Source organism: Sminthopsis crassicaudata, chromosome 3 (assembly GCF_048593235.1).
Source record: "Sminthopsis crassicaudata isolate SCR6 chromosome 3, ASM4859323v1, whole genome shotgun sequence".
Taxonomy (NCBI): domain Eukaryota; kingdom Metazoa; phylum Chordata; class Mammalia; order Dasyuromorphia; family Dasyuridae; genus Sminthopsis; species Sminthopsis crassicaudata.
Window position 1 is genome coordinate 43,591,757 of NC_133619.1, and position 72,089 is coordinate 43,663,845.

At 35.4% G+C, this 72,089-nt stretch overlaps 1 protein-coding gene and 1 long non-coding RNA gene across 2 annotated transcripts; both read right to left on the minus strand.

The window, feature by feature from the left end:
- Positions 1–3,731: 3,731 nt before the first annotated feature.
- On the minus strand, positions 3,732–51,788 carry AGTR1 (angiotensin II receptor type 1). Its single transcript, XM_074298383.1, has 2 exons — positions 50,798–51,788; positions 3,732–6,525 (listed from the first exon to the last, which is right to left on the minus strand). Exon 2 carries the CDS (start codon positions 6,474–6,476, stop codon positions 5,397–5,399), a length of 1,080 nt encoding a protein of 359 aa, XP_074154484.1. The 5' UTR covers positions 6,477–6,525; positions 50,798–51,788; the 3' UTR covers positions 3,732–5,396.
- Positions 40,843–47,195, minus strand: LOC141564814 (uncharacterized). Its single transcript, XR_012488738.1, has 3 exons — positions 46,891–47,195; positions 42,050–42,185; positions 40,843–41,366 (listed from the first exon to the last, which is right to left on the minus strand). It is a non-coding gene; the product is annotated as an uncharacterized LOC141564814 (long non-coding RNA).
- Positions 51,789–72,089: the final 20,301 nt, after the last annotated feature.

The window sequence follows — 72,089 nt, forward strand, 5'->3', positions numbered from 1 at the left end:
AGACAACATTCCTACAAAGTTACATAGATGAAAATCTCTAAATTTAGATTGTTTATAAAATCATTTTTACATGGCTACTTAAAATAAACCTCTGATCTGGAATAAAATTTGAGTCTTAAGTGATTGACTATGAACACAAATTCACAGAATATTAACTATGGAACATTTAGTAAAATCCAGAATTCCCAGTTTTTGCCATGAGGAATAATTCCCAAATTTTTGGGTCTCAGGAGCATTTTACACTCTTAAAAGTTCTTCAGGGCTCCCAAAGAAAGTTTTTTGTTAATATGGGTTATATTACTTGCTATTTACTATATTAAAATTTAATATGTGTTAGTATTTTTTTTTAAATCCCCCTGAAAAGGTCTTGGACCACATATTGAGAATATAGCTTCTTGAAAACTGAGGTTTTAGACAAAGATTATATTTTAGAAAATTTTAGAATAAATTAATAACTAATCTAATCATTTCTTTTAAAATTTCCATTACTGTATTCTGATGGAAGTGGATATCTTCAACATAGAGAAGATCTAATTCAGCTCCAGTTGATCAATGATGGACAGAATCAGCTACACCCAGAGAAGGAACACTGGGAATTGAGTGTAAACTGTTTGCAGTATTGTCTTTCTACCCAGGTTACTTACACCTTCTGAATCCAATTCTTACTGTGCAACAAGAAATTCGGTTTTACACACATATATTGTATCTAGGATATAATGTAACACATTTAACATGTATGGGATTGCCTGTCAGCTAGGGGAGGGGGTAGAGGGAGGGAGGGAAAAATTTGGAAAAGGAGTACAAGGGATAATGCTGTAAAAAATACCTATGCATATGTACTGTCAAAAAATTATAATTATAAAATTAAAAAAATAAAATAAAATTTCCATTACTATAAAGGAGGCCTTGACAATAAATAAATCATTAAAATCAATAAAACAGTAAATCTATTCCTTCCAAGTTAAGAAAAACACTAAGAGAAAAGCATCTGCACTCTTCAATTAAAGCAATTCATATAAAAGTACAGAGAAATGATGTCCTCAAGAGGATGAGATTTTTAATTAGAACCTGAAGAAAGCCACAGAATTCAGGAGGTTAAGATGAGGAGGGAAAGAACTTTAGGGAAGATGGATAACCAATAAAATGATTCCAGAGATGGGAGATGGAGGGAGTGGGAAAACCATTAAAAAGGCCAGGGTCCATGAACTGCAGAATATATTGGTGTTTTAAGCAGTAAGAACAAGGGAAAGATAGGAAGGGGGCAGTTTATAAAAGAATTTTGTATATTAACTATACATTCTGTCAATATTACTAATCAGATGTTTATACCATGAAGTTATATATTAGTGATGTATTTTAGTGAAAACTACAAAAAATTCATACACTTTATATTGCTGCAGACTTTCCCCATTAACACACAGAGTATATTCCAAAACATGCTGGTTGTTTAAAAATATATTTTTTGCTGGTTTCACAAGTTTTCTCTGTGTCTTGCTTGCTGTAAAATTGATGATGGTCCTATTTTAAAAGTTATATGCATGTGGAAAATGTTAATTTTCAAAGAGGAAGCTCAGGAGACTGCCTCCATATACTTGAACCAAAAACCTTTCTATGCCATCCTGTACAATGCCCAACTTTATCTCCTTGAAAACTCCATTGGAGCATCTTCATCTCCCCTGCCTTGGCATTGATTACTTGTAGCATTCACATGGCAATTATCCCTATCCTGTTGTTCATTTTCAGTTGTGCCTTTTTTATGACTCCCATTTTAGGGTTTTCTTGGCAAAGGAGTGTTTTGTCATTTCCTTCTCCAACTCATTTTACAGATGAGAAAACTGAGACGAACTGGGTAAAATGATTCCTTCAGAGTCATACAACTAGTCAAGTATCTGAGTCATATTTGACCTCAAGAAGATGAATTTTCCTGACTCTAAGCTCTGTGCACCTAACTGCTCCAGAATGCCTTAAATGACATTTATTTTGTCTTTGTCAGGATAACCCAATAAGCTTCTTTACTACCCATATAGTATCAAAAATATGTATCTTGAGTTTCATTTGAAATCATAAAGTCTTACTTTTTTTCAGTCCCATTCATGGCCACAGAAACTTTCAAGTACTCCAAGAAAACCAAACCAAACCAGAAGGATGGTTAATAGCTAGGAAGATCCAGGTTTGAGTCTGCCTCTAACATAACTTTGCTGTCTGACCACAGGCTTTAACTTCACATTTTCCCTATGAAATTTTGTGATGACTGAAGATGAATCTTCCCTTCTAAGACTACTGATACAGATGAATCTTCCCTTCTGCATTGGTGAAGTCTCCACATTGGGAACTGCCCACACACATGGATCACAGATCTTGATTCCCATTGTCCCTCACTTATCCACCAAAACCCAATAAAGAAGAAATATAAGGCAATTTATTCAGTTAATTTGATTGGGGAAAAAAAAAGATTTTTTTAAAAAGATCATTTACATTTCAAAGCTTCCAGTAAAGGATAGATTATAGTTCCTCATAATGACTTAATACATCATTTTGGCAAATCCAGAGGAATTTGAATATTAAGCCATTCTTGGAATTTCACTGTGAAGAAGGAATAATTAAGATTTAATCGATACAATTTCTTTCTGAGGGGTAGGAGGAAAAAGTACCAAATATGCCTTTTTGCAAACTCTAATATTCTTAATTTCTCGGCAATAACATTTTATAACCAATGATGAATAAAACCAGTAGTAAGCCTTATGATGTCACTGATAAAAGGAAATCCTAAGCAAGGAAAACTCTCTTGATGAACGTAGGTTGGAATCTTTTCTGCAATTTATAACCTTATAGAGTTTTCTACAAAATGGAGAGGTTAAGTGGTTTGCTCCGGCCAAAGACCTAGAGACAGAGCTTGAATCTATACTTGTCTCTTTCCTGGCAAGTCAGTTAGTCACCATTTGCTTCAGTTTCTTAAAATGGGGATGATAAAAGCATTTACCTCAGGAGGTTGATGTGAGAATTAAGTGAGATGATTTTTGTAGTAGTAGGTGCTTAATGTTTATTTCCTTCCACTGTTCTTCCATTATAAGATCAGCTTTTTTACCATAATGTTCATTCCTTTCCTTGTTTTTTTCCATTCTAAGACCAACTTTCTTATCATAATGCTATGTCGTCTCATTCTTATAAAACTACATATAAATATATAGATTCTTAGACTTTACATACATATATACCCCTCTATAAAATTCCCGTGGTAATTTTTAATAGAAAAAAATAGAAAAAAGCTAAATAAAAAGCTATGATTTTATGGTCTTTAAGAGGTCTCAGATATTAAAGAATAAAGGCTAAATCTATTTCCACATAAAATACACATACTTTACACTGCCTCCCAGTCACTCACTCCATTGTCTAAAATCAATAAGGTTATTTTTGGTCTGACCTGCCTTCAGAAAAAAATGATGAAATACTCAAAATGAGATGTGCTAACAACAGGAAGGACATTTTAAACAGTCTACTATGATCTGCATGACTCTGTGGTAAATGACATGCCAGAAGGTACTAAAGATTAGAAATTTCTTAGACTGATATATATATATATTAAAGTAGTCGTGTGAAAAAAAATGAGAACTGTCACAAACTGATGCCATATGATTTAATGTTGATTCATTTGCATTCTAAGATGGTATTAGGTTTTTTTCCATCAGTGATGACTGATTTTGGTTGACAGAAAATATGGCAACAGAGTTGAGTTAGTTGTTGATGATGTTTTTTATTAAATAAAAAGATATGTTCTGATATTTGGTCACAAAATGCTGTTTTAAAAAAATAAAGAAGCAACTCGAATAGAAGAGAAACATTTTAACACTAGAAGATGGTTTTAAGTGTTACATGAAAATTATTTAGAATATTCGAGAAAGTATACAATATGTTGGTGCTCATATTTTCCAGTGTAGATAACCAGCTACTGTCTGATGCTTTCCAATGATGGTATGTGCATATGTGTATAATGTTCACATGAAAGCATATATATGGCAGTTTCCATATTACTAATAAACTATATTAATATAGATATAATTAAGTGTAAATTATATACATACTTATTCACAGTTGTGTTTAACTTTAAAGATTAATATGTTAAAATAATAAAGATAAAATACTTGAAAATGAAATTGTTCCATTTTACAATAGTTATAGCTGTGCCATATTTTAACTGAACAATAGCAAACAGTTGGAAAACTGGTAAAATTCATTGAACAATAGCATGCAGACAAAACATCTAGGTTTTGAAAGGGACCTGGAATTCGTACTAGAATGGACAGATTTCTCATGTTTATTTTCAGATACAAAAGAAAGAAGTATTACAGGGAACACAGCCACTTTCTGTCCAGTATCATAGTAATACTTTAATACATATGAGTAGTTTATCTTTTACACATGAACACTGTACCACGTTTTTACACAAAGATGTAGTTTACCTAGAATTGTATTGGTAATGACAAATCTGCAAGACACACTAGCTGAGCTTCACAAAAGATTTCTTACCCTTGAAAAGAAAATTTGGCGTTCCACTTACAAATCAACACTAAATGCTATTTAATCCAAACAGGAACCCAAATACCACTGTTAAAAATTGAGTGTGGCAATATTTAACCTTGCTCTCCCTTCTTGCTTGGGTCTTTTGAAGCATCACAGCCTGTTTCAAGTCTCATTTACATTTGGGGGGGTAGTAGTGTAGATGACAGAGTCCTATGACACAGGAACAAGTCACTTCTAAGTATTTTCAGAGAGCTCTCAAACACAAGGAGTTACAGACAAGTTGCTCATCTACATTGGTAGAGGGAATTTCCATAGAATAAGTTCCCCATAATAATAAAAGCAGAGGGGGAGGAAACAAAAATAATATAAGAGGAGGAAACAGCAGAATTTTATTTTGCCAACAAAATTGTGAAAAGTCAATATATTGGTTGACTCATATTTTGACATCTTTCTACAGTACCCAGTATTCTACCCGTTGGAGAATGATGTTCAGTTTGGTTTGAAAAGATTTATTTTGTTGGATCAAATATTTAGAGATGGAAGGGATTACATCTTATGTAATCTCATTTTTTTGGATAAGGAATCTCAGGTTCATAAAAGGCAAGTGATTTTTTACCATAGCCATGCAGGGACTAAGGTCTTTTTTAATACCAAGTTCAATATTCTATCCTCCAGGACATGCTATTTCTCAAATTTCTTTCTGTTTGTTGTAGAAGTAATGAACAATTTTGTTCAGAGGTTTAGAAAGGCTGTTCACATCAATCAACATGTTGCATGTTTCTATTGGAGTTGGAAAACTAGTAATATTCAATAAAGATGTAGAGTATTACCCCATTTTTTTGCTCATATGATCCCTCCAGCACTATATTTTAAGCCTATCACTCAACCTCAAAACACGCAACTGACTTTTTAGCAGATAAACTTAAATTATCTGATGTCCGATAGGAAAGAGAACTCATTTTTGTCGTTAGGGTGGAATTAGATCTGAAACTGGGCGGTATGTATTTCAGGAGCTGGAGAAAATATTTTTTAAACTTCTTTCCCAAAAAGCCATAGAAGAGAGGATTCAGGCAGTTGTTAAAATATGCTATGCAGATGGTTATGGGCATTGCCGTATCCACGATGTCTATGATTTTGCAGTCCTTTATGATCCCCAGCTGAATCAGCACATCCAGAAATGTGAATATTTGGTGTGGAATCCAGGAAAAGAAGAAGAAGAGGACTATTGCCATGATGATCTTAAAAATGTCATCATTTCTCGGCCGGTTTTTCTGAATCTCATATGCCTTTTTCAGGGTCTTCCAAATCAGAGTGTAGCTTGTCAGAATCACCAGAAAAGGGATCAAGAAGCCCAGAATATTTTTGCTCAGGCCCAGCCCCACCAGAAGAGTAGAGTTGTAGCTTTTGTAATAAAAAGCACAGACCGTGACATTGGTATTCTCGATGAAAAAGACATTGCGATGAATCACAACAGGCAGACTGGCCAGGCCGGCCAGCAGCCAGATCACGATGCAGGTCACTTTGGCCATGAGCATGGTGCGCCGAAGGCGGGACTTCATCGGATGGACAATAGCCAAGTAACGGTCGATGCTCAGGGAGGTGAGAAGAAAGACGCTGGCGTAGAGATTGAAACTGATGCCGGCGGACGCGATCTTGCACAAGCAGTTTCCAAAAGGCCAGCGGTACTCCATGGCGGTGTAGACAGCCCAGAGGGGCAAAGTCAACAAGAAGCACAAGTCAGCCAGGGCCAAATTCATTAAGAAAACGCTGGCTACCGTCTTCAGTTTCATGTAAAAGTAAATGACAATCACCACCAAACTATTGCCGAAGATCCCCACCACAAAGATGATGCTGTACAAAGTGGGAACCATGATGAATATGTAGCTGTGCCTTCCTGATTTGGGGCAATCATCTTGGATTCTTTTAATAGTCTCTTGGGTGGAAGAATTTAGATTCATTTTGATCTTCTGGGTGGGAGATCGATTTCAGGTGCTATTCCAGCTTCATCTTTAGAAAAAGAAAAAAAAGGAAAAAGAAATGAATAACTAATATTTTATTTTTACTTAAAGTTTTCAATATTATTTCTCCCTTTTACACAGGAGAAAACTGAGGCAAAGATGAGTTATGTCCATGGTTACCAGCAGAAATAATTCCCCGGACTCCAAAATCAAGGATTCTTTCTTTTATATATACCACAGTGTCTACTGATCACTAAGAGGCAACATAATTTGTGAATAATGTTGACTTTAGGATCAGAACTTCAATTCTCTTCTCTGACATTCACCAATTGGTTGACCCAAGGCAAATCATGTGACCCTTATTTACCTAAGGCAATTACCTATTACTTATCTACTAACTCATATTTGTATATATATATATATATATATATATATATATATATATATATATTTTTTTTTTTTTTTTTGCTGAAGCAATTGGGGTTAAGTGACTTGCCCAGGGTCACACAGCTAGGAAGGGTTAAGTGTCTGAGACCAGATTTGAACTCAGGGCCTCCTGGCTTCAGGGCGGGTACTCTATCCACTGCACCACCTAGCTGCCCCTTGCAGCTCATTCTTAATCCCATTCCTAAGAAAATAAATATGTATTGTATTAATGGAAATTGTGAATTGATATAAAGCTTTTTATGTAAATTTTTAGTGAAATGTCATCTCTTTCTGGAAGAAAACAAATCAGCTTTAGAAGAAAAAAAGGTCTAGATGAAGCGAGATGCTATTAAAGCAAATCAAGCTGTCCCATTGCTTTGCTTTTTTTTTTTTTTTTTTTTTGCTGGTATATTATTGACTTCCTAGGCAATGTTCAAATTGGATATGCAGTCTCTTCTCTTGACAGTGTCAAGTATGTTCATTGAAAAGTGTCACAAATGGTCAAAAGGATAAGAACAAACAGTTCTAAAAAATAATAGATAATAATTGACAAAAAAAACCAAAACAAAACTTAAGAAGATGGTTCCAGATAGCTAATAATAAGGGAAATGCACACCAAAACATATTCAAAGTTTCAACTGATGCCCAGCAAATTTAGCAAAATATGGGACCAATTGATGCTATAGGAATTGCAGAAAGATAAGGATTGATCTAATTATTCTGGAAAGAATTTTTTTTTTTGTTATTATAGCAACTAAAATGCCTAAACCCACTGTTGGTTGTATATCCTAAGGAAGCTAAGGAATAAAGTCTCATATATTCCAAATTGTTCATGTTGACATTTTATTCACAGGATTTCTGTCATGATGAAATGAGATACTATATCTCTTAAGGCAAACCTTAAAATGCTATATAAATTATCAGTGTTACTACTACTATTATAGCTATTACTGCTATTACCACCATCACCAGCACTACTACTACTACTGCTGCAACTACTACTACTACTACTACTACTACTACTACTACTACTACTACTACTACTATTAGTACTGACAGCAAGGGACTAAAACCATAGTATAAGAAATAGAGATAGTTCTTATAATCTTGGAAAAAGAGATAGATGCCCAAGAATAAGCATGGTATCATTGAAAACATTCTGGATTTGAAATCAGAAATCCTAGGTTGGAGGCCTCAATTCCACTATATACTACTTTTGGGAACCTGCACAAATCATCTTTTTTTGGGTTACAGTTTTTTGTTTTTATCTCAAAAGACAAAGGGAATAGATTAGATCTAGAACCATGATCCTTGTATCTCTAGGATCTTTTCTACTTCTTAATTTGTGATGCTGTGAATAAAACTCAAAAAATTAATCCAGGTTACATATCTCTACCTGTGATATACTAGGAAATCAATGAGGTTCTTTTAATGAAAGAGTTCAACAGGAAATGTCATAGGAAATGGTTGATATTGATGTGAAGTAACAAACTTGAGGGAAAAGCTATTCTGGGAAAGGACTAGGTATTAATCAACTGGCATTTTATTTAAAACCTACAGTGAGCTAGGTCCTGGTTTATTCCAGGCCAATTCTGGGGGTACGACTTAAGTATCCTAAATATTTTATAAATATAAACATATATACATATATATATAAAGCAAATATTTTTTAACATTTTTTATAATATTTTATTATATATTTTTAAAAAGTTAGTAGCTTGAGAACCATTGGATAGGGTACTAACTACCTATCATTTTATCTTTGGTTAGCCTTCCCCATCATTATTAGTTGAAAGCCTTATACAAATCAAAATTTGTTTCTCTCAAATGTGCTCAGGTTTGGTAAATTTTTCTTTTAGAGGCAGAGAGTAGAGAGGCATAGGGGAAATAAAAATTGCCCATCTGTTAATGGAATATTGGTTTTTATAAATGCAACAGCAAGGCCATGAATCGAGGAGACTAATTTATGTGTGGGATTAGCCTTGTCATTTCTAGTCACATCTCACTGTTTATACTGATTCCATTGCTTCATGATGCTGTTTTAATTTGTAGTTTTAAAAGATGACCACTCTGAAAAAAAAAATCAGTGTTGAGTATTTACTGTTTTATAGCACTCTGCTAGAACTAGGGAGATACCACCAAGCTTGAAGTATTCCCTTATGAGATGTAGTATGTCATGGCAGGGTGTTGAGCTTGGAGGCAGGAAGACTCATTTTCCTGAGTTTAAATCTGACTTCAGACACTTACTAGCTGTGTGACCCTGACTAAGTCACTTCACCCTGTTTGCCTCAGTTTCCTCATCTGTAAAAGGAGCTGGAAAAGAAAATGGCAAAATGCTCTAGTGTCTTTACCAAGAAAACCTTAGATGGGGTTGAGAATTGGACGTAACTGAAATGATTGAGCCAGTGGCAGACTGAGAGTTGGATTGGGATTCTCTGAAACATCAAGGGGGTTCAGATGGGGTGGAAGCTGAAATATAACCTAAAATTGGGGAGTAAAGTTTCAGGTTAGAATCACAACAAGGAAGGGCTCCCTTACCTTACCTATCAATTACTATTCCTTGATCAATGGAATGCTTTCTTTCAACTCTGAGTCCCTGATCCCATTGGAGAGTCCAGAAAAGTCTGTTTGTAGCCCCTTAAGATGAGTACCGTCCTATTTTTTTCTTTCTTCTGGGACTTCTTAATACATTTTTTATTTTATGGATTCTTTTCACAATTTGATTGAAATTTATAAATGAATGAATTTTTTAAATGCATAAAATAAAATACAAAAGATCACAGAGGAAACTAATAATATCGAAATACAGTCATCAAGTTCATGGACCCTAGGTTAAGACTATTAAGCATGACCATATGGGCAGACACAAAAAACAGTTAATGTTTTTGTGTACCTCCATAGCTTTACAACAGCTCCCATCATCGGGACTGAAAAACATGGCTCTTTATTTTAGTCTTCTTTTTCCCCTATTCAAATTCTTAAATCATTTTTTTTATATAGACCATTCATCTGTCAGAATGGTCACCAGTGACAAAATAAGTGATACATAAAATAATGTTTCCGTGATTGTAGCCTCATCATCTAGCTCTTTCTGTTGCAACTAAAAGACTAAAAATATCACGATTTTGTCCCTTCAAAGCATGGGGACAAAATGACTCTAAGCAGCTGAATAAATTTACAATATGTCAGGTGAGAATTATCAACCTGCTGCAAACACTGGGGAATGACTTTTAGTGCCATAATTTTCCTTAGGACTTATCTTGCATTCTTTTAAGTTTTTCCAGGATTTAAAAAAGTAAATAAAATACATAAAAATTCTCATTAAAAAAGATTTTTTCCTCCAAGACTTTTGATTAGAATATTAATACCTTCTTTAGCTTATAGGCAAGTTAAAAATCAATCTAATTAAGTTGTTCATTACAAGCTCCTTTTTAATGAGTTTGCCTTCTAAAGTGAGAAAAATTATCCCACATTTTTTATAATAATAAGTAGAAAACTTTAAAAGTCCAAGTAAGTATACTTTGAAATAATTGTCAATTTTTTTTCCTTATATAGTCCTAGAACAAAAATATTGTAAGTACAGTAGTAAGGTATTAACCTTTGACTTGAACTCTATTTGGTCCATTGAAAAGCCATATAGAGCAATAAATATAATGAAGAAACAAAAATTCCTCCATTAGAATATAAGCTTCTTGAAGGCAGTGATAGTTCATCTTTGGGTTTACGTTGGCTTTATGTTGCTGGATTCATTGTGTGTCTTGGACATTTCCTTCCAAGCTTTTTCCTCTTGCCAGTTCCCCTTTATATGTTAGATTCCCTCTTTGGGATGTAAGCTTTTTGAGGGAAGGGACTTGTTGAGGCCATATTTAGCACTTAGCACAGTTCCTGGCAAATAATAAAGACTTACTATATCCTAATTATGAAGAGAAAAGAGCATATGGAAGAGATCTGGAGAGATGAACTAAGTGTGATCCTGTCATTTTAGAGTGGAAAGTGAATGCCATATACCAGGCCTGGCGTGGATCCCATCTACATGATTTCTTACAGTCATTAATGCCCCACTGTTTCCATGTAATCTTGATTGAGGCAGTGTGACCCAATGGGTATAGGGCTGGCCTTGGAATAAAAAAAAAAACAAAAAAAAACCTCCAAGATTTATTAGCTGTATGACCCTATGGATATATTTTATCCAGCTGTAAAATGGAAATAAAGCTCTCTGTAGCACTTCCATCATGGAGCTGTCATGAGTTTCAAAAATAGGGAAGAAAAACAGTGCAGCTCAAAGGAACAGGTTCTGTTTTTTCATGGATTCATAGAAGTCTGGGTTCAAATCCTGTACTTAACTATCTGTCTATGTGACCTTTGGGCAAGCAGTTTGACATTTCTGGGTCTCATTTATTGAATGATGGAGCTGGAATAAATAACCTGAGTCTGTGATCCCACGGCACAAATCTTAATAGCATCACACACGTGTCAGCTCTTATTAGTTGCATGGAAGAAGACCCAGTGGCTTGTGGGCTCAACATGTGAGCGTGTCCTCCACTGGGCTCATACCCTTAGCCCAGCTTATGACTGGAATAATTGGTTGGGAGGATGAAGAGAGAGGAACTGTTTTTCTAGGCTCTCTGTTCTCTCTCCAAGCCACCTTTGGCCATGACCCAAGAGATATCAAACAGACAGAACTCCTGAGTAAATCTTTTCCATGAGCAATTTGACTAAAGCCTTATTTTTCTTCAGCTTTAGAGTTATGCTGATGAATTTCAATGAAAAGTCAACACCAAATTTCAGCTTCTTAAGAATTATATCAAGACTGGAATATCTAATTAAATGTAGTACAAAACTTTTGTCAATGACTACAATTAAATTCCTCTCAATTCCAGTAACTCCTACTTATTGTAAATTATAGTTTAAGCACCTCAATTGTTATGGATGCCTCCTCTCCTCCCCCAACCCCTACACCCACAAGAGATTTCCTCCCTCCTCTCATTCTCCTCACTCCTCCAAACTCTCAGTTATTTTTGTCACCATTTTTCTTTTCCTCAAAAGGGAAAATAAACTATGTTTGTATTAGGGGGCGAGGAAGGCAGATTGAGTCTTAACATGTTTCAACAATATCTTTAAAGTCTTGGTTTGAGTGTGAAACATTCAGGTCATGCTAAATTGAGAAAGCAGAGGAAGGATTTTGGGGAGATATATGTGTGTGTACATGTGTGTGCAAGTGCAACAAGAAGGATGAAGCTGAGAATGGAAATCTAGGACATCCTCTTGTAAGAAATAAATCAGTGGTGCTAAAAGAAATGGAAAAAAAATTGACCTGTGTGATCCCCAAATGCTTCACTGTCTTTCCTCAAAGTCCCCAAATTAGAGTTATGAAAGCATTCGGGCCATTCAGCATTTCTGTCAGCCCAAGAGCATCATTCCAATGATTAATCTGACACTCAGGGCCTCCTCTACAACTTGGTGACATTCTTGGGCTTAAAGCTCTATGGAAGAGGTGTAGTCTCAGGAAGCTCTTTTGCTTAAGGAAGTAAAAAATCCTAAAACATTTAGGGAAAATCACTAAGAAATAGTCTCTCAGAAGGTCAATTTGGAACAAATACCGGTTCTCTTATTCCGGATTTTCCATGAAGGGATTTCCAGGGCAAGTTTATTAGGCAAGCACTTGCTAATAACTTAATAAACAGCCTTAACAATTGTGATAATATTATTATGATTTTATATGAGATCTTTTATATGATTATATTTATGCTTATGTTTATCTTCTCTCTGGTTCAGAAAGGCCTTTTCATTGTAAAGGGAGAGACTCAGTGTTTAATCCACATGCTATTTCTAATTCCTTTTTGCATTCTTACACCAAGGTGACACTCGTCAGCATGGTTTTATTTTATGAATGGGCATGGGGGCAGAAATGAAGCCACTTGGGTTCTGGCCTCTGCTACCAGATGGACGACACTGGCCAAGTTTCCTACCTGAAACCTTTTTCCATAGAAAAAGAACACACTGATGTGCTCTTTAAACATATGGAAAAGCAGACTTTCTAAAGTAAAAAAGAAACTTGTGAAGTTCCAGGATGTAGTTTATTTTTAGAAATGAAATCTCAAGATCGCAGAAAATATCAGAGAAGAAAATGGAGGTCTTTAGGTGGTAAGTTGCAGAGCCTGGATTCTAAACTAGGTCCTCTGAGATTTTGATTCAAAGCCTATCTCTTCAATTATAATGTGCTTCTGAGATGAGAGGCCAGTCAACTGCAAAAAAATACAATAATGTGATTTTACTTCCTATATCATCCTTATTAATGGTTTTTAAGGCTAGAAGGAATTTTGTTTTTGGGAAATATGTGTTATAATGACCTTCATTATAGGACTGAAAATTTATGACACCGATTATAGGATTTTATTATCCCATTTATGTCTCCAACACCACACCTAAAAGAAGAAGAAAAAAAATCCCAAACAATTCAAATATTGAGCCCCTCATGTTCAGTAAGGATAATGCTTTTATTTTTTCTAAATGCCTGTGTATTTTACTCTAAATTTACTGTATAAATTGGGTCTGAGAGCCAAAAAAATTGGTTTGCTGTGATTTAATACACAGGGGTCTTAAGCTTTATTCTATCTTTAAGAAATAGACAAGGATAAATCACTCTATATCCCACATTTTCCTCCAAACTAGAAAATATTAACTAATATGGGAACATTAACACCTGTATCCCTTCATTCTCTTACTGTTCACAGAGTTGTTCTGAAGATTAAGTGAAGTTGGTAAAAGATAATAGTCACCAAAAAGTGTAAAGCAGTAAAATCCAAGTGTATATTTAAATAATTCTAATTCTCTGAAGGCTTGAGAAGATATTTCCATGATGAAAGAGCTAATGTTTGCTAACTGAAAGAAAAATAACATAAACTTAAATCTCATTGAGAAATATCACAAAAGCATTTGAGGAATTACAAGGTGGTTTAATACTAAAATCTTATAAGTTACAACTTTTACCTCTTCTGTTGAGAAAGTGAACATCTGAGTGAAACTTTGAAGATGCCAAGAAGGCATAAGTTGGATAAATTGGAATGTGTCCAACAAGACTAACTTTTATGTCAGGATGACATAGCAACTAAAGATAGTTCTTGAGAATTTGTTTTTAAAGGAGCTGCTCAGCCTCCTTCCTAATTCCTAATTCCTATTCAGAAAGTCTGTAGATGGCTATCTATAAAATATAATTCCAAGAATAGGGGGAAATAAATCTCCAATTTTCCAAAAAAGTACCTGCTCTAGATTCTTGATGATGCTCAAATTCTATTAAATGGAATTAATTCCAAGAATGAAGTGAAGCCTTCACACAAGTCAAATGATCTCTGGGAAAGGTCACTCTAATACTCCAATGCATCTTCAAACTCAACCATTTGGGTAGGGATGTAATTTGGACAGGGCTAAGGCTTTTAAACTTGGGGGCAAGCATTTCTAGCAACAGCTTTATGATTGGATGTCCTCTTCAAGAGTGCAGACCCAATCCATCTGTGCTTGCCCATCCTATGTGATTTAGGTCTATATGCTCCCATTAATTCAACATTCAGCAAGAAGGCCTCTCTCCTCAATTTTTTTGACAATTCATGGATATCAGCATCACACTTGACAAGTTCCTTATTTTCACCCTGAGATGAGCCCATTGTTCTTTCCAGTCACACATTTCTCTGATGATATCCTCTCTATTGCTCTTTTGATTTTACACTGAGTTAAATTCACAGCAAGGTATAAAACTGATCTATGTCAAATCATCTCTGAGAATAAGTTTTGACTTTTGGGGGAGTGATGGGAGAATCATGATGTTGGTTGAGATAACGAAGGAGAAGGGAACCCCAGAGGAGTGGAGAAGATGGTTCAGCAGGGACAAAAGTGGTTGGAAGCATCTCTCTAAGTCCTTAAAACATAAATTACAAGTGACAATGATGATAATAAGCCATTGATTATAATGAGGGGTTCAGCCCTTTCTTTGCATTGTTATTTGCCACTCCATTCATTTCCTATGTTGGACTTGTGCTCTTTCTAATTAAACTACATGCAGTAAGAGGCACGGATGCTGGGTCCATAAAAAGGTAAACAACACTTTGCCAACTGAAAAACAAGATGAAGAATTGAGGGCTGCTGCTTCCTGTGAAAACTTCATTAGCGATAAATGAGTTACCAGATGTCACACATCAGATTTGAAATTAAAATATATTCCTCGTATTGGTCTTCTGATGAGCAAAAAAACCAAACAGAACAGGGACCATTTTAAGGTAGATGCTAACAGAGAAGCCCTTTCCTTTCCTTTCTGCTAGCAATATCCTCTAGTTTCTTCCTGAATATAAAAGGAGGGGAATTCTTCTCTTCCTCAAAATGGCAATGAATGCCTTTTGTACAGTGAAGCAATGGATTTCTCATAAAGCAACAAATCCTTGAGGACAAGCAGGGCATGTTTTTGAACATTTTGTTCTCTCTCACAAATGCTGCTTTCTCCTGGTATCTCCCTCCCCTCACTTCACAGATATTTTCTCTTTTCCTAATACTCTCACATTCACTGAACTATCTCTATCTCCATCCATCCATCCATCCATCCATCCATCCATCCATCCATCCCATCCATCTATATATTTATCTATCCATCCATCCATCTATTCATCTATCATCTAGCTAATTATCTACCCACCATCTAGTTCTCTGTCTTTGCTCTCTCCTCTCTCTCTCTCTCTCTCTCTCTCTCTCTCTCTCTCTCTCTCTCTCTCTCTCTCTCTTTCTCTCTCTCTCTCTCTCTCTTTCTCTCTCTCTCTCTCTCTCTCTCTTTCTCTCTCTCTCTCTCTCTCTCTCTCTCTCTCTCTCTCTCTCTCTCTCTCTCATCTTTTTCTTTCTTTGTCTGTCTGTGTATATCCAGTTATCTACTCATCAGTTTACCTACTTACCCATCTGTCTGTCTGTCTATCTGTCATCTATCTACTTATCTCTTTCTCTAATTGCCTGGTTCTCTCTCATACTGTCTCTTTCTCATACTTTCTCTCTCTCCACTCATCTCTTTGTTTTTGACTGTGTCTCTGTCTCTGTCTCCCTCTATTCATCCATCTCTCTACCTCTCCATCCATCCATCCCTCTATTCCTCTATCTACTTATCTATTTACCCATATTTTTCTGTCTTTGATTCTGTCTCTCTTTCATTCTCTCCTTCTATTCATCCTTCTCTCTATATTTCCCTATCTATCTATTTATATGCCTGTCTATCTATCTCTCTATCTGTTTAATTATTAACAATAAAGCTGTTGAAATTCAGCATTGGATTCCTCTTGAGCTATTTAATAATCATTTTCCTCCCTTTCTTCTATAAAAATATTAGTTTTATTTTCTTGTTATTCCAATTACTGAGTTGACTATCATCTTGTCCTCAAAGTAATAAATCCATCTTCTTAAAGCAGACATAAGGAGGGGATCATATTCTAGAATATTTGATAGTTTTTTTTTTTTTAACCAGCAGAGCTGTCAAATGATAAAGTCTGCTGAGCTGGTTTATCTAACACACTTCAGTTTTATAAACAAGTATTTTGGCACAAAGCATTCTGCAACTCTTTTCAGTTTCAAAACCTCAACTGTTGCTCTGTTCCAGCCAAGAAGGGAAACTTAGAGTGTTGCTAGGAACAGTAGGTTTTGTTTTGTTTGTTTTTTTCTCTCTTATTCATTTATAAACCTGTTCTTTCCATTTCTACACTGTGCACTGTGGTTTGAGAAAGCCCGACAAGACAAGTGGGAACTTCCCAAACTATTGAGAAAGTGAAATGTCTTCTTTAAAAAAAAAAGAAAAGAAAAGAAAAGAAAAAGAAAGAGAAAAAAAGAAAAAAAAGATTTTTATCCTGGAAAGTTGGAAGTTGGGTGGAAGTGACAGCTCATTGAAAGCAAAGTTTATCTTTTACCTTTTTTATTTCTCTGGGATTTAGTACAATGCCTGAGATATAGTAGGTGTTTGATAAATGTTTATTGAATTGAATTGAAAATATCTGCAGGGCTTTTATATGAAAGCTTGACCTAAGAAGGAACAATCAGGAACCCAGAGGGGTGAAGAGAAATTGCAGAGAGGCACATTTATGATCAATTTTCTTACACTTAGAACTAGTCCAATAAAAGTCGAATGAGTTGTGTCAGAAGATGTCTGAGTTTTCAGTGGAGTTCCTTAAATGGATGGGATGGCCACATATGGAATGAATTCCTTCTAGTTTGGAATAGGTAATCCTTGAGGAATATTCCAACTCTCAGAATCTTTCACTAGTTAACTGGACATTTCATGGGACAGTCTACAGATTTTAGAGCTATAAGGAGATTTAGAAAGTGTGTAGCTCACTTGTCCTAGTAGATGTAGAAAGTGAGAGTGGGTGGGTAGGTTACTGTGAGGGCTTAGTGGGAAAGAGGCATTGGAAATATGAAAGGAAAAAACCCTGTATTTTGTGTCAGAACCCTCTTTAAATCTAAATGGCCTGAGGCAAGTCATCCCCTTTCTCTGCTACAGTTTACTTATCTATATAAAGTGAAAGGGTTGAACCAGATGATCTCTAATTTGCAAGATTTAAGTTGTCAACCAGTGGTGGACCTAACTCTGTTGTTTGTTACCACTCTAAGTTTCAGACTCCTCATCTCTATTCCACATCCAAAATGTCCTTTCAAATACTTGCTCCTTGGGAGGGCTTCCTGGAGCCAATTCCTACTGGTCATAATTAAATTTTCAGTGTTAACATTTACACCAGAGAAATTGACAAATATTACAAATTGGGGCTTAATTTATCATTTTGTTGCTTTGTTTAGACTTAAGGAAATGATGGAGAAAGTATTAAATTTAAGGTTAATGTTTTTTAAAAAAATGTGTTTTGTGGGAATATTAACTTTAAAAGTGGATTGTGGATTCATTTTTTGAGAGCTGCTTGTTAAACATTTACTATCATGCCACTGATTCTACACTTCCTTTATCTTCTCTCTTCTCTGACTTAATTTATTTATTTATTATCAGTGAGATATAAGGAATATATCCATGTCTAATTTGGTCACTTACTATGCATGTGACCATAGGTAAATCTGATCCAGTTATCCCACCTGTGCAATAGACAACAAGATGATCTCTAAAGTGTCTTCCAGTTGTTTGACCTGTATCTAATCAGTTGTTCTCAAGAATGTAGTCCAGAGAATCCTGAGGGTGAGGAGTCTCTGAAACTCTTTCAGAAGGTCTACAAATTCAATATCAGTTGTTATTTCTAATTTGATAAATATCTATAAATATAACCCACATAAAAACTCTTTGGATAGATTCTCAGTATTTTTTTTTTTAATAATATAAAGATACTAAGAACAAAAGTTTAAGAACAACTTGTGTAACTCCAGTTTTGCGGATGATTAGGATCCCAGCTCTAGTCACCAACAAGCAGAAGAGTTGGAAATATTTGCGATTATCTTTTGGCTTTTACATGAGATTTTATTCTTGTGCTACTCAATGCACTATATAAAAAAATCCTGCTTAAGTTCTATCTAGGGGGAAACTAAGAATGGAAAACTGAGACTGAATTAAGCCAGCTAGTGTATGGCAGGAGCAAATAAGAGATTTAAGAAGGGATTATAAGACTTCTAATTCCCCAGATAAATTCCTTGTCTGATTGCTTATTTGACCAAGTTGCTTCTCCAGAACATATTCTGTATATTTGGTGTTTCTGGAGCTACTCTACTGTAGAATCACAGAAATAGGTACACTCTAGAGGATTCAAAGCTCTAGAGTTGATAGAGACCTTGGGACTCATCAAGCTGAACACTGTCATTTAACAAATAAGGAAACTAAAGCCCAGAGTGGGTAAGTCACTCAACAATTCTTCAGAGAGGAATTGTAATGGATTGTTATTTCACAGCTTAAAAATGGCTTGTTCAGGGAGTTTTATGAACTCACTTTAGAATTCTCTCAAGGTACTGTGCTAGAATTAAAAAAAAAAAAGCTGATTAGGAAATGTGGGAGACCACTGAATGTATTCTGATTATATGAGATCAACTATGAAAAACTTTAACCAAGTATCTTTGGCTTTTCCTCTGCAGAAAATGCTTTTCCAATGTTGCATATATCCCATTGGTGGATAGAAATCCACTAGGAGTCTACAGTCAGTGAATCACCTCTATTACTTCAATACTTTAATCAATTATTCAGCATTGTCAAAATAGCTCTTGTGTTCTTCATACTGTGCTAAGACAAAAATCAACAATTTTGGGGTTTTCTTGGGAGAAGCTTTTTGCCATTTCCTTCTCCCGCTCATTTTACAGAGGAGGAAACTGAGGCAGACAGGGTTAAGTGACTTGCCCTGGGTCACACAGCTAGTAAGTGTCTGAGGCTAGATTTGGACTTCTTGATTTGTTAAATGTGTAATATTGGCTATATCATTCAACCTTTTAGTTCCATGGCAACTCTTTAATAGTATTATTATTATTATTATTGGTAGTAGTAGTGGTAATAGTGATAGTAATAATAGCAATAGTAGTAGCAGTAACAATATTAATAGTAGTAGCAGTAATAACAGTAGTAGTAATGGTATTATTATTATTAGTAGTAGTAGTAATAGTAGTAGTAGTAGTAGTAGTGGTAATAGTAATAGTAATAGCAATAGTAGTAGCAGTAACAATATTAATAGTAGTAGCAGTAATAACAGTAGTAGTAATAATAGTAGTAGCAGTAATAACAGTAGTAGTAGCAGTAATGGTATTAGTAGTAGTATCAGTATTAGTAGTAATAGTAATAGTAGTAGTAGTAATAGTAATAGTATTAGTAGTAGCAGCAGTAATAACAGTAGTAGTAATAGTAGTAGTAGTAATAGTAATATTAGTAGTAGTGATAATAGTGGTAGTATTAATAGCAGCAGCAGCAGCAGTAGTAGTAAAAGGAGGAGGAGAAGAATAGAAGTCACAGGAATAGTAGTGATGAGATGATAACAATGATAAGAACAATCATTTATAGAATGTTTTAAGGTTTGCAAAGCATTTTATAAATATCATCTGATCCTCACAAAAATCCTAGAAGGCATTCATTTTTTTCTCCATTTTATGGATGGGGAAACGGAGGCAGACAATGGTTAAATGACTAGCCCAAAGTCACACTGCAAGCAAATCTAATGCAGAATTTGAACTCTGGTTTTCCTGATTCCAGGTCCAGAGCTCTGTCATTTCCTAGGTGCCTCTTCTCTAAGAATATAAATGGTAGAGGAAGAGATGATTTGTCAATCAGGAGAGGGAGTATTCTAAAAGGTTTGAATTTAAAAGACAAAAAAATGAAAAAAGGCTTAGACCAGGTGATCCCAAAGCTGCCTTCTAATTCTAGATTCCATAAATAGATCTCAGGACCCCGCCCTTGACATCCCGTTGTCTCTTCTCTAATTATTTTGCAAAACTCCCCACTGCCCTCTTTCTCAGTAGCACTACATCTACATTTGTTTCTGATAATGACTCATGAGACACTCTTATACCTGTTCTGAGAAAATATTCTCCATTTACAAGGTTCATTAAAGAATGAAATGTTTCCTTAAATAAGATTAGGATCTAAAATGGATACAGTGAATGTAAGCAGAGATGCACTAACACAATGATATCTTTTGTTGTAGATGGCTCAGTCAAATCCCTTTATTTTTCAGAAGAGAAAACTGAGTCCCAGAGGGAAATTGCTTTTCCCAAAGTCATACACCCAATAAATAATAGGACCTGAGGCTCAATCTTGACTTTGGAGCACAGGAGACAACAGGGGCAGGAAGGCTGTAGGGATTGTGTGGAAGTTCTGATTACTGGTTATTTACTCTCTCTCCCTCCCCCCACCCAGTAATCAATAGGCAAGTACCTTTGTAGGAGAGAAAGCAGATTGGCTGTAAGAGACTGACAGAATGCATGGGTATTTGTGACTGAGTGAAGGAGTATCTGGGCTTGTGTGGAAGAGTGAGTGAAGGGAGAAAAGGGAGAGAGAGAGAGAGAGAGAGAGAGAGAGAGAGAGAGAGAGAGAGAGAGAGAGAGAGAGAGAGAGAGAGAGAGAGAGAGAGAGACACAGAGAGAGACAGAGAGAGAGAGACAGAGAGAGAGACAGAGAGAGAGAGACAGAGAGAGAGACAGAGAGAGAGAGAGAGAGAGAGAGAGAGAGAGAGAGAGAGAGAGAGAGAGAGAGAGAGAGAGAGAGAGAGAGAGAGGATGGATGGAGGGAAGGAAAAGGAGAGAGGTATATACATGAGAGACAGAAACAGAGAGAAAGACAAGAGAACAAGAAAGAGGCAAAGAAAAAGAGACAGAGAAAACTACAGAGAAAGAGGGAGGGAGGGAGAGAAAGAAAGATAAAGACAGAGACAGAGAGAGGGAAGGAGAGTTGGAGAGAAGGAAAGAGAGAGAGACATATACACAGATAGAAAGACATAGACAGAAACAGAGGGGCAGAGACACAGAGGCAGAAAAAAAAAGAGAAATAGAGACATAGAGGAGACAGAAGAGAGAAATAGACAGATATAGAGATGGAGACAGAGGGAGATGGGGAAAGAATTTTATACATTTATCGAATGCTTTGATGATCCTGCTACATAGGGAGAAGTGAAATACCTTCTTTTTGAGGTAAGATTTTTTTAGAGAAGAAATCTCAATCATAGGGTCATTGATTTACAAAGTGAAAATGAATTCTCATAATTTAGTCCAATGGCCAAATCGTTGTGTATCACTTAGTCAAATAGAAGTGGAGGTCACTAATCTAGAAACTAACAGGCACATATTGACTTAGTTTTAAAATATAATATTAACTACATTTTATTGTGTTTTTATTTATTTTGTTGTGTCCCCCAGTTATGTTTTAATCTGAATCAAGCCCACTCCAAAGTGTTTAGGCTCACAGGGTGGCTGACACCTCTGACCACTCCATTCCCCTTCTTGGAGAGACAAGAAGCCAGAGGCCTCAAGATTAAGTAAATGGGGTCCAGTGGGGGCCACAGGATTTAAGGTCCGAGGCCATGGGCTCAAATCTGTTTCCTTCTTTTTACCACCTGGGTTGTTTTTGCTAACAATGTTTTGGGGCTTTCATTTGTTCCTATGTAAAAGGAGGCTGGAGTACATGACCTCTGAGTCTATGAGCCTATGATTGAGCCCAAATGTGCATTCAGATCCTCCACCTCTAAACACATTGCTCTACTTGCAGGAGCTTCCCTTTCCCTTAAAAGCCCTTTTACCCTGAGAGCCTGTGGATTCTTGCCTCATTTAATAGAAAGACCATTGGTTTAGGAGAGAAGAGACTTAGGTTTGAGCCTCAGGTATGCTGCTTGCTAGCTGGGTGAATTGGACAGACCTTTTGGATCTCATTTTCCTCATCTGTAAAATTAAGAGAATCAATCATCTCTGAAGGTCTTTTCCAGGCCAAATAATAATAACAGCTCACATTTATTTAACATTTTGCAAAGCTCTTTACGAATATTATCCTATTTTATCTTCCCAACCATCCTGGGAGGTAAGTGCTATTATCACTACCACTTTACAGATGAGAAAACGAAGGCAGACAGAGTCTTTCCCAGAGTCCCACAGTCAAAAAGTTTCCGAGGCAAGTTTTGAACTTCAGTTTTCTTGAGACTTTATTCCTTGCCTGCATCTAACAAATTTATAATTGCTTCTTTTAGTCCAGCTAATCTCATGAATCTCTAAATGCTCTGATTTCTCTTTGGCAAAGAAATACCTACATCCCTCTTACAGCCACAGACAGCTCCTCATCATGGAAGCCAAACCCAGAGTGTGATTACTGTCAATGTGTTGTATTCTCTTTCCACAAAATCTCATTTGTATTTGGAGGAGTCAAAGCATCCCACAACTATATCAGACAATTTTCATAACATCCTTCAAAGGATAAGCACAGGAACCAGACTGGTGATTTCATTGGCAGGGGAATTTCCAGGTGAGGAAATGCCATCTATCAGCCCAGAGTTCTATCTTCTCTCCTTCTCGTCTTAGAAAATTGCCTATAGCTTAGAAGGGTTAAATGATTTGCTCAGGGTGACACAGCCATTTTGTGGCAGTGATGGGACTGTGAAATTGAAAAAAACACATTACAAACATTAATAGAGGAAGTTTGCCCAAAGAAATAGCAGGATGGAAGCTGTTTAACAGATAATCAAATTAACATTTAAAAAGAAAAAGGAGAAACAGGTAAAAATCTACTTTCAGCTTGACATTCATTAAAGTCCCAACTTACTAAGTAACATTTTGGGGGCATGGGGGAGAATCACATCTTAAGAGCATATATTTCTTTGAGATTGTGTATTTAGTAAAAATCCACTTCTAGCTTGATATTCATTAAAGTCCCAATTTAGTAGGTAGCATTTTGGGTATGTGGGAAAGAATCATATCACAAAAGCATACATTTCTTTGAGATTGTGTGTTTATTTAGTCCATGTAGGCATGAGCTAGTTAGACTAATTACTTGTATATCATTAAATACCGTACATAATTAATTATTTCATCTAAGTCATGCCTGAACAGAGCCAGTGAATTACTGCCCATCTTGGACCAGAATGATAATTTGTATACTTCTCTCTGGACACAGTTTACCAAGCTGGATTTAAAAAAATAATATGAAACCAAATCATCAAAGTCTGTGAGATGTCTTTATGACAACTCTATGATAGACATTTGGACTCTGGTTTTCAAATTTCAAATCGACAATGAGAATTTCTCTAGCTAAAGGAGTTATATAGCCCCTTGAAAAATGTTTGACTATTTTCCTGCTTGATTTATTATTATGCTCTCAGCTTATTTTATTTATCTGCATCTGTATATGTACATATATGTATATTCTGTCTCATTTTATGATGCAATTAATTTGGACCACAAGGAAGTTATAACCCTCCAACTAAAATAGATTCTTATCCTCTTCCCTGCCTGCCCTCCAAATTGAATAATGAGATTGATGAGGTTACTGAGAAAATTTTCCTCCTTTCAGGATAAGAAGAGACACTGTTCTAAAAGGATGAAAAAGAGTCAAAAGTAAAGAAAGGAATTTTCTTCCCAATTCATTTATGTGGAAAAAATTCATCTTTAAATATAAAAGTTATTTCTTTTTAAAGTCAGGAATGGGGAATATATAGTTTTTTTTTCCCTTTCAAATTATCTCTTTCAACCACTAGAGGTCTGTATTACCTATTTTAAAAACATTCCCAACCAACCAAATCCTTATTTGTGTCACCCTCAAACTGAAAATGTAATTTGATGTTTTAAATGAAAAAAAAAATTTCTTTAGGGCACAAAAGTATGGCACTCTTTAGGAACTTGATGAGAATGATATAGAAAAGCTTTCTTTAGGAGAGAAACTTAGTTACATTTCTTTTCACTTCAAGTTTCTTTTATTGCTGGGCATTTCCTCCATTCAGACTTGTATAACCTATAAATCAATGGTCAGTGATGAAATAGATTCAAGAAATTTATTTGGTGTTTTTTGTTTTATTTTTGTTAGACTAGACTATTTTCTCTTTGAACTTTCCCAGGAAAATGAAGAAAAATGTATTTGTGCATTAATAAATGTTTTCTTTGAAATTGCAAGTGAAAAATACTGACGCCTACATATTGTAGTTTTTTTAGTGTGATTTAAAGCTTCTGTGTAATTTATTAATTATAGAGATTTTTTCCTTAATGGTAACAAAAGAAAAAAACTGAAAGTTAATTTTAGTTAATTCTAGGTTTACATAATACAGACATTCATTTTACTATTTAGTAGGGTTTTTGTGTGTTTGTTTTGTTTTGTTGAGGTGCTATAAATTTTTCTCTTACAATTTATTTTAGATTGGATTAAAAATGATTCCCCTTAAAAACTTGCTTTTCAAAAGCCTGATGTAATTTTAGAGACTAAACACATCAGTCAGAGCTGATTCTAGTCAAAACCATGAAGAAGGCTAAATTTAACATTATAGCTTCTCATTTTAATGTATCTTTTCTATACCTAATTCTGGTACCTAGTGTTCCCATTTTCCCTCATTTCAACTCTCCACTAAGAAATGTTCTTTGTATTGGGGACACTTTTTAAATAGATTTCTGACTCCAGATATTGCCTCTTTCCAGCTTCTTTACATCACACCAAATATCCATGTCCTTTCCACATCCCCTCAGAATCCTATTCTTTAGTAGGTTCTTCAGTAGGCCTGGTTAATCTCATATTCTGCTTTTGTGCTGGGTATACTTTATGCTTGTCTTGGAAATAACTCTCAGATAGGGAAAACACAAATATGCGTATTTTTTTTTTAACATGAACTTGCTCAGGACATTGCTTTAGTCCAAAGGAGTGAATCATGATACACAGTTGGGTACAGAGAGGACTGGTAGTCTTTGAATCAGTTCAAATCAGTGTCTTATTTATCTACTCACTTAACAGAACCTTCTTTTAGATGTCTAAACATGTATCATTTTGGGGGGAAAGAGGGATTAAAAATAGATATTTAATTTTAAAAATCAACCCAGTCAAATATGTATATATTTGGGTCTGTAAATTATTAATTTGGAATACTTTCTCTAGTTCAATGGAGGCCAGGATTTGAAGCCTTTGTTAATGTCTGAATTGCTTGTGCCATTGAATCTTATTGGCCTGAGAGAACTCAAATAAAGCTAGTTTCTAATTTTCTCTCTCTAATATCTACTTTGATTTTAAGTACTATGTTGATCTGTACTTGTTCTTTTTTTTCCTTTGTTTTTTAGCCAATCTCTTTCTAGTGTTTTGGCCAATGGTCAAGATTTGAAAACAAGTAAAAGGAACTCCACAATTGCTTTAATTTTCATTTCCTTAATTATTAAGAGATTTGAAGGATTTACAAAATATGGCTAAAATATTTAGATTTAATTTCTTCCCTTGAAAATTTTGATTCTTAGGGAGAAGGTGGTAGTAAGGGAGCAAAATAAATACTTGATAATTGAAATTTATAATAAAGATAAAAAGTGAAAGGAACACATCATCAAATTAGAATATGAAGGTGGCTGGGTTACCACTTGTTGAGTCCATTACTACTTTCATCTAATGATTAGACTAGATAGTCCTTCAGGGCCCATTCAGCTCTCATATTCTGTGATGCTGATTTCCACTCCCCATCAATTAATCAATTAAAAAAAATCTTTTTTTTAATCTTCAAGGGTGAAGGACGAGAGAATGGTAAAAGATATATGAATAACATAATATGAGGAAGAAGAAAGGAGTTCATGGTCAATAGTCTCATTTTTTTTCCCATAACATATGAGGCAGTTTTCTCGAGGGGATGGGGAAGGATGAGATGTTTGTAAGAACCCCTATAGAGAGTGGAACAATGACTTGATAAAGGAGTTGTAGAAGGAACATCAAGGTAGCTAAATGGTGCTATGGATAAAGAATCAGTCCTAGAGTCAGAAAGTTTCATTTTTGTGGGTTTAAATCTGGCCTCAGACACTGTTTGGTCAAGTTACTCAGCCCTATCTGCCTCATCTGCAAAAGGAAGTGGAGAAAGAAATGCCAAATCACCCCAGTATGTTTGCCAAGAAAACTCCAAATGGGGTCACAAAAATCAGACAGAAGTGGAAAACCACTGACCAATAAATTAGGACTTAGTTGAGGATTTATAGCATAAAATTGTGGTGGATTCAGTAAGGACATGACTTTTTGTTCAGCTGCATGTGGGTAGGAGTGATGGAGGGAAGAAGGGAAATTGTGGGAGTGCCTCAAGCTTAGGTATAATGGACAAAATGATAAGGGATTTAAGAAAGGAAGCCAGTACCAACATGGATTGGGTCATAAAGAGATCAAGATGAAGAAAAAGAAAAGAGAATGGTTAGTGCAAAGGAGATGGCCTGGGAAAGAACTGAAGGGTCAAGAATTGGGGGGGGGAGTCATTGTGCAAAGTAGGGTTTTATAAAAGAGGGAGATGAGAAGTCAATATAGTATCCCATTTCCATGGGACCCTGTCCCCCATACTGAGAGTGCACTTTCTCCTCCCTATTTTAGATAGGGGATTTCAGAATTCTTGAATGTGGAAGTGGTCCATTTGGCCAGTGACGGCAAGCTCAAGGGAATGGCCATCTTTGTGACAGAGGTAAAGTGGAGGAGGAAGAGGAGTTTGATGAATTGACTGGTCAGGATGTTTGAGGGAGAATCAATATGAATGGCTCTTAGTATATTCTTGATGAATTGCCTGGAATGTAGAGGGCATTCAGGTGCCGATACTAGTTTTCCAAGGATAGCTTCTTCCTTTCTAGCTTTGAAATTTTATGGTCCCATATTGTTAAAGAGAGGGACCTTAGGGATTTGGTCAAGGTAGCTTAATGTAGGGACCACTAGAGGTCGCAGTTGCCCTTTTACATAACAGCTACTTAACAAGTTGAGTCCATCTATTTAGTCCTCTGAAGCAATCTTATCAGGGTTTATATTATGATTTTAATGAGTATCCTGCGATAACTAGCTTCCGCTAGAGCAATGGAGATAGAAGAGCCTAAGTGATTTCATCCCCTGTTGGTCCCTTTAAGGTCACATGGTTTGTCCCAATCAGGCTTAAATTATAATATGGAGGATCCATTTTCCATGATCAGAGAGCAGCAGAAGGTCAGAGGATATAAAGGAGTTCGTCAATGGAAATGGCCCTCGAGGCAGTGGAAGGAGCTCTGCACTTGGGGTCTGAAGATCTAGGTTCAATCAAGTATTCATTAGGTACAAGTGTCCCTAGGCACTAGGGATACAGGAACCCCCCAAATGGAATAGTCTCTAGAAATATATTGGGGGAATATCACCTGAATAAGTAAATACATGATTGATGTGAAATAAAACATGTTAAATGGGAAGGGGGACTATATATTGGGAGAACATCACATGTATAAGTAAATCTATGCTATATATGAAATAAACACAAGTTAAATGGGGAAGGGGACTGACTGCTGAGGGACATGGGGAAGATTTTAGGTAACATATAGAGCTTGAATTGACTTCTCAAGGAATGAGGGCTCCTAAGAGATGGAAGTGAGGAGAAAGTGCATTCTCAGTGTGGGTGACATGGAAATGGGAGACTGAGGTCAGTTTGACTGGATTGTTGAGAGTGAAGGAGAAGAAAACATAATGAGGGAAAAGGCAGATTGGAGTCAGGCTGTGAGAGCACTTAAAAATCAAAGAGAAAAGCTTGTATTTGTTCTCAGAGATCACAGGGAAATACTGGACTTTATTGAATAACATCATAGATTTAGAACAGAAAAAGTCTCACAGGCCATTAAATTCAAGTTACTAATTTTACAGATGGAGAAACTGAGGCCCAAAGGATTAATGTGACCAGCCCAGGGCAGTGCAAGTAGTAATTGTGTAAGCTGGGATTGGAGTCCAGGTCTACCTAGCTTTAGGTCCAATGAGCTATCCACATTTCCCAGGTAATGATGTAGTTAGATGTAATTTTTGTCCAAAGCTCAGCTCTGTTACTTGAGGTAGCTAGATGGACTTGGAGACAGAAAGCTTATAAGTTGTAAAGATGTATACAATATATAAAGATTTATAAAGTTGTATAAGATGCAAAGCTGGGCAAGTCACTTACACTCTCTGTGCTTCAAATTCCTATGCCATTGACCAGATGATCTCTAAGTCCACTTCTGACTTTCAACATGTTCCTATGATCAAGGAACTTCCTATAGACTAGACTTTATTATAAATGTCTGCTTTTTCACAAGTAAATGCAATGCTAAAAATATGAGACATTAAGGCTGTCAGAGCCCGAGTCTTATTTCAGAGCCTGTCATATGATTTCATGAATTCCCAATTACTACTGTACTCCCCGTAAGCGGCTCTAGCTACATTCGTTGCCAGGCAAGGTATAAAACTAAAAGGTTTCTTTCTGGTTAAAAGGCATTGCTTGAAATTTCTGCCATTAATACCTCTAGGAGGACAAGCAGATCCAGGGCAGTTTGCAAAGTCTGTCGCTTTTAGTAAAACAGGACAATTTACAAGTGCTCTTTAGCAAATGAGCTGGGTTCATTTCCAAGGATAATATTTCACTAGGATAGAAACCTAGCCCGTCCCGGCTCTCTTGCCATGTAATCCAAAGGAAATTCAATCTTTTTACACAGCACTCAGAGACAAGAATCTTATCCAATTTTAGAAATGTTCAAAACTGCTTTTCTGCTTGGTACAATTTGACAAAGGAGGGAGATCCAGGATGTCCTGATTTATATGAGATCAGCTTTCTGTTTTTTCCCTTCCATCCTTATTTCTAACTAGTTGCATTTCAATAATACAATTACTTTCTTTTCCAAAATGGAAGACTAGGTATGGTGTATAGCACAATATCTGGCACACAGTAGGTGATTAATAAGTGTTTGTTGACTAACTCTGAAATATCACATATGGGATATCTCAGTTTATAATTTCCCTAACCTGTAGATTTCATTTATTATTATATATAACAATGACATCAAATTCAAGTAAAGGATCCCTGCCACTGCACATTAACTCAGAAATACCACAAAATAAACTTACCTGTTTTGCATTCTATTTTTATTTATTTTGCTAAGCATTTCTCAATTGATTTTAATCTTGTTTAGACTAGCTCAGAAGTTTTGCTGGGTTACAAGGGCTGAGAATTTGATAGCTTTGATATAAATAGTACTGACCCTTACTGTCGTCATTCAGTGTCCAAGCCCATATCACTGGGCCTGTTTGCTTATTGTTCAGGTGTCTTTATGTATATGAAGGCCAGTAATAGAACATAATTGATGTGGGAGTCAGATGACTAAAAGTAGATTTGGAGGCTAATAGAAAATGAGGAGCTTAGATTCGGTCAGATGTGCAATTCCTTTTAGATCTAAATCCTATGCGTGATCTTAAGGAATTTTACCACAGCTTCTTTCACTTAATTTTTTTTTTTTAAATTGAGATCTTACCATTAACGATAAAATTCCACAATTTAATTGCTTTCCTTTTCCATTGATCTTAGGATATTTAGTTCTTTCCTTATTCCTCTATCATGTGCAAAGGGGGAAGAAACATGGGGGAAAGATAGAAAAGGCCTGTTTGGTGATAAACCTCAGCTTATCAGAGACCAGCATCCTTTGGTTTTAGCATGAGAGAGGAAAAAAAATTAATATAATAGCTAAAAATTCTGAGGCTTCTTTGCTATTTCTCAAACTGTTGCTTTTTTTGTTTTTCAGATGATCTTATTCATGGCAGTGATTTGAGAGATGCTTAGAAAGACATCATCCCCTTTCCCTCCTTGTTTTGAAAAAGCCACATTTTCCATTTAGTTCTGTCTCAATGCCTGAGGTTCCACCATTAGATACATTCCTTTGGTTTAGGAAGCAATGTTTGTTTTAAAATGCAAATAATCCTGGGAGGGGCAGGTCATTAAACCTCAGTAGTCATTAAGGAGTTAGTCTGAATTGGTTAATTATGAATTGGTTAATTATAGGGCTCTCCAATGTAATTGCTAGTTAAGAAACAGGCAAGTTAGACTATGGGGTAGGGGGAGAAAAGAAAAGAAATGGGGGGGGGGGAGAAGAGAAGTGAGAGAGTAGAGAGAGATTCAGAAAGGGATGGGATCTAAGGCATCGTCTATCCCCGTTTCCATTTTGTCCAAAAGCTGAGACCCTCGGCACTATAATACAACTGTGCTTTCCATTGAACATTACGTATGATTTAGATTTTCATTAAGAGTTTATTGACCTCAGTTTAGACTGATCTGGAACATGGTTCTCCAAACTTCCAGTGGCCCCAAATATCTAGAAGAATCAAGAGTTTTCTTAGAGTTGCCTCCACCAACCATCTCCCAAAGGCTTGGGTCTCTGCCTTGTTGGTACATGGAAAGTCGGGTTGTTTTCATTGTGTTCTCAATTACTTTCTATTTCTTGCAGTGGTGGGGGCTGTCTGTAATTGAGCCCCATGAGCCAGCTGGCCTCCTTTTGGGAGGGAGACCTACCAGCCAGCAGTTCTTCTTATTCATGTCTCCATCTGCAGGAAACAGTAACTAAGGGCCCCTTGCCTAGGCTGGCACAAGAAAAGAGGCAGAAATCAAATTAGCAGGAGAGAAACTATTAGTCTTCATTTTCTGGTTTCCAACCTGCAAACACAGATTGCTAAATACGCCTGGGTTTCCTTTTCCTCATTAGAAAATCTTGAAGATTAGTAAGAAAGGAAGAGAGCATGGGGCTTTGGGGGAGGGTAAAGACACCCAACCCAACAAACGCTTCTCTACTCTTCCTCTAAATAATTTTATAAAAATTTATTTGCATTTGAAATATTTTCCACCAATGCAATGTCCTTATGTCAATGAATGAACAACTTGGATTGCCTGCACATTTTAGTCAATCTAGGGTCATTAGAGTTGGAAGGGACCTTAAAAGTCATCCAAATTAAAAATTAGATTTTTTTTTTGTTAAAGAGGAGGAAATTCATATTCAAGGAAGAAAAATAACTTCCTTAAGATCAAAAATATAGTTAAATAACAAAATTAATTTCCACCTGGGGGTTCTGAATCCAAATTCAGTGCTCCTTTCCTATAACAGAAAATTAACATCAAACTTAGCATACAGATTTCACTTAGATGATGGGTATATCCAAGAACCTATTTTACCTTCAATGATCTTCCAAGAGTTCTTTCTCCCTTAGTAACATATTGGAGTTTTCAGCTATGGACCATTATAGGATATAGGGCCCATCATGTCATCTCTATGGGACTCAGTATCCTTTGTATATAATGTATATACAATGTATATAATGCATATAATGTATATAATTGTATATAATGAGGATATTGCATGAGTTACTATGTTCCCTGCTAGTTCCAAGTTTCAAAATATTTGTCTAAGAAAACAACAATAGCAACCACAATAACACTAAAACCTGGGGGGGGGGAAATAATTGAAAGGTCTCTAATAACCATTTCATTGGTGGATCTTTTATGGAAAAGGAATTCTGCTATTAAGCCCATGGAAACGGGTCTGTGAGGTATAATGTATTTGTAGGGAAGGCTGAGGATTTTAAAATTGACAATTTGTATTGCTGTCATAAAAAAAACCATGTGCCCATTTTCATATGTCCAGTTCAGATCTATAGGTATTAAATTTGAGATCCACATACATGTTTTAGAGTCAGCTAAGTGTCAAATCTTTCAACTTTTTTGGGATAAATTTTCTCTTCTTTCATTTCCTAAAATTGGGCTGTTTAGATGTATCAAGTTGTAATAACTATTATAATAAAATATATTTACACTGCATTTTACAGGGATAGAGTTTTTTACTCATTTGGTCATTCCCCAAATCCATTAATGTCAAGTAATTTCTACATTTTAGAGACCAACAAGATGTCATAAGGTAGCTGTGTGGTGCAGTGACTAAGAGGCCAGTCCTGTCAATCTGAATTAATGTCCCATCTCTGACATATGTGTCTGTGACTCTGGCCAAATACCTTAATGTGCATTTTTCAGTGCCTAGACAACTTTGAAAGTGATTTCCTAACCTGCATAGAAAGATCTTCCTCATCTAAAACTCTCTGTAACAATGAAATAACAGGAAAATATTCATTTTCAAAAGCAATATCTCCCAAAGGTTGATGGGAGGATCAAATGAGATAATGCTTATTATAGCTCTCTAGAAATAAAGATAAGTTATTTTCAATATTGGATGGCAAGCTGGACCAGCCAATTGATCAAGTCAGAATAACCTGCATTCAAATCCTTTTGTTGCTACCTATTAGCTAAGCAACCTTGAGTAAGCCACTTGAGGCTCAGTTTACTCACCTGTGAAATAGGAATAATAGCACCTACTTCAGCAGGTGGCTGTGATCCTAATATGAAGTCATTTATGCAAGGTACTTTAAAATTTCAAAGTGTTATAAAATGTCTATAATTCTTATTTTTTTGGGGGAAGAATTGTACTACACTTAGAGGAACACTCAGGAGGTTTCTGCACTTACAATTTCTCTCCTATGGTTTAATTTAGACTGGAGAAAAAATTAGGGTGATCTGAATGGTACATTAGGGGCAGTTAGGTGGCACAATGGATAGAAGTCAGCAAATGTTAACAGTTAAATTATATTAAATTTAAATGCATATTTTTTCCCTTGAGAGATGATTATTAAGTATTAAATCGCACACTTCTGCTTAGGGGGTACCTCTATCTTATTCAGGATAAATGTTTAGTGTTGGAAAAGGCTTCAGAAGATCTAATCCCCTTGCCTAACAGATAAGGAAATTGAGGACTCAGAAAGGTTATAAATCCATTTGCCCTATGTCTTACAGACATTAGTGATAGAGTTGAGACCTTATTCCAAGTAAACTGCCAATGATCCAGCATGCAGAACACTGGATCAGGTGTATATGTGGAGAGGTTAACCTTAGAGTGTACTCATGGTCTAGGTCTCAAGTAGAACAAATAATTTCCCCTTCTTCAATCCTCTTAATGAACTGAAGGATCCAACTGAGGGAGCATTTGTTACACATCGGAGAGAGAAGTGAAAAAATTTATGGGATGAAATAATTATTTTAGTTTGAAGAACATCCTTTGCAAAACACTGTAAGAAAGAAGTCCAAAATTTAAATCTCCCTATTTAATGACATCCAACCCTTTTGAGGACTCACTTAGACTGGGTAATGTGCCCAAGGACAGAGAGTGATGAGTTCAGACCAGTGGTATCCCTCAGATCAAATCTAATTACATCTGCCTCCCAACTAAACGGAATTCTGTCTTTCCCTGTTGTGAGAGCTATAACACCTCTTGGGCCCTCATCTTCTGATTATTGCAAACCTAATTGATTTGTGACATTTTATTAATAAAGTTAACTAAAACTAATTACATACATCAAATAAAAAATTTCCTCTGTGATGAATCTTTCTATTTAGCTTAAGGGTTCTTTAATATTAGAGTAAGGCTGTCAAGGAAGGCTGTGGAATTATCTTCCCTAGAGATTTGCAACAATAGAATTTTTGAGATTTAAAAGAAAAAAAATCCTACGACAAGTTGCTTGGTGATAATATGAAATTGTAACTTTCTAAATTTTTACAATATACTAAAGTTGTTTCATTTTTCTTCTGTCCCTACAATGGATGAAATAATAGAAGTTATAAAGAAGGCTACAGAAGATTTTATAAGAGAGACCACCTGAGCTGAAGCTTGAAGAAAGACAGGGATTCTGAGAGGGGCAAATAAAGAAGAAATTTCTTAAATGTACAAATGGATCACATGAATTTTGGGCCAGAGTTTTATAATAGGAATAATGGAAGGATGAAGGAAGCCAGAGGACATTAAGGCTGTAAAGGTTGGGGAGCATCACCTTTTGGAGCATCACAAGGAAGCTTGTATTTTATCCTAAAGACAATGAGAAGTCACTGATAATGTTGAAGCAGGAGCTGGATCCAGTCAGATCTATGTCTTAGGAAGGCTATTTTTCCAGATGAATGGCTAATGGATTGGAGGAAGAATATTCTTGTTCTACATTTAACATAATGATAGCCTGGGATGGAGTAAGCACTTAATAAATACATTCAGAGAAAAAATTGATAAATAGAAGTATATTTAGAATAAGTTTACCCACACATATTTGTGTCTAATGGTGGCCATCTCTGAGATAGAGGATGAGAGGGAAGAAAAAATGAAAAAAGAAAGAAATTGACATGAATTTTATTATATATTAAAAGGATACACCCATCAATACAATGCCTGTAATAGAGGCCATTTATTCCAAGCACATGAAGGGTTAATCTTCTTATTCCCATGTAAAGGAACATAGTTCTCCTGAGTCCAACTATGGCTTCCTTTCCTTTTCCTTCAAATCCCTAGAGTGGCCTATGTCTTGGCCACATTCTACTTAATTTGGAGAAAAAGTTCTGGTTTTCTACTCTTACATTCCACATCTTAAGCTTGAGCCTCCTTTATCCTTTCTTCTCCTCTCCATTCCTGGATGCCCTGCCTCAGTATCTAGAAGATATTCCTTAAGTAACACCTCTATTGATCCCCTGCTTCCCCATCCTACACCTGGAGGCCAGATCTGAAGACAGAAGCATGGGGATGACAAGATTTCTGAGACAGGAAGCTGGCTGATGGCCCTCTCAGTCATTCTGTTTTTGGTAGAAGGGTATCAGACCCTGATAGGGTCTAAATGGTGAAATGAGCAGAACTCTGGAGCTGGAGTAAGGAAGGAGGACTTGAGTTCAAATCTAGTCTCAGACCCTTACTAGATATATGACCCTATGCTGAACTTAGTAGAATGTTCAATTTCTTAAAGGCAGAGAAGACTGTCTCAATTTTGAATTGGAATAGCCAATATTTAGCATAGGGTAGACATTAAGAACATCTTTATCAACTGAAATAGTAGCCTTAGGGAAAAAATAGTTTCTCTCCAAATTCTACCAGGGGCTGCCTTATTTACCTTTAAATGGGCCCAATCAAATACAAAAACATTTAATTTATTTCAATTCTTTATGGGGGAGAAGCTAGGTAGTGCAGTAGAAAGAATATCTAGACTCATCTTCCTCAGTTCAAATCTGCCCTCAGATACTAGCTGTATGATCCTGGGCAAGTCGCTTCACCCTGCTTGCCTCAGTTTCCTCATCTGTAAAATTAGCTGGAGAATGAAATAACAAACCACTTTAGTATCTTTGCAGAGAAAACCTAAAATGGGATCATGAAGAGTTGGACAAGACTGAACACCCACAAAATTCTTTGTGACCTACACTCTCCTAATGCTTAGCAACACAGGTCTTGCTTCGTGTGTGAACTTGTGGGGTATTTGTGATAGAAATCCCACTCAGAATCCAGTGAAGTCCTAAGAGAAGGCTTCAGAATTTTTTCAATTTCTGGGTATGAGCCAAAGGACCAGGAACATGGATTAACTTTTTACATACCCCGAAGATTAACATTATCTTCTGTTGTGACATGTGCCAGACCATCTAGCAATTAGTGGATCCAGAAGGCCAGGATGTTCTTGCAGTCAAACCTTAAAACAAATTTAGAGGAACGACCTGGCTTTTGAGAAGTAGCAATACTTATTATTTGACAACTAAACTTCCCAACAGAGAACTTCTGAACTTGGAAGCTAGGAGCTCTTTGAAGATTTCTAATTGCTTAAATATGTAAAACAAACATTTATGATCAGCCCTTTGGAAAACTAGATTTATAATGACAAGAGGAATAATGCCAGCTGATATTTGTCTATTGTTTTAATGTCTGCAAAACTTTTTACATGCATTATCTCATTTTGATAATTATAATATAATTATATGCATAATTATATAATTAGATATAGCAATGAAGAGAACTCTGGACGTAGGGTAAGCAAATGTGAGTTTATATTCAACTAAAGAGTCTTACTAGCTGTATGATCCTAGGCAAGTCATGTAATTTGTGAGTTCCTCATCTTTGGGTCTGAGTTTTCCCCAGTAGAATGTTCAATTCCTTAAAAGCAGAGAGGGACTAGCTCATGTTTGTCTTTGAATTTCTGGTGTCTAGAATATGATAAATGCTTTTAGGTTTACAAAGCCCTATACAAATATTTTATTTTATCCTTACGATAAAGTGGTAACATAGATGCTTTTACTATCTCTCTTTTATAAACGAAGAAACTGAGGTGGACTTTGTAAGTGACTTGCCCAGGGTCACACAATTTGTAAGTGTTTGAGGTCAGAATTGAACTAGTTTCACACCCAGAGAAGGAACACTAGGAAGTGAATGTAAATTGTTAGCACTACTGTCTATCTACCCAGGTTACTTATATATTCAGAATCTAATACTCAATGTGCAACAAGAAAATGGGATTTACACACATATATTGTATCTGGGTTATATTGTAACACATGTAAAATGTATGGGATTACCTGTCATCGGGGGGAGGGAGTGGAGGGAGGGAGGGGATAATTTGGAAAAATGAATACAAGGGATAATGTTATAAAAAAATTACTCATGCATATATACTGTCAAAAATTTTATAAATAAAATATATAAAAAGAAATTACATGTATAATGAAAATAAATAAATACAATTTTTAAATAACTCAAAAAATTAAAAAAATAAATTAAATTAAAAAATATAAAACAAAATAAAATTAAAAAAAAAAAAGAATTGAACTAGTTTCCCTGACTTGGGTCTAGAGCTTTATGCATTATGATGCTACCTAGCTGCCTTATTAAATACTCACAACAGCCTTGTGAAGAAGATACAAACCATATCCTTAATGAGTAAATTATGGGGTTGAGAAGAGTTGGTGACACTGAAAGAAAGTTTCTGAGGTAGGATTCAAATGGAGTTATTCTTGACTCCAAATCTGATTTTCTATCTGCCCATTAGTGTATGGCTCTATTAATATTGGTTAAGTACTTTAATTATGTTTATAGGTTATTTAGAATGACCTGTTTATAGAATAACAAAAATAAATTTTCCCATCAGGTGAATTTGCCACAATTTGCTCTGCACTTCCATCTATAGGATGCTGCAAGTCAATACAAAAATTCCCATCATTCTTCAATCTTTTTTTTTCCATATCTAGTCATACTTTGATACCAAAAAATTGCAGAGTGAACCAATAAAGAATTGTTCTTGAGCCTGGAAAAAAAGAATTCACACACATCACTTCCCCCTCCTCTGCTAATTATTTAGATATTTCAAACACTTAATGCTTCAGTGACTCAGAGATAAATTTATTTTTAATTTCTTGTCTTGAATAACACACAGCCATTAGTCCAGGAGCCAGATGTAATTGAACCACTAGGTATGAGTGACTGAAAAGTAATTGAAGTTGACATTCTATTAATGGGATCATAGTGGTGTAAATATGGTGACCAGGAACGTCAACAATGGCACATCAGGAAAAAAAGGAATTTTGTTGGTTAAAAATAGCTGGTGATTAAATTAAATTGCTATTATCTATGATAGTAAAGATGACAACAAGGACTATTTTTCCATTGTATCGTAGAGAGAAAATAGAGTCCTGAACAAAATAATAAAAATGTATTTTAAATTTTGAATTTTTTTAAAAGTAGAAATCTAAGATAACAGGATTTAGAAGTGGAAAAGCCCTGAGAGATCACCTAGTCAAAGCTCATTTTTACAAAGGAGGAAACTAAAATCTGGAAAGCTGCAGTGACTTGCTTGGAATCTCACAGCTAATAAATGACAAGGATGGACTTCAAACCCAGGTCCCGTGATTCTAAATCCACTATTCCTTTCATGATGCTAAGCAATACATCAGTCAAATCAATACTAGTTGGAAGGAAACTATCACATATCTAATTAAAGGATAAAAGCAGAAGCCATTTCGCAACTTTCAAGCATTATATGAATTCAAACTACTATTCAGCTATAATGATATATGTATATTCATACTAGTTTGAAAAAAATGAGAACCAATGAAACAAATGAACACTTTCTCTAAATTTATTCTAAATTCTTCCTTGCTTTACTCACAAAAGACAGATCAACAGATGTAAATCTCTATCTTTTTCCCTTCATTATTTTACAAACCTGAATAGAACAGCACAAATTAAGAAAGGGCTGGAACCCAAAGGTCATCTGCTCCCTTTTCTCTAGATCAAACTTCTTAAATTGAGGATTGCAACCATATATAGGGTAGTGTAACTAATATGGGGAGATTGCAAAATTATGATTTATTAGCAGTACAAGTTTTCTTTATACTTATATACTTATGAACTCATGGTCATGTAAGAATTTCTCTCAGGTGAAAAGGGGTCATGAGTAGAAAAGCATTTAAGAAGCCTACTCTATATAAGGAAACTGAGAGCTTGATAGATAAAGAGATTTCGTCAGAGTTACACATAGTGGTTTTCTTGATCATTTTAAAAAACAAAGACGCTTGAATTTGAAAAGCAAAAACAAAAAAAATATTCCAAATATTAGCTAATTTAATAATACACATACCATCGTACATAGGGGGAAAGATAAACCAAAAAGGTTTGCTGTTGTTCAGTTGTGTCTAAGTCTCCATAACCCAAATGGGATTTTCTTGGCAAAGACACTGAAGTGGTTTGCCATTTCCTTCTCTACTTCATTTTATAGATAAGGAAATAGAGACAGACTAAATAATTTGCCCAGTCTCACACTACCATTAAAAGTAGTCTGAAGTGAGATTTGAACTCTTGAAGATTAGTGTTCCTAACTTTAGAACCAGTGCTCTATGAGCTAAGGAGCCACCTAGCAGTACCAATCCCTAGGGAGAATGGAACTGGCATTGCTGTATAGTAGCTAGGGAAAAAAGCCTCAGAGTAAGGAATTCTGCCTCTGATTCATATTAAATTAGCTCTGAAACATATCAACTTGTTTAATTTTTCAATAACTTGAGCAGCATCAATGGAGGGAATTTCTATGTGTCAAGAGTTCCTCAAATCAATGAAATCAGATATCTTAATCCTTTCTTTTCCTCCTGTCCTAATGTTCTCCCACTTCCCACCATAAAGGGAGTAGATTTTGTGGGGGAAACCAAGTTATGAAGGAAACAAGATTCATCAAACAGGTTAGACTTCTGTTAAACCATGCACGAACCTGGTACCTTTTTGAGAAATAATGTACCTTAAACTAAAAGAACATTTTCACATTCTTTCCTCATCTACTAAAAACTAAGGTTATATATAAAAATGGAATTTGTATTATCAGGGAGAATATTTCATCTTCTATTAATTGTGCTAGTTGGATCTTCTTTGTTTACTGTAAATGAATTTCAACATAAAGTCTTTGGCTTTATGAGCTAAACTTTCAATTGCATCACTGGATTAAATCAACAGCACTGTGGTAATCAGCTGAGGTTCAGAGTCCTCCAGTGGGTCAACAACCAAAGTCAACATTTTGGATGGCCTTCCAAATCAACTTCCAGGATGTTTAGTAAGTAAGGTCAGTTCTAAAAATGCCCCAGGATTCTTTAGAAACAGCCAGTGTGCAATCCTTTTGGGGAAAAACAAAACAACAAAACAAAACAAAACAAAACAAAAACTATTCAAAGCTTACCTTGTCTATTAAAAACTCAGGTATATATTGAAAGTGAAAAATTATCCAAACTTATTAAAAAAATTTTTATCATCCTGAAGACAAAAGCATCCTGACCCTGATGTTTGCTTCAGTGTTTTGAATTTTGCTTTGGGCAGTAAGGCCAAAAGTTCCAATGTTCTTTCCATTTTCCTAGTACAAATTCCTTGAAGGAAAGAATTTGGTTTCATTTTATTTTCAGTAAACAATAACAAATGTTTCTTGTCCCATTTTATGCTATTATTTGTAATGATAAATCCTTTTTGCCTCAACCTATTATGGTTTCTTATCTATAGTGATTAATGCTTGTTGAATTGGATTGGAATTGTCTAAAGAATATGATGGAAGGATTAATGGCGAATATATTCAATTTCCAAAGTAGAATCTTTGTCGACCATGTAGTTTTCCCTCCATTACTTTTTTTTTTTAATACTGACTTCTTTTATCTATTAACAATTTGGGAACAAAATTCATTGCCTTGAGTCATTCAATAAGCATTAATGAAGTCCTTCCTATTCCAGAAACTGATACACCTTGGGAATACAAAGACAAAATTAAACATAGGCTTCTATCAAAGAACTTACATTCAATTGGGGGACATAATATGAACACAGAAAAGTAACATTAAAAGTAAATACAGAGACAATATTTTCCAACTTTTATATAATTTATTCCTGTGGTAATCTGTCAAAGTACATCTTTATGCTTCACAATCCTTAGGGATTTTTTTAAAAGACTTTGAAAATACAAAAACTTGTAAACATATCTGATATAGATTTAATAATGTCACACAAGGATTTCTTTTTTTAAAATGTTATGTTTGTTCTATTATGAGCAAAATAAAAACCTTGAAAAGCATCACAGGATTCAGTCATTTTTTGTCATTATATATTTTTCTCAACCAATTAGACACTAATAGTATAACTGCTCTCATGTTCAGAGTTTGGCAATTTGCTTATGGTAAAAAAAAGAGCTCACATTAAGAAAATAATATACACAAAACTGTAGTGTTAGCATGGAAAGAACAGAAGCCCCAAAGTGAATGATTTACAATTAAAGTGATCAAGCTCATCACTGATGGAAAAATGACATAAAAAATGTTTCTCCTTTTTTTTTTTCCCCCTGAGACAATTGGGGTTAAGTGACTTGCCCAGGGTCACACAGCTAGGAATTGTTAAGTGTCTGAAACCAAATTTGAACTCAGGTCCTCCTGACTTCAGGGCTGGTGCTCTATCCACCTTGCCACCTACCTGCCCCATGTGTCTCTCTTCCTTACTAAGATAAAGCATGATGAATATGAAATATTTCCTATACTGTCAGACTCAGCTGGTATGTTTTTGGTTGATTTGATGAACAATTTCTTACTTTTTTTTTCTTTTTATTTTCTTTTGAGTTGTACAGAAGGTGCTGATATAGAAGTAGAAGGAGCCCTTTCATTTTAGAATTTTATACCTCAATGAACCACTGGTCTGATCCAGTCCTCTTCCTTTCTCTATGGCTTGCTGAATATGGAAGGAAGAAAGCATATATTTAGAAAATAAAGTTGTCTATAAAGAAAAAAATAATTAAAATGAGTTTTTATTTTGAATAGTTGGGAAATTTTTTTAATAGTTAAGAAAACAATTGAAAATTATTTCAAGCTTTTGAAAGACTTTAAAACATTGGAAATCACTTCCTTAGAATGAGTAAAATTTTGTTGATTTACTAAAGATTGGCTTTCATTATCTTTTATGGATAAAATCTTCAACTTAGATGGGAAAAATGCTATGAGAAGCATACTATATTTGCCACAAATAATATGGTATAATTTTAAAACATGAGTCTCATTCAGCCACAGTGACTATAAGTCAAAGAAAAGAATAGCATATTTACATTTTATTTTCTAATACAATCTTTCCTCAGCCTTTTTCTTTGACAGAGTTCTGGAGGAATTTCACAGAGAACATTTCATATGCCTTCAAATCTATAAAGTATGAATTTCTTTAGTTTGAGCTCTTGATTTTTGTAGCATGTGGACTTACAATTTGGGAACTCTCTTAAGGGATACAGATTGACCACTCAGGCAGAAATTAAGGTTTTAGATTGCCTGGGAAGGGAATAGAAATTTAGATTTCTTGTCTGTGGTCAATGAAAAGCTGTGACAGTTGTGATAAAGGCAGGATTTGAACTTTTATCTACCAGATACCTTGATTTGCTCTGGCAAATTCCTGGAAGAATAATGATTGTTTAAGGTAGTTTCTGATACTCAGCTCAATTTTGGATATTCACTCTCCCTACATCATTGTTGTCCATCATTCCTCTCAGGTTAGAAGGTGATGATGCTATAAATTCAGGAGAGAAAAAGAAAAGGATGAAAAGGGATTACTGTATATTTGCCACTTGATGATTTATGTCCTTTTGTCCACTTAGAGGACTGAATCAATTTCTGAATAAGGTACAGGCTTAACTGTGTACCTTTAAATATTTACTAAAGCCTCAAATACCTTTGCCTGCTCTTATAATCAACTCTGTTTTCCAACTCCTATGTGGACATCAGGTATCCTAAGTAGAATGTCACAGGCCATTTGACTATAAGATCGGAAGCATCTTCTAAATTTTTGTTACCAAAATATTATTTTCCACCAAGAAATTTAGGATCTAAGACAGAGACCTGGAGGATGCCATAGAGGCCATCAAATTCAACCTTTACATCTTATGAATGGGGATAATAAGACGCACAAATAACTTGCTAAAGTTCTCACAGGAAATAAATAGAGGATCAACAATTCAGATCCAGGTCCTCTGACTCCAAGAGATGCTAAAACTCATTTATTACTTGATTATACCATTCTATGAAATTATTTGTGAATTTGTTATTTATTACATTATTATTTATTCACAACCCAAAGAATTTCAACGTTTTTCAACTTCACTTAGGAGATAGTTCTACCACTCACTCCTGCAGGTAGTTGCAAAAAGCCCTTTCTGGAATGACCTTTCTAAAGCTCTAGGAAGAACAAGGCTTACTTGGGGCATCACAAATTGTATTCAGCTGGGACCTGAGGCTCTTCGTAGGGATTTCAGAGTAGGATGAGTGTCTATCTTTCTTTCCTATCTGTTTCAATGCCTAAGTAGACTAAAGGGCACTGGGTGACCAAGTAGTTATTACTTAACATGCTTTCCTATCCTTAGATAATTGTCATATGGTTTACTGCCATTACTTTAAAGGCTGGGGTTACATCACCAGATTAAGTACTCGGTGGACAAAGATATAATCTGAATCCAAAAAGTTTGGACATTAGTGAAAGGTAACTTAACAGAACATTCTAATTTTAGTTTCTCATCAATCTGAAACTATGTTTAATGCATCAGCAACAAATGACGTCATTAAAGTTAAAAAAAAAGTGTGATGATAAAATGGGTAATTTTATCTGCAGTATATAAAGGTTTGCAAAGAGCGACATATACATCATCTTATTCTGAGTCTCAGTGTAACCTTGTGAGGTAGGTGCTAGAATTGGCTCCACTTTTACAGATGAGGCAACCAAGGCTCAGAGAGATTAGCTGACCTGCCTACCTCTGTCCCAGGATTGTTGTGAGGTTCACAATTATAAAAGGTTTAGCTTAGTGCCTGACACATAGTGAGCACTATAAGAGTCAGCTATTATTATGCTCTGCTGCCTTCAGAGAGAGCAGAATAGAGATCCAGAATCCTGGCAGAGAGGGTCACTCTGCTTTGGTCTTTATTAGTCATAGTCCGTACCCTCCCTCAAGGTTCTCCTGTCATTGGCAGGACACAGGGTCAGAAGGGAAATGTATGTGCACCCAAACTAGCCTTCTTTTCCTCAAACACAAGACAAGCCCCCTTCTGTCTCTGTCTTTGTGTTGCCATACTCCATGCTTGGTGTGGACTCCCTCCTTACCTTGACCTTATAGAATCCCTCTCATCTTTCTAAGATGAAGTCTAAGAGCCATCTTCTGAATAAAAAGTTTCCCGATTCCTACTACCAGTGCCCTTCTTTCTAAACCTACCTTATATTTAACTACTTTATAATATATATACTATATACATATACATATATATACTATATACATATATAACTATATACATATATATATGCATGTGTGTGTATATATACACATATAAACATACATTTGTATTTATTTACTTTATATTTACTAGGTGTATATTTACTCTGTACTTGTTCTCCCCCCCCCCCCCATCTCCAACAATTAGAATGCAAACTCCTTGTGGATAAGAATTACCTCATGTGTCTTTAGGGTACAGTATACAGACAGTGCCTAATACATGCTCATTGATTGCTAAATGCTTATGTTTCTTTAGTGCTTATTATCTGGTATACAGATAATATTCTTCAATATTGACAAATATTCTTCAATAATCTCCATTACTTAAGTCTGATTTGTAAGAGCCAAGCTACAGAATAAAATCTGATCCTGCAAAATGGCTCCAGCTTGTCCATCTAAGGAGTTGGAAGCAAGTAGTAGAAAATACGAATTTTCAAGATGAGAGATAACATTTGACTCCCTCTGAGTGTTTCGCTTTCTTTCCTGAGTCTATCCTGATCACCCTTTGACCCTCAGAACTATTATTTCATAAAGAACTTGAACTTCACTCCTAAAAGTTTGACTCTATACCAAGGTATGCATCCAAGTCTCCTTGGATATGGTTGTGTTAGACTTGATTTAGATAAAAGTTCTTCAGAATCATAGCATGGGAGGCTCAGAAGTTCTCAAGCCTGGAAAATTTCTCTTCTTGTGGCCCACCTGGGGATGAGCCTTTTTTGCATTTAACTAGGCTAGTGTTGGAACATCAGATATACAGTCTACCTTCCACTCTGTCCCAATGCATCCTATAAAAATCACAGGAAATTGGGTGTATGGGGACATGTCTTTATGAGGAGATATAAATAGCTAAGTGCTTAACCATTCCTTAAATGGGGGCCACCATTTACTCAGAGGGCTAGTAAGAAACTTTCTAATTTTAAAAACTAGATTGTGTACAAGTCCAGTAAAGAAACTTGAGAGGTCTGTGTTTGTATATGTATCCATATGTGTGTGTGTGTGTAAAAAAAAATAATTAAAAAATATATATAATATATACATTAAATTGATACATATAAATATGTATTTATATCTATACATATATAATTATGTACATGAGGGGGCTGGGAGTTAAAATTCTTACTAAATAAAAGTTAGGGAAAATAGTACCAAGTACTAAATTGATGTATATAAAAGCTTATCTGTTTTGCAAACTCTCTTAAATTCCTTGAAGAGACTTTGGATTTTTGTGTCCACATTGCTTAGCACCACACCCAGAATTTAGAAGGAAGTTAAATGACCCTGATGGGTATATACTTTATTTGTAGTTATATTGTAGCTTTATTTATGTTAATTGATACAATAGGGAAAATGAGGTTATTTAAAATGGATTTAAAACAAAGAATCTAAAGAAAAGTTCTAAAAATCATTTTTAAACAATTACTTAAGTCTGATTTGAGAGAATTTATCTGGATATTGCCTATGACTTGCTTTCTTATTCATCACCCAAGTACTAAGCCTCTCCTTTAATTGTTGCATTTGGGTGGAGGGGACATTACATACACAAACCCTACAAAAAAGTTTAAATGTAGGGGAAACAAATATAAAACATCATTTCCACAGGTAATATGTAGCCTTTGACCAATCCAACTACTTAGCTTGCTGTAGAGATGTAAATTCAAGTGAATTTTCAAAGTCCTAATTTTAAAACACTATGATCTGAACTCCAGGTTTAATATTAGGTTACTTTTAAGATTGTAATCAAAACTTTGAACTAAAAGTTGAGATCTATAGCCATTTAGGAAAAGAATAGAATGCCTGTCTCACACAGCTTCCAAACTATCAAGTTAGAAGAAACCAACAAAACAACTTATAACAACCTGTTTTCTTTATTGGAAAATGTTACTAGCAAAAACCCAATATATATTATGTATACAATGTATAAAATTATATACATTTTTCTTTTAAAAAAGGTTTCTCTCTCTTCCCTGCTTATGGAGCAAATATTTTAGAATGTAGTTGATACGTTAAAGTAAAATAAAAATCTCAAAGGGTCATGGTTACATTCTACTTAGAATTTGGCAAACATAAAGCATAAAGCTTTGATATGAAAAAGAGTATTTTATTGACTAAAATACATTTCATTGTTGTCTTTTGTCTTTCTATCAGTTACTTCATCTTTTTTCCAAATAGAACTCTTCCTTGTGCCAAAGAAAAAACAATAAGTAAAATCATCTGATACAGTAACCACATCTGATGACATTGATAACATTGATAACATTCTGTCCTAATAGTCTCTTGCCTTTTTATTTCAAAGAGAAGATATGTCATTATCTGTTTTTTCCCCCTATGACTCAATTTGACTTCAAATAGGGATTATTTTGTAAGAAAATCTATCATTGAGTGAAATTGATCAAAAAAAAAAAATATATATATATACTTTGGGATGTTATTGCAATTATAACAACTAATGGTTATGAGTCATTCCTTTAGAAAAGAAAATACATATATATGTACATATTTGGATATACATACATATATATGTAAATTTTTAAAATATGGCTATTCCCAACTGTAAAATTGTATTTGGTACTGAATGATCAATTAGCTTGTGAAATTCCTTGTAACTTCATGATGATTTGAAAGAAAAATATTTTTAAAGATCAGTCAATAATAGCAGTGGTCCTTGAGCAGGATCCTTGTGAATCTATCTTAAATTCTGACAAATGATTTTTGTGTTGTGAAGGTCTAAATTTTAGAAAGTAATTCACAGAAGTGAAAGGAAATTCAGGTTATATAGAAAAGGAGAGAACAGAAAACACCAACAGAATGTTTTTAAATGTCAGGCTAGACATAAAATTGCAAGAATGTATTGTTTGTGGCCCCATATTGGAACAGAGACAAAATGATTAAGGCAAAATAGAAACCTAAAAAATATGCAAAGAAGAATTTGGTCAACATTAAAGGCTTCTAAAGATTCACCTTGAGATCCTTTGAAAAAGCTGACAACCTTGTAAGTCACTGACTTCTGCTAACTTTCCTTGAAGTTAAGTTTTCCCAGGTCTTGTTCTAATGTGCTGGCAAGGCAGCTTTTTCACATGGCCATGAGTTTACAGGCAGATTTATCAGACAAACTCTGATTGAAATAGACATGAACTGGCCTTGGAACCACAGGATCTCCATGGTATTCTTGGGTATTCTTGGCCAGAGATTCTGAATCACTGTCTCTGTCTCTCTATCTCTGTCCTTTCTGTCTCTCTCTGTTTCTGTCTCTATTTCTAGTTTCTGACAACAAGAAAATAAGAATAGTAATATAGAAATTGACTAAGAACAATCAAAATATGTCTTATGCCTCATAACTATATCCTTGAGAAATAGAAAGCACAATATAGCCATTTCTCAATTTTCCATATTAGTAGGGTTCAAAAAGAAAATTATATGGACATGATATCAATGAGATTAATTTTAGACAAATATTAGACTCTTTCCCTTCCAATTATCTCAGATCTATGGGGGTAGGCAATGATAGAAAAAGTTTTCAGTTTTCCAGAGAAGAATGCTTTCAATATAAAGCAATAGCACTTGTCAAGGTAGAAGGGATAGCTCAGTCAGGTAAGACCAGATGGCACCAAATAATGTTCACTTATGTTTTTGCATAATGAAAATAAAAACAGAATAGAACCCAGAAAAAAACTTAAAGAGCTATCTAAACCAAAGTTTAGAATCATGAAATTTTAACAAGTTTACTGGATAATTTGAGGCAATGACTGCATTAAATAATCTCCATCCTTTTAAGCAAATGAAAAGTTAAAAGCAATTGGATTGAAATTGATTAACGGGACAGGTATGGACAAATATTTAGAGCAGTACTTCTTCCCCCTTTTTTTGTATCATAAATCCTTGGAACACCGGTGAAGCCTAAAGCAGAACAATGCTTTTTAAAATAACTTGAAGAAATGCTAGATTTTAGTTAGATGTTATGAAAAATAATTTCTGTTATTCAAGTTCACTGATCTTCTGAAATATCCATAGGATCCAAGTTAAGATCACCTTAGCTAGATAGTCAAATTAAGAGAATATCTGAATGGGCATGGAGAACTCAAGGAAGACCACCTACCAGTGAATTTATGGAATGATATAGACTGCAGTTACATGGGATAGACAGATATAGATAACCTGAAAAGTAGAACAGTAAAGGCCAAGGATTCCTGGGTCCTTTGGCTTTTGGCAAACCTCCATTTGGCATGGAATAAAATACATTTTAGGAGATTCAATATGAAAAGAAATGTAATGTTTTTATATGTAATATATACACATTACATATGTGTATATTACACATAAAACTAATACATTTATATATATATATATATATATAGTATATATACATATAAATGCACATAAGAAATGAAGTCGTATACAAGTAGCTCTAAGAAATGAATTTCTTCTATCTTATAAATGAAGTTGACGCAGGAGGAAGTTCTGATTTAAGACTTAGGGATATAAACAACCAAAGAGATCATCTAGAAGATGAAATACCTACAAAGTTTCAAGTGGGTCAACAGGCTGATGGAGGCAGAAGGAGAGAAACCAGTTAGAAACTAGTTAGTTGGAATAGGAGAAACTTCTTGTCTTATTTGTCAATATTCTGTCCCTGAATCATTTTTAAAGGAAAAAAATAAGACTCTATTAGTCCTAGAGAAAAATAGAAAACTGAAAAATTTCATTACCAAGGAACTCCCTAAAATCCATAACCAGTCCTTCCTATATAGGAAAAATAGATATATTTAACACTGAAACCATGACAATTTGTAATCATTACATTTAAGGTAAATTTGCAAGTTGTAAGTGGGAAAAATCTACTTTTCAGATATGAAAAGAATGGATTTAAATGGAACTGGGAGATACCATCAAGGTACGTATGATCTCTGTGTAGCAAGGGCATCTAGAGAACTGATTTACCCTGATAGGTTCAGAGAAATGTGGGACTAGAGATTCCCAGGAAGAGCCAACTGACTTTGTAGACCTTGAAACTTTGTCAGCGATGTGGCTGAAAGTAATTTCGAGGGCAAACTCACAGAGGCTGTTGATCTCTTTCAGGAAGAGATAAAGCTTGTTGTTGCCAGGAAGTTAGAGAAGGGACAAAAGAAGGCAATAAACATTTATATATCATCTAATATGGCCAGTTCCTAGGCTAAATACCATTTTTTTTTAAAGCATATCTCATTTAAGACGCATGACAACATTGGGAGGTTAAGTGCATTACTATTTCCACTTTACAGATGAGGAAACTGAGGTAGATAGAGATCATCAAGTTATGAAGTGGCTGAGCCTGAATTTTAACTCCGATGGTCCCAACTGTAGGTCCAGAGCTGCACTGTACCACCCCACAGAAAATGTTTCTTAAGGAAAACAATGGAAGAATCTGTGGGTGACTCCACTGTTGAGGAACTCTAGATAGGTGAGTAATATAGGTCAAGTAAATTGCATAAGCCCCACAAATGTGGGGGAAAGAAAAGAAATTTGAGACCCCTTTTCTTGTAAGGACCATTTGGAGACCCTTTAATCCCATTCCATTTTGGTGACAAGATTTGTCCAAGATCACACAGGAAAAGTTGGGTTTTCTGTCTCTACATCCATCATTCTTTATGCTGCATCATATTTTTTCATTAAACAAGTAGAGGAAATTAGGGAATAGACTATGAAACCAGCTCTGGTGGGTATCAAAATCTGGCCAACGAGTATAAGTCGAATAACTTTCAGGAGAGTTGGGCTGAGCAGACAAAAGGGCCACCATATTAAAATTGGGAAATTGACTACTTATTTCATAATTATCAGCATTGGGCTAGCCATGGTAGAAGTGATCTCAACTATTGGGGAGACTGAGGCAAGCACATCTCTTGAGCTTGGGAGTTGAGCTATTGTCAATTAGGTAGTCATTCCTTAGGGTTAAGTTTCGCATCAATGCACAGGGCCCCTGAGCTCTACCAGTCTTGTTCAGGCCAGAAACAGAGCATGTTAAAGCTCCCAGGCTTATCAGTGCTGAGATATGACCTACAAGAATAGCCTAAGAGAGACGGGGATGATCCAATCTTAAAAAAACAAAACAGAACAGAACTCCCCTCCCCCATCAAATAAATAAATGCCTTAATTATGCTAATGACCTGTTTGTAAATTGAGAGAATAAAAGACCAATCCAAGGATGGCAAAGTGCAGTCCAGGTAAGAATTATACCAATTAAGTTTTAGAGCGTGGTGTAAATTGGTATATGAAAGATGTTGAGTAACTACCTGTTGATTGGTGGTGCCCTAGCTCTTAGGGAGAAATAGAATACATGTCTTTCCTATCCAGCTTTATGAAATGTTAAAAGCTGGAAGCTTGTGGGGGTGAGGAGGGACTTTGATCTACAGCTTCCCTCAGAGCAGAGATTTTTAACCATTTTTGTCTCAGACCTAGTGAAGGCTATGTATGGACTTCTCGGAATAGAGTTAGTTTTTGGTTTGTTTTAATAAAAGAAAAGCTAGATTTCACATGGAGGGTTAGTGAAAATAAAGATTTTTCCCCCTTATCCAAGTTCATGGTTCCCCCTGAATCCACAAATTTGTCCAGGTTAAGAACCCCTTCTCTGAGGTAACAAAACACACCGAGACCGTTATTCTAAAGCACAAAATGAAGGGCTCAGAGGTAAAGTTAGGCCACAGGTATTAGCAGAGGGCTGTGGTGGGGGTGGTGGGATGAATAGCTTTAACCCTCCATGCCCAATTTCTGCCACACTTTTTTTTTTTTTTTTAAAGCAACTTTGTTTCTACAATCTAGAATACATTTGGGTTTTCCTCTCCTTGAGGGCAAATGGTCAAAAGGGACAAACGGTCCCACCCCACACCTTGCTTACCTGGCTGGGAGGCAGGAGTCGGAGCCTTGGCAGTGCCCAGGCCGAGGGCTGGGCTGCGCTCGCTGCGCGGGGCGCCCGCGGCTTGCCGGGTACCCGCGCCGGAGCGGATCGAGCCTCGCCAAGTAACTCTTGGGCAGCGAAGGGACAAACTCCGGGGCTCCAGGCGTCCCGCGCGGCGGTGACAGCGGCGGCTCCGGCTGCCGAGCTGGCAGCAGGGGTTGTGCAACGAGCAGCAGGGACTCTGGGCTCCCCCCTCACGCGGGCGCCGGACGGACGAGGCTGCTCCCCTCCATAGAGCGTTGCCCGGGGCCGGATGGATGGCTCCGCTCCCTCCGCTCCGCGCTGCCCAGTCCGGTCCAGCCCTGCCTAGCCCGATCCACAAGGACTTCTGGGGAGGGCCTGTCCAGGCGGCCACGGCTGCTTTGCTTTATAGAGGGGCGTAGCTGCGGAGCGCTGCCGGCTTCCGAGGGGCGCGGCTCGGGTTTGCTTCAGGATTATTGCCTCCTCCCCTCCCCCTCGTCCCCTCCTCCGAGAGCCCCTCCAGGACTGTCCCAGAAGGCGATCTCAATCAGCCCCTTCATCTAATCACATCCGCTAACCTAGCGGGGGTCATTTACCGGGGCGATGTCTGTGGTACACCGTGTCTCGTTCCCTCCTCAGGACTAAACTTTCCCGGCTGGAGCCGGGACCTTCTGTTCCCTTCCTCGTCTTAAGCCTGAAGTCACATGGATACATTTCTTTTCTAAGTTCGAGACCGGAGTGGCCAGTCACCTTTATTCCCTCCGGACATCATCAGCGTGGCCGCCGCAATGATTATTAATAATTAGAAGGCAGGAACGCCTCGTTCCAAATCTAGCATCTCTCACACTGGCCGAGTGTCCATAGGGATGGCCCTTAACTTTTAGTGCTCTGGGAGAGACTAATTAGGACACTAAGTTGTAGATAAGATGCCAACTTGTATTGATAGAGTGAGTTTCCTAGACTAATGGGCAAAAAAGTCCACTCGCTCTCCTTGATAATAGAAATTAATAAAAGCTAAACCCAGGCAAAGTGCTAATTGATGTAGAGGGGGGAAAAGAAGAAACATTACCTCCTCCCAAGTTATTATAAAGTGGGGCCAAATTAATTTTCTAATTCCCCAAGAATAGATATTGAGCATCTCTAGAGACCTGAAGCATTTAGAAACGAGGCTAAGCTATCAAATGATCCTTGAGTAGGAAGATTAAAAAAAAAAAATTAAAAAAAATCAGTAACTGTAAGAAACTGAGGTAAAAGACTGTATTATGAAGGCTTATATTTTCCTGTATTCTTAGAAAACTTGAAAATGCCAGAGACTCGGATTGGAGTTTTAGCATTATTTATATGTAGCATTCAAGAGCCCTTTCAATAAGGAAATTCAACACACTTTAAACTTCACAATATTTCCCACCCCCACTGTCTTCTGTATGATGTGTTTCCATAGCTGTGAAGGACTGAGAGATATGTTGTTTGGGGCTTCAAGAGCAAGGAAACATTTCTTTTTTTGAGAGGTCCCGATAAGAGATTTCTCTGTCTTTCTAATTATTAGATCCTAAGGAGTGGTATGGGATAGAAGTCTAAAAGACTAGGTTCTACTTTTTATTCAACCGATCAGCACTTAACACGTGACTGCTGTATACCAGACATTTAAAAAAAAAAGTTTCTGTGCTCCAGCAATTTAGGATTTATTGAAGGAGACAAAAATGAGCAAGTAAATATAAAGTCATAGCTGTGACTGGGCATATCTTTCCTTTCTCTGGGCTTTTGTTTTCCTAATCTGGAAAAAGAAGGCATTTGGAATGGATCATTTCCAAGTTCCAGATCTAAAATTATATAATGCTGGATCTTTGATTTTCTTCCTACAAGGCTTTTTCTAGAAAACCATGCTACTTTCCTGGTACCAAGTATCCCATCCCTAAATATTATTGTAAATTTTAAACAAATAACCTTCTTCTCCAGGTCTTGCCTTCCCACCCTTCCCAGCAACCAAGAAAATTGAAGCATGATGGGAAAGTAAGTAGTTTGAAAGGATTTTTCCTCCTCCCCATAAAATAATTTCCTAGCTAAATATTTGGTTTTCTCCATCAGGAATGCAACATTGGATGCCGACATTTTTTATTTAATTATTTTTTCAGGTTTTTTTTTTTTTTTTTTTTTTTTTTTTTTTTCCAGTTAAACTTATCAGATTGTTTCATGGTGTCATAGAGTTTAGTCCAGTGTCACACAACATCTTCCTGAAAACAGTTTAGTTGAGGGTATATTCTTAATGGGGTAAAGCCATATAACAGCAGTGTAACTGGGGTAAAGCCATATAACAGTCACACTTGTTTACTAATCTGACTCTGGTGCTATCAGCTTTTCTTTATAGGCAACCCTAGACCTCCAGTCCATCTCTGTTCCAATGATACTATTACTGCAGAAAGCTGAGTTATGATGGGAGTACTCTCCCAAAAGGGTGGGGTCTCAGAGTAAATGATATTATGCTGTCAAAAAGATGCAGATGAGAAGGAAATTCCAAGAAATTGATAGAAACTTTAGCCAGATAAATAGAACTTTTTAAACAGTTGATTTTTTTCTATTGCATCAACATATTACGACATATTAAGATAAAATATAGTGATTTCTCACTGTTTTTCAGGGCTGGCCACCAACTTCTGTGAGTTTTCCAAAAGTCCCATTAAAAAAACAACAACAACACAAAACTTTAGGATCATCTAATTGTATCTCAGCAATTTTTATTTGAAATTCATAGATGTGGAAATGAGTTCTTTTCAAGTCAATGTTTTCCCTTCCCCCATATATTGAACTTCTACTTAGGTGCAAAGAAATACAAAGAATAATAATATGTGGTTCCTACTTTCATATTTATAGTCTTGTTGTCAAGGTAATTCAAAATAATAAACACATAAGTATGATGGAAATTAGAAGTGAGAAGAATAAGAGTAGTCATTAATTATTCAGGACAACAGGATTATAATGAACCTTTTTTTACTCTGAAATATTTATATTTAATATTCCTTATTTTTATCAATTAATTTTATTAATTTATTTAAAATATATTTTAAACATTTTTCCTAATTGCATGTAAATTTTTTTTGCATTCATTAAAATTTTTTGAGTTCTAAATTTTCTTTTCCTTATCCCTCCCTAAAAAGGTAATCAATTTAATATAGGTTATATATGTGCAATCATATGAAACATATATCCATATTAGGCATATTGTACAAGAAGCACAGGCCAAAAGGAAACACATACACACATATAAATAAAGAAAATATCATGCTTCAAACTGCATTCAGATTCCATCAGTTCTTTCTCTGGATTTGAAAAGTATTTTCCATCATGAGTTCTTTGGAATTATCTTGGATCATTGTATTGCTGAAAATAGCTATCATTTACATTAGTTCATCATACAATATTGTAGTTATTGTGTACAATGTTCTTCTGGTTCGGCTCACTTTACTTTGCGACAGTTCCTGTAATTCTTCTAAGTTTTCTGAGAGCATCCTGCTTTTAGCACAATAGTATTCCGTTACATTCACTATCATAACTTGTTCAGCCATTCCCCAGTTGGTAGATATCCCCTCAATTTCCACTTCTTTGGAACCACAAAAATTGCTGCCCTAATTTTGTTTATACATGTAGGTCCTTCTCCCCCTTCCTCTTATGGTCTCTTTAGAATGTAGACCTGGTGTTGGTATTGCTAGATTACAAAATTTGATTTGTTATTTGGATTTAGTTACAAATCACTCTCTAGAATGGTTGGATCATTTCACAACTACACCAAGGATAATGCTTTCCTGTTTTAAAAGGTAAATTCAGTAATAGTGTATCATAAAAGGAAAAAATGGTAAACCTAGATATCACATATTCTAGTTTGTGACATTTATTCTGCATTAGTTTATGGATCTCTTTACCTGGAGAAATGGTACAGTCAAACTCTTGTCTCTTGTTATAATCTCTTCCCTGATGATCTCATTAGCTCTCATAAGTTCAATTATCATTTCTAGCCAGATAACTTCCAAATCTCTATGTTGAGTCTGAATCTTTCTCCAGAACCTCAGTTTTGCATTACCAGTTTCTTGAATGACTATAAGACTCAAAATCAACATATAGAAACAGAAATTATTCTGTTTCCTTTTAAACCTCTTAAAATATCTTGTCAAATATATCACCATTTTCCCAGTCACCAAGTTTTGTGACCCTAAAGATCTCCTTGACTCTTCTATCTTATTCAGTATCTCCACCAAATTCTATTAGTTGCTAAATCTTGTTAACTGTTATTTCTGTCATATCTTTTATTATGTGTTATGTATTATGCACATAATCTCTATGACAGTTTTGTTTAAGCCTCCTAATTGGTCTCCTTGCTTCTACCATTGGTCCACAAAAGGTCCTTAGTATGTGCTTCTTGATTGATTCCTACCAGCATTCCCCTATCCCTCAAAAATTTTAGTACTTCTCTCTTCTCCTTCCTTCCCCTCTTACCTCTAGGATAAAATACAAAACCTTCCCCTGATTTTTAAAGTTTACTACTATCTCGCTTCCACATAAATTTCTAGTTTTATTTTATGTTTCTTCCTTCATGTACTCTCCATTCAAGTTAGTCAATAAACTTTTATTAAGCACCTACTACATGAAAGACACTGTGCTAAACATTGGGATACAAAGAAAGGCAAAGGACAATCCCTGCTCTTAAGGAGCTCACGATCTAATGGCTAAAAGTCAAAATGACCTAGTTGTTTGTTTATAGACATATTATTACCCCTATTTTACAGATGAGGAAACTAAAGGAAACGTAGGCTAAGTGACTTGACCAAGTTCATATAGCTAGTGTCCCAAGCTAGATTTGAATTTAGGTCTTTCCAACTCCAGGCCCAACACTCTATCCATTATGTTACCTAATTGCCTATTTTATAAAGAATATTACCCAGGGTGGCTAGAGGTGTTCTGCAATACAGTATGTTCCAGGCAGCTGCCTCCTCCATTATCCCTTATTCCACTGCCTGTTACTGCCTGCAAGAGCAGCTGCTGTCCATAAGCCTGAGTGGTACATAGGGTGTAGGGGAGGCTGGCACCCTGCTTGGCAGCTCGAAACACTGACTTTTGCAGTCTGGAGTGAAGCATCATAGGCTCAACTTAGCAAACTCAGTCCTTTCATTTTGCTTTGTTTATTTCTGTGTTAGTGACCTCTTACTTCACCCCTGGATTTTCATTTAGCCTGATTCCAGTCCCTAACTTTGTTTGCAATCATATGATCAGAATTGAATATGAATCCAATTAAAAACATCTCTCAGGCTAGGCTCTAGGCATTTAGTATGTAGTTTGACCCTGGGCTAGTTCCAACAGTCTGACCTGAGGCAGATCCACCTTGGACAGTTCACTCATTATACAATTTGAATGTCAAATTGTATTTAGCATTTTACAAGTATTCAAATGCACTCATTATTTTAAGAAATGCTTTTTTAAAAATTAAGTATATTATATCTTATCAAAAGGATAATCAATCAATAAACATTTATTTAGGAAGTGCCTACTATGTACCCAGGCACTGTCCAAGATTCTGGAGATATCCTCCTAAAAGTCAATTTGGTTTTGCCTTCTAAGAATTTATATTGTACTAGACAATAACGTTTAAACCTTGATTGACAGATAGATGAAAAAGGACCTGAATGCATCTGTTATACAAGATTTTTTTCTCTCTAGACATCTCTTGGGACAGCCAATAAGAGCATTCCTAAGTACATACAAGTGCTATACAAAGGAGACACAACTATAGGTGGGAAAGTATAAGTGATTGAGGGGACCAGAAGATAGTGTTTGAGTTGAGCTGAAAGAAGCCAGTAATCAAAGGTGAAGATGAGAAGGGGAAAATGTTCTAGGACTTGGATTTAGCCAGTGAAAGGCACAGGGATAGGAAATGAATGTCATGTCATGTATGAAGAAGAGCAACTGGACCAGGAAGTTCAGACAACAATGTACTTAGAAGGAATTAACTGATCCAAAGATCAGAGAAGTATGGAAGGATCCAGCTTCTGAAAAGATAATGCAAGCAGCCAGAAAAAGAGCCACAATTAGGATTAACCAGAACCTAGCGGTTTCCACCTTCAAGGACGGAAGCTCCTGGAATCTGATATTCCGAAAAGCAAAGGAATGGGGAAGACAGTGGAGAATAAACTATGCAGCTAAAATGAGCATTATCTTTCAGGGATGAAGATGGACATTCATTGATATAGATGAAATTCACCTAGTTCACAGTGTTGAACAGAGAAGTTTGTGTTTGATGCATATAAAAAGTGGTATGAAATAATAAATGGAGAGCAAGTCAGGAAGATTTGAGTTGAAATCCCACTTTAATCCCACTCAGCAGCTATGTGGCCTTGGGCAAATCCATTTAGCCAAGCAGGGCAGTGGAAATTGATCTATATTGATTGAAGAAAGAGTTCCCCATAACAATGCAATTATATGTTTGAAAAAATCCAAAGATAATAGAACAACATTAGAAATTATTTGAATAGGGAATGAATAGTCAGATCCATTCTTTAGGAACATCACTTTGGTGGGTGGGTAGAGGCTAGGAAGATATTGAAATACCAGGGAAGACAGAGGCAATGACAGCATGAACGTAGATGGTATTTATGTGAGTAGAGAGGAGATGTATGTGAGAGATCTGTGGAGATAGAAATAGCAAGATCTGACAACTGACCATGTGGGCATGAGTGAGAGTGAAGAATTGAGGATGACTAATTAATTACACGGACTGCAGCATCAGAGAAGCATTTAAAATAATATTCAATGAATATATCATACTTTTTTGAACTTACAGAATATTATTAGAAGGTAATGCAGTAAAATAAGCAGCTGTCTTCTTGCTTCCTCCCAACCCCATATTTTCCCATTTGTTAATGATAAATTTTTGTAAAACTTACAATCATTGTTTAACTGCAAATTGGACAGTTTGTGCTTCTTCCCATCATCTTAATTCCTAGAAATGCAGGATGATTCTATCCGTAACTATAAGATTAGCAGAAGCCTGGAATCTTTGAAGATATTCTGAAAAGTGCTGAAGATGAAAAGAACCATAAAGTATTTTCCAAAAAGTTGAAATAGTGTGGTAGACACTAGTTTCTCATTAAAGAAGAAATTAAATTGAGGATTGTTTAAATATTAATTGTAGAAGTGAAAAGAAGATAAGATTGTAAAAAAGTAATTCAATTTAATTAAACAGAAATCAAATGTTAAAAGCAATTAAATTTTGATATGCATTGATTTAGGGTTTACTAAATTCAGTGAAAGAGGTATAAAGATGATTGGATAGCTCCTGCCCCCTAAGATCTCTCTCTTCCAAGAGAAATTGTCATTGCCATCGCAAATGAAAAGGAGAGACACAAATCAAGATTTGCATAAGGCAGCATTACAAGACAAAGAGATCTCATAGTATCTCATAGGATAGTTTTTGACTATCCATTATTACCTTCTTTAGATATTTTCTGTGTTTTCCCTACTTTCTCTATTAAATCTAAGAGGAAATTAGATTGAGGAACTGAAGGCACAATAAATAAAATAATGAACTGATTTCCCTGACTACCAAAAGCTAAAGATAATCTGATTCGAAAGAAATCTTAAGAAAGCAATGAAAAAATATTTAAGAAAGTAATCCCTAATGGATAAATGCTAAAAATCTCAAATGGGAGAATACCTGAAGAAAGTAGTTCAGAGTTAATAGTAGAATAGAATTAGTCTTAAATTTAGTAAGGACTAGCATTTATACTTTGCTTTAAGGTTTGCAAATTGTTTTATAAATATATTATTTCATTTGATCTTTACAACAATATTTTGATATAGGAGTTGTTACTTTTCTCATTTTACAGGTGAATAAATTGATATGAAAGTGATTTATATTGACAGTCCAGTGTCCAATAGTAAGCAAGTTTCTGAGACAAGTTTTGGGTCTAGGTCTTCCTGATTTGAAATGTAGCACTTTATCCATTACCCTAAATAAAATAGTTGAAGTAGCTATCTATATGATAAAGATATGATTTACTTTTCTAACAAAAATTAAGGAATTAGATTTAAAATAAAGATATAGGAAAGACTTGAGAAAGGAAGGAAATTTTTTTTTTTTTTAGAGAAAATGAAATCCCTAATAGTTTGCTTTAAAAATGACATATGCACTAATGGAATAATTTACCCTTCCAACAAAAGCTAAAGATCTAGATAACTTGTGAGAAAGTGCTGAAAATTTATTTAAAGACAATAGAATCCTTAATTTATAATTTTTCATAAGGTAATGAATATCTGCATGAGCAGTGATAATAATGTTTTAATGTACCATATTCTGGAATTTATTTACTGTTACTGTGTAAGACAAGCTCAGTTTCTTAAATTTTGGATTTTCAAAAGGAAAGTTTCACATAAAAAGGTTAAACATGCATGGGGAGAATAGGAGGAATTAGTTTTGAGAACAAATATGAAAATTATGCACCATGAAAAAATATGGTGATGTGCCTGTGCTTGGAGGAAGGGGAAGAGGTAACTGCTTCGCTATTTTCAAAATGGTTTATTCAGACAACATTCTGGACTTTGGACTTTGTATGTCCACTCAAAAGAGGCATACATATACATATATATATTAATACGATGCTTTTGGCCTCCTTAATTGTCTTCATTTATTACTGGTTTCCTGCCATCATCCCCCCAAAAGAGAAGAGTTCTCCCGATCAGTATAAGAAGGCAATGATTATCCTAGTCATCATTATATGTCTTTCATTGAATGTGAGGATTAATATTTTATGAAGCTATGTTATAGAATCCACTGTATTCTGTAATGTGAAAATAAAATCATGGGGATGTCATATGCAGGAGGGATTATTAGAATGGCTTATTTTAGCCCCAGAACTAGGAAAAATGATTGTAAGGTAAAAAAGGGAGAAAGTAGGTTTTCCAGATAGATAATCTTCTTAAGAATCAGAGAAGAAAAAAAAAAGCACAATGGGTATGTTTCAGAATGTGATAGCTCTCCCTTGTTCAGTATCTTCAAGAAAAGTATGGGTGAATACTTGTTGAGGAGGAGGGTATTTGAGTTAGTATATGATATGCAACTCCAAGTTCTACAATTCTAGAAGTAGAGACAATTCCTAGTGATTGAAACCCAGGGATCTATGAATGTAGGAAGGACTCTGATTTGTTCCATGTATTTTCAAAAGCTCCAACATTTATTTGGTTTATCCCTTGTTTCTAAAGAGGACCAATGGAATCTTGGGGTGGTCTTGGCTCTCGCATGAATCAGATTGAAGGGACATATAGTTGCACAAAGTCATCAGCTTCAGTATCTCTTCCAGAGTCAGCAAAATCAAGATGACTGGTGATGGCCTGGGATGTAGTGGATGATCTCGGCATCTTTAATGTTTATAACTAAGCTCCAAGAACTCTCATACCATCTGATTCAGCTGTTGGAACAAATTGTTTTCATCCACCCATTATGCCAGGGGAAGTCTTCATATGCTTGGGGTAGACACACTACAGTTCACTTACCCTCAACTTGATTTACTTTTCTACCCATGGCTCCAAAAACTGTAGCATTTTCAGTGACTACACCCCGGTTTGCTAAAGCTAGAGTGCTTCAGGATGCATTTTACTGTCTTATCAGTAGCTGTCATGAGGGCATAAATCTGTATAATTGTTCACTATTGAAAGGTATTGATAAATGGCTACCTTAATATAAGTTAATTGAGTCAAGTAAAATGTTTATTTTTAATACAGAAGACAATATATTTTATAGCACAGTTTCATAAAATATTATGTTGGGGAATATAGTTCCATGAAAAACTCACTTAGATGTCCATATGGATATTTGGGGGAGAGGAGAAGGTGGAGGGTGATTTCTGATGCAAATTCAGTTTTTCATAAAATGGAGTTTTCTTGGTGTCCAAATCTAATCAGCATAATCCTTTTAAGTTTGTCCCTTCTATCCTGTCTCTCAACAATATACTTTCCTAAATAAGATCATAATTAATGATCAAAAGTGCTCATGCATGTGATCATCTTATTTTTATTTTTTTGGTTAAAATCTCTCAATTGATAATTCATTTATGAAATTATTAAATGGGGGCAGGCATACCTGGGTATTAAAATACTCACAGGGAAAGACCACAATTGGTGGTAGGAAATGGGGTAACAATAATACTTTAATTAAATACAGAAATATTGGGGGGGGGGGAAAGGCCATAAAAGCAGAGATGAACAGTAAAAGAAATACAGATGAAGTGGTTTAGGTATGGGGGAATGGGATAGTGAAGGAAGACAGTGTGAGGGAATACCACTCATGTAAGCATGGATTAAAATTGGGAGCACCAGCGACATGGACCCTATGGACATGGAAGAGTATTCTGGTGGTGGTGGCAAGGGACAAGAATTTGAGGTTTCCTTTCTACAGGGTTTTTTAGGAAACAGACCAATTCCTAGCAATGGCACTTCGATGTTAGTTCATTATGGAATGAAATCATCTAAAGCTGTTGGTAAAACTTCAAAGTTACATCTCAAAGCTATCGACACCTTTTGATGTTCTGCTGGTTTTTACAGTGAAAATCTAGAATTTGTCTGGAATTTACTTATCACAGGACCAGAAACCTTGATGGCAGTGGCTGAGATGGCTTCACTTGATTCAGTACATATTACTACTATGCAAATTTTGGACAATGTATGATAACAATCTGTAAATTATGCTCCTTTGATCTTTGAGATAATTTGTATGTGACTTCTAGCTTCTCCTTTACAATTTTATTTCCTGATATTGCCTCCTTATACTGGCTACTTATGAAGTTACTTTTTGAAGAGAAAGTATGTGTGTGTGTGTGTGTGTGTGTGTGTGTGTGTGTGTGTGTGTGTATGTGTGTATTGGTCAGGAGACCAAAACAAGATAAAATTATATACACCTCTAATTTCATTAATATAGGGAACTTCCAGGGAGGAAACTCCCTTAATAAATGCAGATTGGCAACTCCAATGAAACTTCTCATCCCATAGAGTTGCCCAGGGGCACTGACTGTTAAAATTAAGAACCTTGTCCATGTTCTCAGAAATATTCTGTCAAAGGGAGAATGTAAGCCTTAGTCTGCCTGATTCTAAGATTGATGAACTATATATTTATATAGCCTCTTATGTGGCTATTATTCCAACATTTTAAGCTAGAATACAATAGCTAAGAACCACGTCTTCATTCTGTTTGGACTTATTCTTGCAAACTCCCAGATTTGTCTCCTTGAAACCTTGTTGCCTGTTGCTCATTAAATTGTTCTTGTTCAGATCAATTCCATCATTATTTCTTCCCCTGTTTTTCCAGTATTGACGTTAAGCTAACTGACTGATAATTTCCTGGATCTCCCCTTTGGCACATCTTGAAGATTGGAATGATTATTATAATAATTATTTCCTTGACTCTCTTTGAAGTCCATTCATCATTCTCTATTTTCTTCAGTGCCTCTGACTTAAATAGAATTTCTTGTAAACATATTATTCATAAAAGTAAACATCTTATGGTGAAGATAATATTCATAAATGGTTCCAAGAAAAGGGAAATTAACTTTTCATTTAAAATTACTTTAAATGGACTAAATATGCTAAATCAGAGGTAGCTAGTAAAAAGTAAAGCATTAGTGTAGCTATACAAGCTCTTTTCATACTCATTAGTATTCCTATGAATAAAAAAGTGGGGAAATTATTAAAATAGGTTCATTAATGAAGCACAATGGAAAAGTACAGTTTCCTTTGCTTGGTTGTCTAGGAGCAATATGTGCAGCCTTATTAACAACTCTCATTGTTTGCATTCACTCAAATAAATTGTTAATTGACCTAAAGATAGCCAGGGCAGCTAGGTGGATAGAGCACTTAGCCTGGAGTCAGGAAGATCTGAGTTCAAATATAAGCTAGGTGGCACAGTGGTTAGACCAACCCTGAAATGAGGAGGACCTGAGTTCAAATCTGGTCTCAGACACTTAACACTTCCTACTATGTGACCCTAGGCAAGTCACTTAACCCCAATTGCTTCAGCAAAAAAAAAAAATATATATATATATATATATAATATATGTATATATATATGTATCTATATCTATATCTCTATCTATATCTATTTATCTATCTATCTATTCACCCCCAGATATTTACTAGCCCTGTTGCTTTGTTCAAATCACTTAACTCCACCTTGATTCAAATCCTGCCTCTAAGACTTACTATGTGATCCAGGGCAAACCACCTAATTCTTGAGCCTCAGTTTCTTAATCTGTAAATAGAGGGAATTAGATTAGATGGTCTGTGATGTCCATTCCATATGAGAAGCAAAGATCATGGAACCTCATGTCTCCATTTTTTATCTTCCATATGTTTCAATGTCTCCATATTTACTGCAAAGTCAGAGCCAGGAGGAATATTAGGGACCAATCCTCTTGCTTTTGGAAACTGAAAATGAGAGAAAAGGGTCTTTTTCCAAGGTCACCCAGCTAAGTTCATCTTACCTCCCATTTAAAGGTATTTTCTCTTTTGTATCTTAACATTGAGGAGAGGATTAGCAAACAGGAGCATTCTGAAGGTGGAAGAGAGATTGGAGGAAGAAGTGAGAGGGAGGATGCAGAAAAGGATAGCTGGCAAGGCTGAAGCCCAACTTTGCTGATTTCCTACTCCTCTCTAGGATCAACCTCTGTTTATCTTCAACTGTCCCCTGGCAGAGGAAAGCTGTGGACCTGTCGCATAGAACCATCAAAGCAGAAGCATTACTCTTAATTTCACTGCAGTATGCCTATGCTCTGTCCTGTGATTTATGAAGATTTTTTTGTTTGTTAACTTAATGTGGCCAATTTTGGAATATAAGGTGCTCCATCCCCAGAGAATTAAGTAATCAAGGTGTCACTGCACTTAATTAATGTTCCTCAATTAACCAAAGCCAGATGCTATGATTGACCAAATGAAATCTTTTTGTACAGAAAAATGATAGCGGATTTTGAAAAGAAAATTACTTGACAAAAGTAGAATGTGATTAATTACTTGCCATTTTTAAAGTTAAGAATTTAGTCATTATCAGAGACTGGAGAGCTGGAAAGATTTTAGAGATCATCCTATCCATTTAACACAAAGGAAAACCAAGGCACAAAACTTAAATACTTGATCCAAGATGACAAAACTTTTAAATAGCTTAGTCAGATTTTGTTCCCATTTCATTTAATTCCAAATATGATGTTCCTTCTACTGTCCCATCCTGAAGAGTTCCACAATATCAGAATTGAATCTTGACATAATTTAGCTTAACTCTTTTATGTTTTTACTTTCCAGGTGAAGAAGAGAAAAAAAGTGTTTTGTCTAAGCTTGACCAGTTAGTTACAGAAATAGAATTAGATCCTAGATTTTTGGTTGTAATTGAGCTACCTTATAAATTATAACTTTTATTATTTCTATTTATGCAGTGTAATGTCAATGGCAGATGGCACAAAGCTAACTCAATGAATGACAGAAATAGGATCCCAAAAGATCTTGATAGGCAAGAGTGTTGGCCTAAACCTATACAAAAGAAATTAAATATGGTAGACATAAAAACACATAAAAGATTAATGAATAGGCTATGGCTAGTTAGTACTTTATCTGAAAACAACAACAACCCTGAAAAAACAATCACCTGCAGATTTTAGTGGACTCTAAACTCCATTTGAGTCAACATATAATGCATTAAGCCAGAAAGGCTGTTGTTTTAGGCTACATTGAGAAGAGGAAGGATGAGGAGGTTATGGTCTCATTGTATTTTTGCTACTTTTTTATTTTTAAAATATAAGTTTCAAATCCTTTTTCTGTTACTTATTAACTTTGTGACTTTAGACTGAACCTTTCCAGGCTTCACCTATTTCATTCGCAAAATGCAAGTTGGATTCTCTCCAGCTCTAAAATTGTGATATTTTAATTTATTTTGAGCATTTGATTTGATTTGATTTTGTAGTTACATATTTCTCACATATTTCTTAAGATGTGTATGGATATCTGTCTTGAGCATGGGAGATGAAAGGAAATAATATGTAGTATTTTATTATAAAATCATTTAACAAAGGCCCCCCAAATTCAGTTTCAGTCCTGACTCCAATATTTTTCAGCAATGCTAAGACAAACAAAATGTCTTTTACTGATTTTCTTCCCCTAGAATTAGATGACCATGTTTACTTATTATTGTTCCTTGAATAGAGAAGCTTCATAAAGCATTGGTGAATTGAATTAGGGGAAATCTCTTTACAACTGTGATGTTTACAACCAAGAGTTTTCATTTGGTACTTGGAATATGGAAGTCAAATACACAGGCTTCCTAGAATTCCCTTCAGCTTGAGGATGGATCTAGGAGAGAAGTGAGCCCTGACTATTAAGCCTTTAAGCACTAACTACTGAAATACGAGCGGCTCAAGGACCTCTCTTAGAATTGGGCTTGAGTGAGGAAATGTAAATATGAAGTTTTGAACCTCATAAGTTTACCTGAAAACTTAAGAAACTTGCCTAGACAGACCTAGAATGGGTTAGAGAGAGGATTTGAACTCAAGATGTGCTTGGACCAGCTTTTTGTCTACTCTGCCATGTAACCTCCCCTAGACTCTATAGCTTACAGATAACAAGGAAACAGGATGTCCAGTTGCTTTTAAGAATATATTTATTGTAGATAATAAAAATCTGTTTTCCCCCAAATGCTTGAATCAATCAGTCCCTGTGGTCACATTTATACCTTTTTAAATTAAAGGAGAAAGAGAAATACATTTCATGAAGGAAGCTCATTCTGTTTTCCATTGATTTTAAAGGCCTACTTACTATCTTAGCAACTCAACTGATTTTCCTCTTGTTTTATTTTTTATACTTGCCACAAAGCAGTTGTGATTTTCAGTTCTAGTGATTGTAAAGAGTGGATTCTGTAGGGTAAGTTGTGGTTTTGAGGCGATTTCTCAACCACCAAGATGTTGTTTGCATTGCTTAATAGTGTCTGAAATCGGTATGGGACTAATGTATAGTTAATCATTTAAAGACTGTCCCCTTCTAACATAAAACATGGGTTTTTTTAAGAGAGCAAATTTAAATACAATTTCTGCTAATAACACATTACAGTAGACATTTGTACCTAAGGGAAAAGGGAAGGGACTTTAATGGGTTTTAAAGTATACTGCAATGCAAATTTATTTTTGGCACTACTGTATCTTGAAATTTTCTTTTGTTTTTTAATGAGCTATATTTACTTTTATCTTAATTTTAACTTTTGGAGATGATTTATAACAATGAAAAGCTAGTTTAGTCTTACTTGTTGCTTATATGGGAGAAAGAACTCTTATTTGGTGTGTGATGGTTCCTTCCAACTCTGAGATTCTATGGATTAATCGCTTTACACAGTGTGATTCTTGGACATTTTTAGATAATAGCATCATGATGATTATCTCAGTAAGCTGGTAGGCTGTACATGGTTCATTTATTTATTTATCCACTTACTTATCTGAGTTTGGATTTTTACTTTCATTGGTGTAGGCAACTCCTAGTGTGGAAAAGTTCTTCCACTGATACATATAGGAAATTCAGAATCATAGATCAAAAGCTAGGCGGGATTAGAGAGATTTTTCTAGCCTTATTCCACCAATTTTACACAAAAAACCAAGGATCACATGGTTTAGATGACTTACCCATGATCATATAGCCAGGAAGTATTACAACTAGAATTGACCTCTAGTTTTCCTGAATTTTTCTGACTCTAAGTCCAGCAGGGAATTTCTAGAAGTAAAGAGAGGTGATGCAACAGCTTTTGCTATAGGCAAGACCTGTATCTAGGCCTTCTTGACATCTTTATGTGTCTTGTCTTTCAGGAACACAAATATATTTAAATAATTTTCACTGACCCTCAAGAAATAGTCGTCATTATTTTTTAAATTAAAGTTTATTTATTTAGGTTATATGTGTACATTCATTTCATGTTGGGAGAGAAAAATCAGAATAAAAAGGAAAAACCAAGAGAAAAAAAAAAGAAAAAGGTGAAAATACCATGCATTGATGGACATTCAGTCTCCATACTTCTTTCTCTCATTGGTTGGTTTTTTGGTTGGTTGGTTGGCGTTTTCCATCCAAAGTGTGTTGGAATTCTTTGAATCATATGAATTGCTGAGAAGAACCAAATTTATGATCACTGAACAATCTTCTTATTCCTATGTACAATGTTTTCCTGGTTCTGCTTGTTTCATTCAGCATCGGTTCATATAAATCTGTCTGGGTTTTTCTAAAATCATCCTGTTCATCATTTTTTATAGAACAATAATGTTCCATTTTTTCATATAATTTATTCAGAAATTCCCCAATTGATGGGCATCCACTCATTTTCCAATTCTTTGCCATCATAAAAAGAGCTACTACAAACATTTTTGCACATATGGGTCATTTCCCCTCTTATATTATTTCTTTGGGACAGAGACCCCGTAAAGACACTGCTGGGTCAAAGAGTATGCACAGTTTTATAGTCCTTTGGGCATAGTTCTTAATTGCTATCCAAAATGGTTGTATCAATTCACAACTGCACCAACAATGCATTAGTGTTCCAGTTTTCCCACACATCATTATCTTTTCTTGTCATCTAAGCCAATCTGAGAAGTGTGAGGTGATACCTCAGAGTTGATTTAATTTGCATTTCTCTAATAAATAGTGATTTAAAGCATTTTTTTTCATATTGACTAGAAATGTGAGCCACAATATTTTTTACAGAAAGATTATCATAATTTTCTAGAAATAGTGCTAGAAACACTATATGACCCTGAGCTGAATCACAAGGAATTCTTTCAGTCTTATCTAACCCAAATTAGATGTATTTATTAAGGCTCTACTGTGTGCAAGTTACTGTGCTACACACTTAGCATATAATGACAAAATAAAAATCACTATTCCCTCAAATACTTTACATTTTATACTTTATGTACCTGAAAGTGCTATGTCAATGTAAGATATTTTTATTTATTTTTGATGAAGATGATGATGAAAATGAGGAGGAGGAGGCAATGTGGTATAATGGACAGCAAACCAACGTCGGAGTCAAGAAGATTTGTAGTCTAATTCTATTTCAGATCCATCTTAACTTTGGGGGAAAGAGCAGATCATTTAGCTTCACAGAGTTCCCATGCAACTTTCTATGGCTAAGAATTATAGATCAGTTACTACTCTGTATTAGTGGAGGGAGTTTCATCTGGCATTCTTGTAATTTCAAACATATTATTGTTCTAGTAAGGTAGAATGAAGAATGATACTTTGTTGATATACAATTTTTGTATGACAATAAATTATTCAGACTTGAGAAAAGTACAGTAGAGTATTTCAACATTAAAAACTTTTTATACAGCTACACCCAGAGAAGGAACACTGGGAATTGAGTGTAAAATGTTTGCACTATTGCCTTTCTACCCAGGTTACTTATACCTTCGGAATCCAATTCTTACCTGGCAACAAGAAAATGGTATTTACACACATATATTGTATCTAGGTTATACTGTAACACATGTAACATGTATGGGATTGCCTGTCATCTAGGGGAGGGAGTAGAGGGAGACAGGGGAAATTTTGGAAAAGTGAATACAAGGGATAATCTTGTAAAAGAAATTACCCATGCATATGTACTGTCCAAAAAATTATAATTATAAAATTAATAAAAAAAACAAACACAAGAAACTTTTCATTTTCAAATACATAAAAGATGGACAAAGTCACACAGAGAGTGAATTCTCTTGTGCAATTCATGTGTAGTTGAGGGAGGGAGGGGTGTTTGAAGAAGCTGGTCTTTGGTGAAACTCCTCTTCCTTAGAGTTATTCTCACCTGCCCATCATCACTTCATTTGCTTTTAATGATTTTTTATTTCATTCCCAGCTGTGAACTTTGTCCCATAATTATTGATGGGGGAAAAAAGGAGCAGATTTGGCCCGACACCAGTGCTTGGAGAGAGCAATTAGACATGGAAAGATTAACAAACCTGGTTCTGTTTTTGGAAGCGGAAGGGAGGAAATAAGGGCTAAGAAATGTAGCATCAACAGTATTTTGAATGGCAAAGAAAAAGGATTCAGAAGAGAAATTATTACAAGGCTGTGATTCAACCACCCCCTAACTTAATCTTCTGCAAATAGGTCCAATCACAAAGAAGGCTAAGAAGAGGGAAAAGAGAAGTAAATCACTTAAATGTTCATTTGTCTGTGGTCATCACAGCCTTTAATTATTTGTTTAATCTAATTTCCTTAATAAGAGGATCTGGATGATGGGATTGACTTTGTGGAGTGCCCTTTATTGGGAGATGTGCATGCCAGTTGTGTAGTCTGGATTACTTGGGTCCATATTCCACTTCAAATATTTTTTAGCTAGATAATCCTGGGCAAATCCCATCACCTTTTCATGTTTCCTTTTCTTCATCTGCAAAATGAAGGTTTGAACTCAGTTGTCTCTAAGGGACATTTTAGCTCTCTAAGATCCTGACAAAATATCTTTAGTTCTTGTCTTCAAATTAGGACTGTATATTTATAACACCACAAATTTCTCAATTTATTTATTTTTTATTTGAAAAGTTGTACTGTTTTTGTAGCATTCTAGACACTATTAACAAACTGGTCAGATTGGGTTTTTAAAGCAGTTTTAATGTGAGAAACTTTGTTATTTTGTTTAAAAAATCATATTTGAAGTCTCTTAATAACCACAGTTATTTATTTCTCTTTTTTCCTGTTAATGTCAAAATTGTTAAGAGATAATTATATAGGCATAGCTTTCTATAAAGGCTAATGGCTATTATTATTAGGTAATGAAAAATTTCAGGATTCTATTCAGCTGATTTCTTTTAAATCATGTATCACCTCTTAAATATATTTAAAATCAGGTTGAATGAAGCCTTGATAATGGAAGAGGAACTAGATTTGAGATTTCAATGAGAAAAGGGACCTTTTGGATAAGTAAATTAATTTTTTTACCAAAGAAGGTCAGTTCCTTTTCTGTGACTTCCAACCTTAGAAAATTGCCTAAAGCACTGAGAGGTTGAGGATTTGAATCCAGGTCAGAAGCTAAATATAAATCCTAGAGATGCTAGGAGACACAATTGTGTATAGAACATTGCACCTGAAGTCAGGAAGACTCATCTTCCTGGGTTCAAATCCATTCTCAGACATTTAATAGCTATGTGCTCCTAGGCAAATCACTTAACCCTGTTTGCCTTAGTTTGCTGTAAAATGAGCTGGAGAAGAAAATGACTGACTGCTCCAGTATCTCTGCCAAGAAAACCACATGGAGTCATGAAGAATCAAAAATGACCAAGCAATACAACAAATATAAATTGTAAGATATATCTCTAATATATTTATATATATGTAAAGTTGCAAAATATGTGCTTAATGTAAATCTATTAACATCTAAATAATTTTGAATAGAAAAAAAGATACGTAAGTGATTTTATGGCCTTTAAGAGATTTCAAATATTAAAAGATATATTTAAATTCCCTCCCACACACACACAAATAATGAAGTGACATTAAAATTGTTTTTATTTTTTTATTTGTACAACTTAGATCAGGGCCTCTTAATTTGAGGTCTGTAAACTTGTTTTTATGTTTTAATATTTTGATAACTATATTTCAATATAATTTATTTTCTTTGCAATCTTATGTATTTTATTCTATATGTTTAAAAGCATTGCTTTGAGAAGGGAGGAAACGAATATTTTACTCTGTGACAGGCTCTGTGCTAAATGCTTTAAAAAGGGATCTATCAATTTCACCAGGCTGCCAAAGGGGTCCATGATACAAAACAAAAGTGGTTTAGAAGAATAATAGGAAAAAACCCCAAATCAAGGAGATTTAATAGTTTTATAGATATATTCCTACGTTAATGGAAAGGACTAAAGTCATTTTTACATGTGTCTCATCTATTGCATGTATATTAAATAGACATATGGACACATTATATATACAAACATGTACGTATATATGGGTATATATAAATATATAACTTTTCTCTTTTGGTAGTATTGTGGAGGAGGGGAATAGTTCATTAAAATAAAAACAAGTATCAACAAAATCTTAACGGTTAACATTGATCTTGCTTGAATTCAAGCCGTCATCCTGTCATCTTTCTTTTCTTCTATTTAAACTCAGGAACTGGTCAGCAACTACAACTCAATGAATAAACAATTGCAAAAGCCCCAAGCAACAGGACTGTCAATATGGTCATCAGTGAAGCGTGAAGAATCTGAATCTTGTTTTTCATAAATTACTTAAATCATTTTTGTTCTTTGATATATTTGCTTCATACTAATTCATACCATCATATTCTCCCCATGCATGATGCATCTGTAAATTGGAAAAACCGTTTTATCTTGAAAGTAGGATGTCACCGTAAACAAGTTATCATCAGTTAAATTGAGCCACCTACTATGCCAGTAATTTCCTTAATTTATTTAGAAAATGCATTCAGCACATAAAGATCCCCAGGTTCAAATACAAAGAATTGAAAGAAGTGAATATTTAAAGCAATGATGGGACAATTTCCCAGGATACTGAGTCTTTCTGAGTCATATTAATAAAGCTTTGCTTTAATAAGACAAATAAATTAGAAGAGGTCCAAACACAAAGACTATCCCTGATGTCCTTCCTTTGGATTTCTTTGAATCACAGTGGTAGTCTAGCCATTGTTAGATAATATTCAGCATTATCTACTTTTCAACTTATGTTAATGGCCTTGCATAGAAACTTGACATTTCAGTGCTTAGTTGAGAATGAATTCGTTATGGACCGGGCTATAGCAAGGACAGAACTCTTATTAGGACTAGGCTATTTGTTAAAGGCCCATGGAACTGGTGGAGTTTTGAAAAATCAAGAATTCCTAATTCTCTGGGGCCAGAGGTTTATTAAATACCTTCTTATTAAATTCCTATTAAATTTCCTTCAGGGAGATTGAGTTATTTTGGAAGGAGAATACAAAATAGGGAGTGCAGAAAATTCTGTTTGGTAAGTAGGGACTGATTATGCTGAGTTCTCTGAAAGAGGAGAGGAAGATGTGGTTGAGAGGGAACTCTAGTCTGTGTCAGAACCTGGCAGAAACACAAGGAGAGACAAGGAGTTAATAGCCAGTAGCTTTGGTCAGAAGGATTTAGGAAGCTTGCACATGTCAAAGACATCAACATCAGCCAGAGATCAGGCAGTGTAAATGAGGTGCTGGGGCTACAGCTAGAAATAGTCTAAGAAAGCAGGTAAAGGCTGAAACCAAATTGAAGCC

Bases quoted from the DNA above. Each gene is read 5' to 3' on its own strand.
- AGTR1 (XM_074298383.1), bottom strand. From the start codon at position 6,476: ATGAATCTAAATTCTTCCACCCAAGAGACTATTAAAAGAATCCAAGAT.